The sequence below is a fragment of the Bidens hawaiensis genome, unplaced genomic scaffold (genome assembly GCF_021521415.1).
Source record: "Bidens hawaiensis isolate Kalapana, Puna unplaced genomic scaffold, B.hawaiensis_p1.1 tig00000697_1, whole genome shotgun sequence".
NCBI classification, from domain to species: Eukaryota; Viridiplantae; Streptophyta; class Magnoliopsida; order Asterales; family Asteraceae; genus Bidens; species Bidens hawaiensis.
In genome coordinates, this window is record NW_027491041.1 from 2,632,715 (window position 1) to 2,704,803 (window position 72,089).

Consider the following 72,089-nt stretch of genomic DNA (forward strand, 5'->3'; position numbering starts at 1 on the left):
AAAAAGGTACCTGGGTTAATATTACACTACTGCTTAGCTACACGATCATACATACAATTCCGAAAGAATAAGAAATTATAACGGTAGAAAATAAAGATAATTAAGGAAAAAGTACCTGAAACGACATCCATATCATCCTTCACCTCTCTCTTGGAGATGTTGAAGGCCCTTGCTCTGGCCTTCGGCTTCTCCTCCACCTTCCCCCTCGAGGAAGTCCCCTGACCGGACCCCCCCCCCCACCTTACTGGTAGGAAAGTTTGATGCCAAGTGACCGGCACCCTTACAGCGGAAACAAGTCAACGTCGGACACTCGAAATGGGGGTGTCCAACCTTATCACATTGAAAACAGGAGCCAGACCCAATCTTGCAATCCCCCTTGTGCAGTTTCCCCCATTTCTTGCAATTACCAAACGCCGCATCCCTCTTAAATTCAGAAGTCTCAGTCTTTACCCTCTTCTCGGACGAATTAAAATTGCTTCCCCCGGGTCGCTTACCGTACGAATTTGAGTTCCATGTCTTCCTAGTCTCGATCGGCGGTAACTTCTCCCTCAGATCATACAATGTACCTGCTAGGGTAACCATCGAAGGAAAAGAGTTCATGTCGGTGGTCACCACAGCCCTACGAATATCTGTCGGAAGCCCCTTCACATACCTTTTAATCCTCTTGGCTTCAGGAGTAACCAAATCGGGACATAAATGAGCCATCTTGTTAAACTTTGTGGTATACTCCCGATGCGTCATACTGCCCGCCTCCATGGTCAAGAAATCCTGTTCAATCTTATCCAATTTGTGTGGAGGACAAAACTGATCCAGAACCAATTTCTTCAACTCATCCCACGTCACCATCCTAATCGAACGATCACCCATAGCCAGCGCCAAGTTATCCCACCAACACAGTGCCTCAGAATGAAAAGAGGCAGTAGCATAAGTCACCATGTCATCCCCCTTACATTTACTAACTCTCAAAACGGCCTTCATCTCCCTCACCCACTGATGTGCTGCCAACAAATCTTTAGTACCATCGGAAGTAGGGGGTCACACTTCTTAAACTCACCATACAAGCAACCCCGGGTAGATACACTAACAGTCCGCACTTCATCTTCATCCCCACTCGGCACATACACCTCCTCTTCCTCTTCGACCTGCGTCGCCTTACCCTTCCTTCCCTTATCCGAACTCATACCATGGCCCTAACGGCCTCAGTAACAATCTCGGCAATGGCACTATGAAGCACCTGGTAAACCTCATCCGCGATTGCCGCGCGCATAGCAGGATCTAAGGTGAGGTAATCCCCCTCCTCATGAATCGGGGTTTCCTCCTGCTAGGAAGTAGGAATCTCGCTCTCAGCTTCGGCATGTGGCTTACGACCACGGCCATGAACACTAGGACCACCTCTCTTAGCTGCTTGAGTATTAACCATGACTTATCCCTACAAAGACAGAATTTTAACATAGTGAAGTACAAGTGGCATTTAGAACATGTAAGGTAAGGGTAAACTGCTAATGACGTTGATCAAGTGTAATTAGTCGTTTACTTTACCCGCCCGTCCTAATCACCCCCTGCCCCTAACCACATTAGCCTTCTATCTAACACTTAAACAATTAATCACATACTGGGAACTTTAAAATTCAAAGGAACAACTAACAATTAAAGTTACCTCTTGGCGTGCAGCTACTTGCGGTGGGCATACTAGTCTCTTCCCTTAAAGTTCGAGTCCAAGCATTCGGGGATGCTCAGATCCCTCGAACCATGGCTCTGATACCAACTTGTAAGACCCCAAATCCTGAGAATCCTACAGTTGGTATTCATCCAAAATACTTACAAAAATACTTAAACTTAAAATAGTCCACTCCATTAAAACAACCAATTCAGAGTATAATTCAGCGGAAAACCATAATTAATAAAATAAGTTCCCAAAACCCGAGAATTATGCCCGAAACCAAAATGTATTTGATAAAACTTTAAAAAGAAATGTTCAATATTTAAAACTTCCGTCTACGTATGCCCATCACCATCCAAGTAGCTTCGTGCACGTCCAAGCGGTAATGCATCCTCCTCCTAACCTGAAACTCACACTAACATGCACACAAAGTCAGCTTGAGCTGAGTGAGTTTGAGTTTTAATAAATAACATCAATAATAATAATCATAATAGTCATTCCAAGGGTTTTAAAATAAAACAGGATATAACAGTTAGGCTATCATCAACAACAAGTAATCATCATTATATATATATACCTATATATATTAACATCCTTATAATTACATCCCTATATATATATATATCATCCAAATAATAACATCAGGGTTGAGCAAACGTACAACCCAAACACGTAACATCACATCCAACGTATGCAAACACAAAGTAGGCATACGTAAACATCCTTAGTCAATAACGACTAATAAACATCGCCAATTATTGGCCATACAATAATACATACAAACATACCATAATATCATCCCAAAGCCTACCCTATACAAGTAAGCCTATACAAAATAGTTTAAACAGTTCATCAAGCAAAATCGCTTAGGTGTGCATGCCAGCCCAAAAACATAAAAAGAGCAAGGCACGATTTCACCACGAGCTAGAGAACTCCTAAGTATCCCCACAACTCAAACGCCTGTTGGTTTACACACAATCATTACTAATGACATCGAAAGGACTCGTTTATCCTACGAGACGTTTTAACATGGTTTGAGTTGCCTAAAGCCTCGACCTCATCAAACTCAATCATAACAGCCCCCCGGGGCCTTACATTCACCAACCAGACCCAAATATACTCCCGGAGAAAAAGAATTCCCAAATTTCCCCCAGAAGCACTAGGTGACACTAGCATGCGCGTTTAAGCTGTCTAGGGGATGATCATTTAACACAGCCCCGTGTGGACCCAATATGATAAATTCACAACCAATAAGTCCACACGACGCTACACGAGTCAAATGGGTAGGTAACTCGCAAATACAACGAACCAACTATTCAATAAACACAAACGCGCGTTGTACCGACCCCTTTGAGTAACCGACAACCAATTCATCCCCATAACTTATAAAAATGAATTTTCCACAGCCCGTACATCAAACCGAGTTCACTCGAGCTGAATTGGTCGTTAATCACTTCAACCCTCATGTTAAACGCAACAATCTACAATTCTAGTCAACCGAACACAAACATTCAAACTACAACTAGTTGACCAATCAAACAAACACCAATGAACATAATTTTAAAGTATGTTATACTAGACATACCTAGGAAGATTTTGTTGCAAAAACCTCAATCAAAACGGTCCCGAAAAGGTTAGAATTGACAGCCACCCGGTAAGCCTACAACACGAAATTTAACGAGCAAGACGCGTGATATAATGATCAATTAAGGTGTAAAAGACTTGTGGAAACATAGAACTAACCTTCAATTAAAGTTTTGGACCTGAACCTTGGCTGCACAAAAGAAAATCGCAGGGGGAGTTCTAGCTGCCGATCGGACTGCAATGGGGGCTAGGGTTTAGTTTTTTTTTTTTATATCATAAAACGTGTTACACTCTAGCCCTTCTAACTTGAGGGATATAGCAACTTGAAAGGAAAGTTTAAATGATTTAACGTACCGGGATGACGAGAAAGTTTCCGAGAAATGTCGGTTAAATCTTGAGAAGCATACATACTTTACAAGCTTTGAATCTTGACCCAAAAATTAACGGGCTTTACACTTTAATATTAGACTGAATCTTGATAAACAAAATTATGCTTTTGGATTAATTTGAGCATCTGCTCGAGCTACAGTGTTCACTTGGATTCTCATGCATTGCACATTATGATTACGTGTGCACCCATAATGATAATCTGCTTTGCATGGTCGGGCGAGTGTCTTCACATTCGAGCTTACAAGTAAGGGAACTAAAATGTCCATTTAGTTGCATTATCGCATGCTAACACTTTATTATGGGCAACAAAATTGTGACATTTGAGCTAAAACAGGGTACACCTCGGTACGTATTTACCGATTAAGCAAATAAACGCCTTTTGCTTAACAAACGAACGATTAACCGAACGGGTCGGGTTATAACCCAGAAATCCCGGGGGCATCTATAAGTGATATACGTTTAATAAAAGCTAAAATATTAGTAATATGGCCGTAGTTCGATAGTAAACAAGTTAAACAAAAACATGCTCATTTAACTACCCGCTATAGATTTAAACGCGAAAGATAGTTACAAACCAAGCATTGTATCATCCGTTAAGCCGAAAAAGACTTACCAAACACTTAATTGAAATGTTTTAAGTGATCCTGAAAATATTTTTGATTTTTACAAATGTATAGTATGTTTTTATAATTTTACACAAAACTAGCCGAAAAACACTCGTTTTCGCACTGTTTGACGCACCCGATAAGTTTTTAGCGCCAAAAACCGAACTCGAAATAAGTTTGGGGTCAGGATTTCACGTAAGGGCACGAAAAACTAGACAAATGATCAAGAAGGGGGGCCCATGGACACCCACCTTTGGGGAGGCCGCTATAGGGGAAACACCCCCCCCTAAGTTTCCTTTAATTATAAAATAAGTTCAAGACATTTTTAGAGTAATTTTCTTGTGGAAAAATATGGATATCAACCTGGTCCTCTCAAAAACCAGCAAAAAACTAGGTAAAAATGTCATAAATAATCGATTTTCGGCTCGTTTAAACTCGATTAATACCATATAAACATAGCTTGATTGCCAAAAATCATTCCTAACCATGTAAAAACCCTAAAAATGGTCCATAAACATTTTTTGATCATACACATGGTAAGGAACCTGGTTTGATAGTTTTTTTGGCCATAAACTCGGATTAAAGGGTTGAAACAGCGTTTTTACGGTTTAAAAGTTCGTTTTTGTGCACTAGCTGAAACCCTAAGTTAAGGGTTGTTATGTTGATGAAATGTAACATCCCGAAATTTAAAGATAATATTAATTATATTACTTAATAATAGAGGGAAAGTTTACTCGGGTTATCAGGAAATAAATAAAAGAATAGGAGTTGGTATGGGTCGGGCTAGTGTCGGGTAATGGACGTTGGTTATGGATTTGGATTAATTGAGATGGGTTAAATGAGAATGGGATTAATCCCAAAATATCTTCATTTTCACCAAACTCCCTAACACAAACACACCACACACATACCGCCGCCGGACCGAAGGCAGATCCGGGCAGATCCGGCAGACCCGAGTGAGAGAGAGAGCGATTAGTGGTGATAAGCAAGTAAACGAGATCCAAACAAGCCCAAAAAGGTATGATTCTTGACCTTTAAGGTTTAAAGATCCAAGCTTTTTAGTGTATAAGCGACCGAAGATGGTCGGGAAGCGTAGTGGGTGATATTGAACCATAGCAAGGGTGTTAAAATCGCTCAAAATGCTGGAAAGAAACCGAACAGCGGCTGTCTGGGTAACTTCGCCTGCATCTGGGCAACTTCGCCTTCAACGCGATGAACTTCGCCTGCAAGCTAAGTTCGCCTGATGAACTTCGCCTGAAGCTAAGTTCGCCTGATGATAACTTCGCCTGAGGCCAAGTTCGCCTGATGATAACTTCGCCTGAGGCCAAGTTCGCCTGATGACAACTTCGCCTGAAGCCAAGTTCGCCTGATGGCAACTTCGCTGTAAAGCTAAGTTCGCCTAGCTGGTAACTTCGCCTACAGCTAAGTTCGCCTAAGGTTAACTTCGCCTAGAGCTAAGTTTGATTAGAAAATAAATTAAAAAGCAATAGGTTAAGTAAGCCACTACTAGGCCACCAGATTAGATCAGGCGAGTATTGATACGTGTAACTTGTACAGTCAGCCGAGCTCAGATAGAGAAGGGATTTACAGCTATCAGAAAAAGAAGCAGAATTCAGGTGAGTTTCTAGCCCCATTTATGTGTTACGTTTTCGGGGCTGTGTGCATACTCAATATGTTTGTTAATACACTCATCCTAAGAGATAAGTGTATGCCTTATATGGATAATGTGAAATATATGAATGATTGCTTGATGGTACGTGAACGATCTTCAGATATTGCACGTACTGTCAGGTTGCAGCGCTAAGAATAAGGTAAGTATGTAATGTATGTTTATGTGTATGAACATGATAGAGATAATAGAAGAAAGAAATGATAACGTATGGTTGTATGGTTACGAAGAGGGTTCCGAGCCCTAGTAATACTCGAGGAATGTAGGGCGTAATGCTCTTTATAACGTAAGATATGAAAGTAAGATAATACAAAAGAAAGTAAGAACGTATGAACGAAAGGACATAATTTTATGTGTATGCCGTGTATGGTATATGTGATCGATACGATTGATTGCTTGACGGTACGTGAACGATCTTCGGATATTGCACGTATCGTCAAGGGAAGTGACTAGCTCCTTACATGGATATTAAATAATAAAGTATAGTGTTCCTTTTATGGAAGGTATAGTGTTCCTTTTATGGAAGGTATAGTGTTCCTTTTATGGAAGGTATAGTGTTCCTTTTATGGAAGGTATAGTGTTCCTTTTATGGAAGGTATAGTGTTCCTTTTATGGAAGGTATAGTGTTCCTTATATGGATAGTAAAGTGTTCCTTCTATGGATAGTATAGTGTTCCTCCTATGGAAATTATATATGGTAGGGTAATGGTAATGGTTCTTTTAATAAATATTACGTGACGATCCTCCTATGGATATTTATACAAGGTTAAGGTAGTAATATGTGTCTTCGGATACGGGAAGTAATATATGGGAATAAATTGTTTGATACCTGATTAACTAGAACTCACTCAGCGTAGCCGACTTTTAGTATGCACGCAGGTGAGCCGATTACAGAGCTAGCAAGAGGATGACGCATGGCATGGATTTAACGGTTGGCATCTGAAGAAAGAAGTAAAGATATTTTGAATATAAAGTTTTGTGTTATGGTATCAAAGAAAAGATTTAATGTTTTGTAACAAATGATTGATGTTTTATATTCCGCGAAAAGTTTTAATAAACTCTGATTTGAAGGACTGTGTTTATGAGTAAATCCGACGCTAAAGTAGGGCTACCGGGTTCGGGGCCTTACATGAAATATTGCTTGGTTTATGATATAAGACTTGTATCTAGCCTACATAGGAGCACAAGAGCTTGAAAAGTTGATTAGAAAGGCGGAAACGAACGAAAACCACTAAGGTAATGCCGAAACACTCGCTTACGGGTTGTTTAGGTTAAGGTTGTGATGTACATACTATTAGGACTTGAAATTTTTCAGGGACATCAGGGACCATGTCATTGAGTCCCTGTTTAAATTTGGTAATTTTTTGACCATCCGAAAATATTTGGCGAATTTATTACCGAATTGAGACGTTTAATGGGGAAAAATAGTTAAAATGCTTCAAAAATTATGAAATTTTTCTGGGAACTCATATTTAATGTATTTTGATCACATATAAATTTTGGGATCATTTGGAGAAGTCTAAAGGTGTTTTGTGCATATGCGTTCGTGTGAATTTTTAGAGCCGAAGTTGGGTGGAAAAGAATATCGCACGAGCTTTTTACATTTTGAAATTGATACAGGTTGTTTTGGGATATAATTTGAGTATTCAGGAATTTATGTGGAATTTTTGGAATTTGTTTGGGATAAACAGACGATTTTCAGGCGAAATATAGCTGATAAAATGAATTTTTATAAATTAATAAATTAGTAAATAATTCCAGAAATATTTTTATAAAAATCTACATATTTTAATTAATAGGTGGCTAAATTTTCATAATTTAATGATTAGCGGTTAATTAATTATACTAATTTGAAGATTAAACAAATTCAGTTTTTATAAAAACCGGCAAGTTCGCGACTAACGAACCTGCGGGAATATCAAAACACCAAGAGTGATCAAAAATCATATTTTAGGATTAATTAAGTAAAAACAAACTTTTCTATGAGAAACCTGAACAATCTGGATAGATTGTGCGCATTTCTTCTAAAATCAAACTGAATAAACGGAAAAAGGCCCCGTAGCTAATCCGGGACCCACCAATATGTGATCCTTCTTTATAACTTAATCATTTTATTAACCAATACACTTACCCAAGCTTATTTCCCAATAACTGTTTTCGGAACGTGTAAACGAACAACTTGGCCCAACTGGGAAAACGGGAATCTGAGCCAAGTTCGGTTTTAAGTATTAAACATTGAACAACATCACAACCTAAGCCTATTGCCACTTTCTGGGCGTTATAGCTATACCCAGACTAGTTATACAGCCCAGTTTAGTATTAAGATTATAATAATATTAAAATATTAGTATTATTATAATATTGATTATAGGAAACCGTGATTGCAAGTTAAACAAACCTCGAACCGACGTGCTACTGATTATCTACTAAACAGTGAGTTTCATGACCCCACTTCTAAACTGTTTTACGAACTTTTGGTGTGAAAAGCATGTTTGCTTATATCTATATACTTATCTGAAACATGTGATGAGATGAATTAACTAAGTGCTAACACATGAAAGCCCCCACTAACACAGTGATTAACTTCGATCCGGTGGCTTGTGAATAGTACTATTGGTTTGACAAACCCAGGCAGGGCTAGCACGGTTGCTGAGAAATTATCCCGTTTGCACATGTCCATATTTTTACGAACCAGCTATGTAGTGTTAGACATAGCTAGTTGGGGCATAATATGGGCAAAGGGGAGCCATAGTGGTTGATTGAGCGTGGGAAATGGAGGCACGCAGCACGAACAGTCCAGGCTTCACTGTAGCTTAGCAAAATTACATCACATATATCAATACATACACATATACTTACATGCGTATATACAAATTATGTCTTGTGATTACGCATATTTATTTTCTTGAAACTCGTGAAACTCACCAAATCTAGTATTTGACCCATTTTAAACGTGCTTTTCAGGTGTGATACCGAAGTTGGAAAATCCGTGAATTTGTGCCATCTGTTACCAAATGTGATCGATGCAGTGTAAATAGACGCAGACTTAATAGTACGAATAGAATAACTTACAAGTATATTTTGTTGTAACACCTAGTTTGTAATCAAAGATAGATCACTGTAATATAATGTAAATTAGTTGTAATGTTTCTTTATAAACAATGTTATTGATACCAGAGGTGTCTGTTATATTCCCGTTTTACGCTTCCGCATTGTGCTAGTCGGGGTGTGACAGAAGTTGGTATCAGAGCCATTGGTTATAAAGGATTAGGTTATCCCTTAGGGTACCTAAAATATAACCGTAGGCTCGTTTAACTCTGGGAAAGTAATTAAATAATAAATTAATATTATATACTGATGGATGCCGGGATGAACTTGTAGGGCAAGTGAGTTATTGTGGTCCGGAACACAATCACAGACTTGCTTGTACGAGGGAATTTGGGAAAAAGTCGCGGAACGTGTGGTTAGGTAAAAATGGCAACATATGTGTATAAAAGGTAATGTGTAAGTATATATATATATATATATATATATATATATATATATATATATGTAACACTCATACGTGCTTATTTGGAACAAAGTGTATGAATACGTGAATGTACGATACTGTTGATGACGGTAAATTTTATTATGAATATTATATTCATTTATATTCAGTATTGATTTTAATAATAATTAAAATTAAAATTTTAATAAAACTAATATTATAATTAATATTAAATTTGGTTTAATTAATTAATCGTCCCGACAATAGTTAGCGCTAGCAATAGATATTATTCTTATAACTAACCTTTGTGCAGAGTCATGTAAAGGAATAACGACTACGTACCGGAAGAAGAACCAGAGGAGGAGGACCCAGAGGAGGAACCGGAGGAGGATCCAGAGGAGGAATCAGAGGAGGATCCAGAAGAGGAGGACCCAGAAGAGGAACTGGAGGAGGATGAGGAAGAAGCTGGAGAAGAAGTTATTTGTAGAGAGCTACCCAAAAATGTGTCTGATCTGTCCGGCTACAGATGCGATAGTTATCCACCCCTCGCATTGTTCTCCCAAACATAGGAAACAACTCTTGGATGGCTGTCTTGACTGACCGTGTGATAGACCACTCGATAGCCATAGCTAACACTAACCAGGAAAGGAGGGACGTGCCCAGTGCTTATCGACGTTACAGCAGATAGTACTGAACTTGCGGCAGTCAGATGCCTACCACCGTTGGTGTTTGGATAAGGTGACAGTTCGACTGTGGAACTGTTACTGGATGATTATGGTGTTGTTGTTTTTATGTTTGTGGTTAGTCTATCGTTTGTACGAATAGATGCAGGATGTTACAGATATGTGTACGTGATCTTTTGATACTCCATGTATGTATATAGTAGTATGTTATGTTAACATGGTGCACAATTTTGTACATTATTACAAGCACTGACCCTTACAGGGTTAAGTCTAACAGTCTGTTAAGTCTTAAGAACCATTTGGAGTTGCTGAGGCAGGAAAGTTGTATGCCAAATTATCAAAGTGTGAATTTTGGCTACAAGAAGTACAATTTCTAGGGCACGTTGTTAACCGACACGGTATCCATGTAGACCCGACTAATATTGAAGCCATCAAAAATTGGCAAGCCCCAAAGTCACCAAAAGAAATCCGCCAATTTTTGGGTTTAGCTGGGTATTATCGGCGCTTTATTGCTAACTTTTCGAGCATAGCCCAACCTTTAACCCTTTTGACTCAAAAAGATCGCGCTTATGTGTGGGAAGAACATCAAGAAGCGGCTTTTCAATTGCTGAAACAGAAACTATGCCAAGCCCCAATACTGAGTCTTCCAGAGGGAACTGATGATCTGGTAGTCTATTGCGACACGTCCTGGAAAGGGTTGGGATGCGTACTAATGCAAAGAAATAAAGTCATAGCATATGCTTCCCGCTGTTAAAGGTGCACGAGAAGAATTATACTACCCATGATTTGGAACTGGGCGCGGTATTTTCACACTTAAGATCTGGAGGCACTATTTGTATGGCACCAAATGTACAGTATACACCGACCACAAGAGCCTACAGCATATTTTCGACCAGAAAGAGTTAAACATGAGGCAAAGGAGATGGGTAGAGCTGTTGAACGATTAAGACTGTGAGATTCGATACCATCCGGGCAAGGCTAATATAGTAGCAGATGCTTTGAGCAGAAAAGACATAATCAAACCACTACGGGTCCGAGCACTTGGAATGATTGTCCAAACTAGTCTCACCGAACAAATTCGTATTACTCAAAACGAAGCTCTGAAAGGAGATCACTTAGAAAACGAAAACTTACATGGAACCAAACAAAACTTTGAAGAAAGAACCGACGAAATTTTATATTACAAAAACCGAGTTTGGATTCACACTTTCAGCAATCTGCGTGACTTGATCATGGACGAAGCCCATAAGTCCAAATACTCCATTCACCCTGGAACAGATAAGATGTATAAGGACTTGAAGGAGTAATATTGGTGGCCCGGTATGAAAAAGGATATAGCCACGTATGTCGGTAAATGTTTAACTTGTGCGAGGGTTAAAGCCGAATATCAAAAGCCTTCGGGAATATTGCACCAACCGGAAATACCGCAATGGAAATGGGAACAAATTACCATAGATTTTGTAACACACCTCCCTAAAACTTCCCAAGGAAATGATGCAATATGGGTGATAGTTGACTGACTAACCAAATTCGCACACTTCCTTCCAATCCGAACCACTTACACAACCGAAAAATTTGCTCACATTTACATAAATGAAATCGTGTTCCGACACGGCGTACCCGTTTCAATTATTTCTGATCGTGATAGCCATTTCACCTCTCGGTTCTGGCAAGTCGTACAAGAAGCTTTGGGAACCCAAATTGACCTAAGTACCGCCTACCATCCCCAAACCGACGGTCAATCCGAGCAAACCATTCAAACCTTAGAAGATTTGCTTCGTGCTTGTGTACTAGACTTCGGTGGGAACTGGGATCAATATCTTCCACTGGTTGAATTTTCGTACAATAATAGCTATCATAGCAGCATTCAAGCGGCACCATATGAAGTGCTGTACAGGCGGAAATCTAGATCACCTTTGTGTTGGACTGAAGTCGAAGACACTCAAATTACTCGATCTGACTTGATTCAAGAAACCACCGATAAAATCCGTAAAATTTCTAATAAATTGAAAATCGCCCGAGATCGACAGAAAAGCTACGCCGATGTTCGCAGAAAGCCGTTATCCTTTGAAATAGGTGATAAAGTATTCCTCAAGGTATCCTCATGGAAAGGCGTTATTCGATTCGGAAAAACTGGTTAACTAGCTCCGCGATACATTGGACCGTATGAAGTAATTTCTAAGATAGGTCCTGTAGACTACCGACTGAAATTACCTTTGGAGTTGAGTTCTATTCACGATGTTTTTCATGTTTCAAACCTGAAAAAGTGCCTTACTGACGAAAACGAAATCGTGTCATTAAAAGACTTGAACATAAACGAAAAATTGAATTTCGTTGAAGAACCGGTGGAAATATTATAGAGAAAAATAAAACAATTAAGACACAACAAAATCTCTCTAGTCAAAGTTCGGTGGAATTCAGAACGGGGACCCGAATTCACCTGGGAGCGGAAATCCGAATTTAAAAAGAAATGCCCGCACCTATTTCCAAATAAAGACAAAGTTGAGTAATCAAATTTCGGGGATGAAATTTTCTAACGAGGGAGAATGTGACATTTGAGCCAAAACAAGGTACACCTCAGTACGTATTTACCGATTAAGCAAATAAACGCCTTTTGCGTAACAAACGAACGATTAACCGAACAGGTCAGGTTATGACCCAGAAATCCCGAGGGGCCATCTATAAGTGATATACGTTTAATACAAGCTAAAATATTAGTAATATAGCATTAGTTCGATAGCAAACAAGTTAAACGAAAACATGCTCGTTCAACTACCCGCTATAGATTTAAACGCGAAAGATAGTTACAAACCAAGCATTGTATCATCCGTTAAGCCGAAAAAGACTTACCAAACACTTAATTGAAATGTTTTAAGCTATCCATGAAAATATTTTTGATTTTTTCAAACGTATAGTATTTTTTTTTAATTTTACACAAAACTGGCCGAAAAACACTCGTTTTCGCACTGTTTGACGCACCCGATAAGTTTTTAGCGCCAAAAACCGAACCCGAAATAAATTTGGGGTCGGGATTTCACGTAATGGCACGAAAAACGAGACAAATGATCAAGAAGGGGGGCCCATGGACCCCACCTTTGGGGCGGGCGCAATAGGGGAAACCCCCCCCCCCCCCCCCTAAGTGTCCTTTAATTATAAAACAAATTCAAGATATTTTTAGAGTCATTTTCTTGTGGAAAAATCTGGATATCAACCTGGTCCTCTCAAAAACCAGCAAAAAACTAGGTAAAAATGTCATAAAGAATCGATTTTCGGCTCGTTTAAACTCGATTAATACCATATAAACATAGCTTGATTGCCAAAAATCATTCCTAACCATGTAAAAACCCTAAAAATGGTCCATAAACAAGTTTTAATCATACACATGGTAAGGAACCTGGTTTGATAGTTTTTTTGGCCATAAACACGGATTAAAGGGTTGAAATGGCGTTTTTACGGTTCAAAAGTTCGTTTTTGTGCACTAGCCGAAACCCTAAGTTAAGGGCTGTTATGTTGATGAAAAATTGCTTATTTTGTGATATAGGACTTGTATCTAGCCTACGTAGGAGCACAAGAGCTTTAAAAGTTGATTGGAAAGGCGGAAACGAGCAAAAACCGCTAAGGTAATGCCGAAACACTCGCTTACGTTCTGTTTAGGTTAAGTTTGTGATGTGCATATTATTAGGCCTTGAAATTTTTCAGAGACATCAGGGACCATGTCATTGAGTCCCTGTTCAAACTTGGTAATTTTTCAACTATCCGAGAATATTTGGCGAATTTATTTCCGAAATGGGACGTTTAATGGGGAAAAATAGTTAAAATGCTTCAAAAATTATGAAATTTTTATGGGAACTCATATTTAATGTATTATGATAACATATGAATTTTGGGATCATTTGGAGAAGTCTAAATGTGTTTTGTTCGTATGCGTTCGTGTGAATTTTTATAGCCGAATTTGGGTGGAAAAGAATATCGCACGAGCTTTTTATATTCTGAAATTGATACACGTTGTTTTGGGATATAATTTGAGTATTCGGGAATTTTTTTGGAATTTTTGGAAATTGTTTGGGATAAACAGACGATTTTCAGGCGAAATATAGCTGATAAAATGAATTTTTATAAATTAATAAATCAGTAAATAATTCCAGAAATAATTTTATAAAAATCTACATATTTTAATTGATAGGTGGCTATATTTTCATAATTTAATAATTAGCGGTTAATTAATTATGCTAATTTGAAGATTAAACAAATTCAGTTTTTATAAAAACCGGCAAGTTCGCGACTAACGAACCTGCGGGAATATCAAAACACCAAGAGTGATCTAAAATCGTATTTTTTGATTAATTAAGTAAAAAGGAAGAAACCTGGACAACCTGGATAGATTGTGTGCGTTTCTTCTCAAATCAAACTGAATAAATGGAAAAGGGCCCTGTAGCTAATCCGGGACCCCAATATGTGATCCTTTTTTATAACTTCATCATTTTATTAACCAATACACTTACCCAAGCTTATTTCCCCACAAATGTTTTCTGAACGTGTAAACGAACAACTTGGCCCAGCTGGGAAAACGGGAATCTAAGCCATGTTTGCTTATATCTATATACTTATCTGAAACATGTAATGATGTGAATTATCTAAGTGCTAACACATGAAAGTCCCCACTAACACAGTGATTAACTTCGAGCCGGTGGCTTGTGAATAGTACTATTGGTTTGACAAACCCAGGCAGGGCCAGCACGGTTGCTGAGAAATTATCCCGTTTGCATATGTCCATATTTTTACGAACCAGCTATGTAGTGTTAGACATAGCTACTTGGGGCATAATATGGGCGGAAGGGGAGCCATAGTGGTTGATTGAGCGTGGGAAATGGAGGCACGCAGCACGAACAGTCCAACCTTCACTGTAGCTTAGCATAATTACATCACATATACACATATACTTACATGCGTATATACAAATTATGTCTTGTGATTACGCATATTTATTTTCTTGAAACTCGTGAAACTCACCAACTCTAGTAGTTGACCCATTTTAAACGTGCTTTTCAGGTGTGATACCGAAGTTGGAAAATCCTTGAATTTGTGCCATCTGTTACCAAATGTGATCGATGCGGTGTGAATAGACGCAGACTTACTAGTACAAATAGAATAACTTACAAGTATATTTTGTTGTAACACCTAGTTTGTAATCAAAGATAGATCACTGTAATATAATGTAAATTAGTTGTAATGTTTCTTTATAAACAATGTTATTGATACCACAGGTGTCTGTTACATTCTCGTTTTACGCTTCCGCATTGTGCTAGTCGGGGTGTGATAAAAATATTTGTCAATAATCAAAGGTTGAAGTTGTATGAGATAGAATGATCAGGAGGCGTCCATTAAGGTGCATCCTTAAGATAGGATGTTACACGTTTGGTTCAATGTGAACGATAGGAGAATAGCCTTTTATTCATATGAGTATACTCCGCTTCACGAAGGTTAGCCTCTACGTCATCGTGTAAGATTTTAAATAGAATTTGACACGTAACTTCCTTGTGTGATATACGCCCACACGTATTCCAGGCGCACTATATGGTCGTGTACCCGATTTTTCCAGTTGAATCGCAGTCTCGTGAGACGTACTTTACAGTAGCAATATATCAATTTGGTACTCCCATTACTGAAGTTGCTGGTATTCGTTCCTTAGATGAACATTGAGGTTGTCGGGTCATTCCGACTTCTAGGCAGTTAGGAACACTATCTCAAGTTAACGCTCGGGTGCGAGTCCCACTACATGCCGGCTCGAAAGATTGGCGTGGTTTCCAAGACTAGTGTACCACAGTTCATGAAGTGGTAGCGATCAATAGATTGATGGTTATGGTATCAAGAATACACAATGTGAGTGGATGATAAGGACTAAATCCATGTGACAACAATATTCGTACAATATAATATAGATTGTGCAAATGTGTATGCATGCAATGAAAACAATTTTATGAGTCACCAGTTATAGACTAGACCCTCTAGTTCGCTATAACCAATGGCTCTGATACCAATCTGTCACACCCCGCTAAAACGAAAACGCGGGTGTGTGACGTCATGCATACCGTAAGCATATGATTATCGCCAACATAAATGTATTAGGATACCAATAGTTTAAAAAAAATGTTTACAAACCATAATTTGTTTTTAAGAAAAAGTAGTTAACATTAAAATGGTATCCTAATTATGCAATGAGCTCCCGTCTTCATGATTCCTTACGTGCGTTGTTAATTCCCTGAAAAACATACATTTTAAAATGTCAACACAATGGTTGGTGAGTTCACAGGTTTTGAGATTCGATATGAAATCACGTTATCCATAAATCGTTTAATCAGTTCGCAAACAAGTATATGATAATATATTGAAACAAATACGATGATCCTATGTAGACTAGCTAAATCTAAGAATTAATATGACGAACCCTGAGCCTATAACCAAACCACGACTTATATCCTTTTGCCCTGTTCAAATCTCACATATGGAATACACGCACCCTGTTTCGATGCAATATCGGAGGTTAGAGCTACTAACCTAAAATAGGGGGAAATGTCAACGTCAATAATACTATTCGTATATTCCTATGGCTAACTCAGTTAGCTAATGGTTATAGTATGTAAGCAAGGGTCGTATAGCACTACATAGTTCAACTCATGTTCGCATAAGGATTAGTGTTTTGTTTCTAATTATCGTATATAAAAGCAGTTTTATATGTTTTCCACCCCGGATTTATAAAATGATAAAACGGTAAAACATTAAAAGGGGTTAGTGAAACTCACCTCGTACGTTCAGTGTTCAATTCGTTAGCAATTTTAGTTTGGACCTGGCTCCGCTGCCTTCACACGTCCTAAACGCGTAAGGTCAGTTAGTTACCGTTATCGACTCGCAAGTCGGTTTATGCTAGTCGCTTTCACCCAACTAGCCGTTTTGTTTATTATATTTGTGTCAGTTGTTTTCAACAACCTGACATTTCGTTTATCACATTTGTGTCGGTTGCTTTCACCGACCAGGCGTTTCGTTTATTACATTTGTGTCGGTTGCTTTCACCAACCAGACGTTTCGTTTATTATATAGTGTCGGTTGATTTCACCAACCGAACGTTTCGTTAAACCTTTGGACGACCTGTTGGTGATAAATTCTTATATTCCTTTTGAAAATAAATAATTGCATACTTATATAAATATTAAGAATGAAATTTTTCTTAGCGCCGGTGTCATTTCGATATGACGGATTCACTAAGTCGAGTAATAACTATATATTAAAACTATATAGTTTTCTAAACAACGTTTCTTACGTCATGATTGTAAAACATAATACGTTTATACTTTCGTTCATAAATTCCGAACCGACATTATATAACGGTTTAGTTGTTTAATTTGTAAACTTGATTACTTTTACGTCTAACATTTATACATATTTCTTCCTAAATATATATACTTATGCAAAAAAATACCGTTTGACACAAAGTGTCGTTATTACAAATAATATTTATTATTTGTCGTTTAAAAACATAAAACTTATAGTTTTATATAAAGTCGTACTTAAGCTTTATGAAAAAAAAATATATATAAACGTACTTTTAATGTAATACTTTATAAAGTTTAGATTTTATTTATTTAAAGTGTTTCGACTTTAAAATATGTTTATTTATGTGATAAAACCCGAATGTATACTTTTAATTTAACGTTCCAAATTTCAATCTTTTAAAACTATATTTTTGTGACCCAATTTGTATACTTTCTCAACATATCTATTTCTCACCAAAACTAACCATAATAATATAGTCATGCTTTTATATATTTAAGAATATCCATCTTTTCCACCTTAACTGGTAGATAACTAGACTATGGTTTTTAGATACTAATCCACCACAATTTAATTCATGATCGAACACACAAAAATACGTACACTATGTCTTTAATCGCTTGTTTGGTCATAAAAATTATAATTTTGAAAATTCTTATGTCTAGGCATATTAGTGTTTTTTGATCAAAACTAACAATAAAACCCACTTTTAAACCATGTTTAGTAATCCTTTCATTTCTTTAACAGTTTTTGTGCATGAAAATTTTTGTGTATATTTAAAGGCTCTTTTTATTTTAACATGTTGATGTCTAGATTGTTAGGCGGATGAAAGCTTAGCATGGCCCGTTTATAAACTAGTTTAAGAAAGATGTTGCTCACATAGTTTTAGCATTAGGATTTAGAGAGACTAGAGGATCTTGAGCTTGTTCCTTCAAGTGAAGCTCGTTTAATACTTCAGAAAGAATCTCCTATACCATCTTATTCTTGAACACATACAATGAGAGAAAGATTAGTAGTATGTTTCTTACCCGAAGAGAGAGATTAGAGAGATGAAAGGTGGTGGTTTGCAGAGGTTAACGGAGAAAAAGCATGAGAGGTTTTTAGAGAGACAAAAGGGTGGCAGTTGATGATGGTGGTTAGCGGTGATTGCTGGAAGGTGGAGGTGATTGTCGGTTGTGATGGGGGTGGCTGTTGGTGGTTACAGGTTGGCGGTGGTGATGCAATACGATGGCGTTACAGTGATGTTACGGGGCTGGATCGAAAAGGATGAAAGTGGCGGTTGATCATGGTGTTACTCCACGGTACTAGTGATGGTGGCCAGATGGTGTTGTCGGCGTTGGAGTACAAACCGGGAAGAGAGGGAGGATGGTGGAGGTGGTTTGCTTGTGGTGTTGAAGCAAGTTGAAAGGTGGGTGGCGCCAGTTTGGTGTAGCAAAAGGATGAGTGCCTTAGTATTTGATTGTTTATTTTGTTATGTGGTTTGTGACCAGAGTGTTTGTTTGTTTATAAGAAACAAAAGAGCATGGCTTTTCCAAGTAAATAATTCAAGTGTGTTTGAAATTTTTGAGTGCAAATCAAGTAAGATGGAGTGTTGGTTGAGGTTTGTCCGTATAGTATGGAATATATCCAAAGATTGATTTTGTTAAATAGTAAACAACATGATGCAAAGATCTTTATTTGACTAGATGTAAGATCTTGTACAAGATATTTTAACACTTGGTTTTAAATAAAATTGGTTGGATAACGTAGGGAGATTTGAGACATGCTAGATGATTAGGAATAAGGCATGCTAAGTGCTAGATAAGATTTTAGGAAGATATTAATCATAACCTTAAACGCTTGTATATTCGTGTACCGATGGTATAATGCAACTTAGGATTTTTAAATAATAATAAGCGCTCATAATTTGTTCTATATTCATTGTTGACATATTATAAAAATATTTATAAAATATAATCGTAAAAGGTAGGATTCAAACATTGTGGTTCATTAAAATAAATATTCTTGTCTTACAAAAATATCACCAACGTTTTTTATCGTCGGACAACTTCGGATAGGTCGAGTAATCACATAAAATAATTTGATGCGATGTGGCCTGCATGTGAGGGATTATGCTAGACTCCATCTTATTAGACACAACAAAAATATTAAAAAGGAATTACGTATGGAATCATGTTAAATGTTTGAACGGAAATTACATAATTTGCGGAGTGTCACATGCTCTCAGCACAAACTCATCATCTTTTGGATACCAGAGACCAACCCCCGGACATCCCATGAGATAACGTAGAATTCTTTTGACGATCATGAGATGTGAGACCTTCGGATTCGATTGATATCGGGCGCACAAACATGTGGCATACATGATGTCTGGCCGAGATGCAGTGAGGTACATCAATAAGCCAATCATGGATCGGTATAGTGTTTGATCAACCTTCTCCCCGTTGGGATCAGGACCGATACCGTGATTCAATGGTAGAGGAATACTTATTTCCGATGCATCTTGTTGGGTTTTAACAAGATTATCAAAGCCATAAAATACCATTTTTATGAAAAACGCAGCGGAAAAAAGTTTTAAATCTTGTTAATTTGTTGTGTATAAAACCGATTTTATACATGCAAAACCCAAGCCCGGATCCAAATACGAAATACATACTTACCAACACATACAACCACAAGAAATACATGCATGTGTGCTACCTTTCAAGTGAACCAAGAATGGGTGAAATATGTGATGAATGAAAGGTAAGAACTTCAATGGAGAAGCTCCTCAAGCTTGTATACCCCAAGCTTCCAACAAACACCTCTTATAGCTAGGATTCTTACACGTGAAACTCCTCCTTCTTATTCCTTGTTCTTGGCCGAAATCAAGAGGGAAAAGAGAGAGGGAGAGAGTATTTATCTTGTTCTTGTGTATGTGAAAGAGAGTGTGTGGAGCTCTTTTAAGCACCACCCCTTATGGCCAATATAACTCCTTGCATGTCTTATAATATCAAGAAAGAAAGAGAAAAGGGAAAAGAGGGGGGGGGGGGGGGGAGCTCTCTCTCTTCCTTTTCAAATTTTATAAAAATGTTTATAACATAAAACCATATTATAAAACCTTATGTTATGTTTAATAATTATACAACATAATTATCATGCAAGTTTAATTAGTCTTATATATTGTTATTTAACCAACTTAAATAACACTATATAACGTCTTCCCTCAAAATATAAATCATCCATATGATTTATTTATTACACAAGTACAATGTATTTAGAAACCCTTTTTAAAATAACATAAGTGTTAATATTCATTTACTTATGATCATATTATATATAAACAAATATTATCGGTGTTTGTCTAGCTTGTTATTAGGTATGAACCGACTTGGATCATAACGTACTAGCCACATCAATTATAATGTGTGTCTTGGGCAGACCCAGTCCAACAATCTCCCATTTGCAAAAGATACATGGAAGATTTATGCAAGTAGCAAATACCGCCTAACTACGGTTTACTACCCCTAATACGCATGACGAAGTGCCATTCAATAACATCATCCCCTTCAAGTCCCTTACGTGAAATGATGTAGTTGAAACTATCATTTATCCTTTTGTCACAGATGTCATGTCAAATCCAGAGACATAGAGTGATCATTCTCTGTTGATTTAACTTTGCAGGCCTTAGACATCTTACTCTCAAAGAATAAGAGGGACAAATCCCCTTTTGACTACATATGTCTCTCAAATTTACTTATAATCAATCACAAAGATTCCATGTAGTAACATTTGAGAGCGGGTCAGTCCAATATTTAAATCCCATAAATATCTATGAACCTTGGCAGCAACCTTTTGCTATAAATTGATACTTTATGAATATCCACCAATCCAAGTTCATAATAGTCTTACCTTCATACTTGTCCCCACAAATATGAGCGACTACGGACATTTAGAATAAGTAACTTATTCATAGATTTAAACATGCTAAAATGGAACGTAACTCAAAATGTCATAATCATAAACCATAATCATATGAATGACTGAAAATTAACAATTGTTTCGATATCCAAATACAAAATAGATCATATCCAATCACTAGAATATCGAAGTCCTAAGGCACAAGTGTGACCTTCATGCGTTGGCCTCTCAAGGAGCTTCGTGAGTGGATCCGCAATGTTTTGATTGGTGTGAACTTTGCGAATACATATCTTTCCTTTCTCAACTTCATCCCTTATATAGTTGAATCTCCACTCAATGTGCCTCGTCTTTTGATGTGCACGAGATTCCTTGAATTAAGCAATCGCACCCTTGTTGTCACAAAAGATCTCTAGAGGGTCCTGAATGGTACGGACCACACCTAGATCAGCAATGAATTTTCTTATCCACACAGCTTTTTGAGCTGCCAATGAGGCGGCGATGTATTCCAATTCTGTGGTGGACAATGCTACCACATCTTGTTTTGAGCTCTTCCAAGAGACTACCCCACCATTCATAACGAAAACATATCCCAATTGTGATCGAGAATCATCTCGATCGGTTTGGAAACTCGCTTCTGTGTAACCCTTTACAACGAGTTCCTCCTCACTAGAACCGTATATTAGAAACATGTCCTTAGTCCTTCTAAGGTATTTCAATATACTCTTAACCACCATCCAGTGGCTACTTCCTGGATTTTGTTGGTATCTACTTGTCATGCTCAAAGCGCATGATATATCCTGTCTAGTACATGATGGATCCTATAGCCGATGCAAATGGGATTCCTTTCATTTTCTCTTGCTTGGACATTGAGATGCACTCAATATCGTTCCTCTTTGAATGGGTACCAAACCTCTCTTAGAGTTCTCCATCTTGAACCTTTTCAAGATTTTGTCAATGTATGTACTTTGGTTTAAACCTATCAACCACCTTTATCTATCCCTATAGATCTTTATTCCCAAGATATTGGTGGCTTCACCAAGATCTTTAATGGAAAAACAACTTCCAAGCCAGGTTTTTACACCTTCCATGGTTGGAATGTCATTCCCAAATAGTGGTATGTTATCAACATACAATACTAAGAAAGTGATGATGCTCCCACTAGCTTTCTTATACACACAAGCTTCATCAGCATTCTTGATGAATCCAAATTTCTTAACTTCATCAAAATGGTGATTCCAACTTCTAGATGCTTGTTTCAATCCATAGATTGATTTCTTTAACTTGCATACTTTGTTAGGATGTTGTGGATCAACAAAACTTTTGGGCTGAACCATATAGACATCTTCCTCAAGATATCCATTTAGAAAATCGGTTTTGACATCCATTTGCCAATTCTCATAGTCATAATACGCGGCTATGGCAAATAATATCCTAATCGACTTTAGCATTGCCACGGGAGAGAAGCTTTCATTATAATCAACCCCTTGAGTTTGAGTAAAACCTTTTGCTACAAGTCTTGCTTTATAAGTATCTAAGTTTCCATGAATATCGGTTTTCTTCTTGAAAACCCACTTACTTCCAACCGGTTTGGAATTAAGAGGTGGTACAACCAAATCACTTTGTTGTCATGCATGGATTGCATCTCAAAAATTCATGGCTTCAAGCCATTTATCACAATCGGATTGTGACATTGCATCACGGTATGTGGTTGGTTCATCCGAATCTACCACATAGCATCCATCCATGAAAAATCCATATCTTTCGGGTGGATGACTAATTCTACCCGATTTGCGAACGTTTTGTGTCTTAGCAACCTCTTGTTGATTGCTAGTATCAACCAAACGTGTATCGGCTTGTGGTTCTCGATCCTCGTCTAGTTCCACCATTCTACTAGTACCTTCCATAAGGAACTTAGTTTCCAAGAACTCGGCCTTTCGAGCAATGAACACCTTTTGCTCGGTTGGGTTGTAGAAATGATATCCCGTAGAGTCTTTTGGGATATGTAACATCCGTTAATTTCTGATAAAATGTTTAACCTTGTAGTGCTGTGTACACCTTTCGGGCTTGACCCGGCATTCTCCCGAGAGCTCCTTGCCACCCTCGTAAGCTTATCATACATAACTTTTCTTACAAGCTCAACCATTAGTAAAGTGGAGGGGCCAGAAGGTATATTGTTGATATATTATTTATAAAAAAATATATAACCTAAACCCTACACCCAAATCCCGATCGGCTCCCTAGACCCCCTCCCCCTCCTCTCTCGTTTTTCGTGCAATCAGCCACCGTCCAGCCATCCAACGTTCAATTCCAGGTCGGTATTAAATGTCTACAGCTATTTTTCACCTTAATTCATCCATATGGTGCGCTTATTCGTCGAAATTCGGTTGTTTTTAGGCTTGTCGGGTGACTGTCCAATTGAGTAGTTCCGGGGCTGTTTTGGCTAAGGTTTTTGCACCACAATCTTCCTAGGTAATCCCCATATAACATACTTAAAAATCATGTCCATTGGTATTAGTTTGATTGGTCAACTAGTTGTAGATTGAAAGTGGATATTCGGTTGTCTAGAATAGCGAATTGTTGCGTTTAACGCGAGTATTGGAGTAATTAACGACCAATTCAGTTCGGGTGACCTTGGTTCGGGTTACGGGCTGTTGAAAAATCATTTTTATAAGTATGGGGGCTGAATTGGTTGTCGGTAACTCAAACGGGTCGGTACAACGCGTATTTGCGTTTATTGAATAGTTAGTGCGTTGTACTTGCGAGTTACCGACCCATTAGACTCGTGTAGCGTCGTGTGGACTTGTTGGCTGTGAAATTTTAATATTGGATCCACATGGGTCTAAGTTGGATGTTAATTCCTTAAACAACTCTTAAACGCGCGTGTTAGTATCACCTAGTGCTTCCGGGGGTAATTTGGGAATTCTTTATTCCCGAGAGTATCTAAGGGTCATGTTGGTAAACATAAGGACCCGGGGGCTGTTATGAATGGGTTTGATGAGGTCAAGGATTTAGGTAACTCGAACCATGTTAGAACGTCTCGTAGGATAAACGAGTCCTTTTAATGTCGTTAGTGATGTTTGTATGTAAACCGACAGGCGTTTGAGTTTTGGGGGATACTTAGGGGTCCTCTAGCTCGTGGTGAATTCGTGCCTTGTGTCAAGTGAGTTCATGATGCCCCTTTTTAACTCTTTTTACGTTTTGAGCTGGCATACACACTCAATTACAGTTTTACCCGATTATACTCGTTAAAACAATTTGAAGATCATTGTATTGTTTTGATAATGTTTGTGCAATTAGGAAAATCTAGTGTGAGTTACATTCTATGCCTTAGGATATTTTAGACTCGTTTGGTCATAAATTTCTTAAGGTTATATACCTAGTTATGGACTAGACTCGAGGATGTTAATAGGCTTGGTAGTAATTGAATACGAGTAGACCTATTTACTTAGTTCATGTATTGGACTGATTATTATATATTACCTTATGGCCCATAGGCTTACATGTAACATGGTATATTCTGGGATGGTATATATATGTATGTATGTATGTGGATGTGTTACCCTATGGCCTATGATTAGTGATGTTAGTTAGCCATTCGTGACTAAGGATGGCTTACTTACGATATGGTATATTTTGGGATTATATGTATGTATGAGTATGTGTTACCTCATAGCCTACGGTTGTGTGATGACATTTAGTTCCTTGTGACTAAGAATGTTGTGACTAGGCTTATTGATATGTGTGTGCATGGTGATTACGGCCGGGTCAAATATATTACTCGGGTTTTCAAATCCCATGGTGGAGAGGCCCGTGTGGCGTGATCATCATTTTGGCTGGTCAAATATATTACTCGGGTTTTCAAATCCCGTGGTGAAGAGGCCCGTAGTATGTTAAACCGTGATCGGGTCAAATATATTACTCGGGTTGTACTCGTAGTGGAGAGACCCGTATCACATGTTTAGATGTGTAAGCTGTGACCGAGTCAAATATATTTTTCGGGTTTGACTCGTGGTGGAGAGGCTCGTGTCACGTGCTTAGGTCTTACCGCGTCTGGGTCAAATAAATTACTCGAGCCTTGACTCATGGTGGAGAGGCTCGTGTACGCGTGTTCGACGATGAATGTATTATTTGGTGAAATATATTTATTTATTTATTATTCTCTCTACTGTTTTAGAGCTATAACTTTGATATAAAGTATGAATATGGTTTATGAAAACTTGAACTCACTCAGCTCTAGCTGACTTTGTGTGTATGTTAGATTGACTTTCACGTTAACGAGTGGATGTTACCGCTTGGACTTGCTGGATACTACTCGGAGTTGAACGCATTTCTAGATGAGGACTTTAAAATAAAACAACCACTTCACTTTATACTCAGTTTTGGGATTTTAGATACTTAACTTTTTCCCACTGTTTATCATTTGGTATTTTTCCGGTTTTGGGAATTTTTGATGCTTATGAATTTCCGCTGTTAGATAACTCTGAACTGGTTTTAAATAAAATGAAACGTTTGGTTTTAAATTTTTGGGTGAAATTATGGATGTGATTACCAACTGTAGGATTCCCGGGATTCGGGGTCTTACAAGTTGGTATCAGAGCCATGGTTCGAGGGATCTGAGCATTCTCGAATGCTTGGACTCGAACTGTAAAAGAAGGAACTAGAAATGCCAACCGCGAGTAGCTACACGCCAAGAGGTAAATTTTAAATTATTTAGTCATTCTTACAAGTTTAAGATTTCATTTCGTGAATAACTGCTTAAGTGTTGGATGGAATACTAATATGGTTAGGGACAGGGAGTGCTTAGGATGGGCGGGTAAAGTAAACAATTAATAACACTTGATCAACGTTATTAGCAGTTTACCGTTACCTACCATGTTCTAAATACTACTTGTGTCTGACCGTGTCAGGGTTCTGTCCTTGTAGGAATAGGTTATGGCCAATACCCGTACGGCGAAGAGTGGTCGTCCTAGTGGTCGTGGTCGGAGGCCACGTGCCGAGACAGGGAGAGAGAGCCCGACTACGCAGCAACAAGGAACCCCGATTCAGGGAGAGGGGGGTAACCCCGCCTTAGGCCCCACTATACGCGCGGCCATCGCAGATGAGGTTTATCAGGTTCTTCAGAGCGTTATTCCCGAGATTGTTGCTAAAGCGATTAGGGTTGCAAAAGAGTCAATGGTTGGTAAGAGTGCGGATAAGCAGGGAAAGGGTCAAGATACTCAGGTTGAAGACGAGGTGGTGGTGTCAAGTAAGAAGGAGGAAGAAGTTCGTGCGTTTAGTGTATCTTCTAGAGTTTGTTCGTATGGGGATTTCAAGAAGTGCGACCCTTCCGCTTTCGATGGTACTGAAGATGCGTTGGCAGCTCATCAGTGGGTTAGAGAGATGGAAGCCGTATTGAGGGTTAGTAAGTGCAAAGAGGAGGACATGGTGACTTATGCTACTGCCTCGTTTCGTTCCGAGGCGTTGTGTTGGTGGGATAATCTAGCTTAGGCTATGCGTAATCGTTCTATTAGGAGGATGGCTTGGGAAGAGTTAAAGCAGTTGGTTATCGATCATTTTGGCCCTCCGCATGAATTAGATAAGATGGAGCAGGAGTTCTTAGTTTTAGAAGCGGGTGATATGTCACATCGAGAGTATACTACAAAATTCAACCAAATGGCTCGCTTATGTCCCGATCTAGTTACACCTGAAGATAAAAGAATCAAAAATTACGTGAAGGGTCTTCCGGTAAATGTTCGTAGGGGTGTGGTGACCACTGGCATGAGCTCTTTCCATTCGGTGGTTACCCTAGTAGGTACGTTATATGAATAGAGAGAGATGGTGAGCCCGACTGAATTTGGAAAGATTTGGAACCCGAGCTCTAACTCCAATGGCAAACATTATGGGGGAAATGATTCTATGTCGGCTGAGAAGAAAGCGAGGACGGAGACGTCAGATCGTAAGAGTAAGGGGTATAGCGATGGATGCAGGAAGTGCGGGAAGCCACATAGGGGGAATGCAGGCCTGGGGCTATGCCCTGTTTTCGTTGTAGGAAGACTGGACACGCTAGCTATGAGTGCCCAACTTTGATTTGTTTCTGATGTAGGGGGTCTGGACATTTAGCATCAAATTGCCATACCAATAAGGCGAGGGAATCCAAGCAGGGGACTTCCTCAAGGGGGAAATGGAAGAAAGACCGAAGGTTAAGGCGAGTGCCTTCAATATCACTGCGATGGAGGCAAAGAAGAATGCTGACACCATTTCAGGTAACCCCTTGTAATCATTTTATTTGTTAAAATTGCACTGTCTATTTATCTCCCTCTCGAAAGCTTTCGTGTGTAATTGCTTGGCTAGGAGGTAGTGCGTTATCATCTTTAGTGGTGCTATTTATACCCGTTCTGTGTATGATGTGATGTTTTGAATTGTCTCAACCCCCGCTTGTTCCTGTGAAGTGGGATTCGGGGACGAATCCCATTCTTAGGGGAGTAGACTTCCTACTATAAATGGGGGGCCGGCCACTTGGCATCAAATTATCCTACTATCAAGGCGGGGGGGTCCGATCAGGGGACTTCCTCGAGGGAAAAAGTGGAAGAGAAGCCCAAGGTCAGGGCGAGGGCCTTCAACATCTCCAAGAGAGAGGCAAAGGATGATGCGGACGTTGTTTCAGCTACTTTTTCCTTATTCATATTTATATTCTACCGTTATAATTTCTCTTCTTTCGGAATCGTATGTGTGATTGTGTAGCTAAGCAGTAGTGTAATATTATCCCAGGTACCTTTTTACTTGATGAATTACATGCATCAGTCTTATTTGATTCGGGTGCCAGTAGAAGTTTTGTGTCTACCGCTTTCTGTTCCTCGTTGAATAAATCACTCGAGCGCGTACTCGATGTGTTTGAGGTTGAGGTCGCCGTAGGAAAGTCCATTTCCATGTCTAGGGCTATTCAGGGTTGTTCCATCGAGTTTTCTAGGTATAGATTTCCGGTGCGGCTGTACTTGATGCCACTTGGCTGTTTCGATGTGGTGCTTGGGATGGACTGGCTCGCGAGTGTTCATTCTCAGATCATGTGTGGTCAAAAACTTGTACATCTAAGGGCCCCAGATGGGACCCAAATTACGGTCTTCGGTGATCAGAATGATGCGACGCCACATATCATATCCATGCTTAAGGCGGGAAAACTAATGCAACGGGGGTGCTGGGCGTATTTGGCGTATGCTATAAACGTTAAAACCAAGGTGGCTACCGTCGGTGGTGTTCCTATTGTGCGGGATTTCCCGGATGTGTTTCCAGATGATTAGTTAGATGTGCCGCCAGATTGCAAGGTCGAGTTCCAGATAGACCTTCAGCCGGGTGCAAAACCCGTTGCTCGAGCCGCTTACCGTCTAGCACCGAATGAAATGAAAGAACTTATGGCTCAATTGGAAGACTTGCTCGAAAAGGGCTTCATTCGACCGAGCATCTCACCTTGGGGTGCCCCGGTCCTGTTCGTCAAAAAGAAGAACGGTAGCATGCGGATATGCATCGACTACCGTGAATTGAACAAACTCACTATGTAGAATCGGTACCCTCTGCCAAGGATCGACGACTTATTTGATCAACTCCAAGGAGCTAGTTGGTTCTCAAAGATGGACCTTAGGTCCGGGTATCATCAGTTGAAAATTTGGGAGGAGGATATCCCTAAGACTGCCTTTCGCACTCGTCATAGACATTATGAATTCCTAGTGATGTCTTTCGGTTTGACCAACGCACCGGCTGCGTTCATGGATCTTGTGAACCGGGTGTGTAGGCCGATGCTCGATCGTTCGGTTATTGTGTTCATCGACGACATTCTTGTGTATTCCAAAAGTGAATCCGATCACACCGATCATCTCATGGAAGTTTTGGAAGCTCTGCGAAAGAACAAGTTGTACGCGAAATTTTCTAAGTGTTCTTTTTGGTTACGCGAGTTTCAGTTCTTGGGTCATGTTATTAACCCGAGGGGTATTTTGGTTGACCCTGCAAAGGTAGAAGCCGTAAATGAATGGGAATCTCCTAAGTCTCCGTCCAAAATCCGTAGCTTTCTGGGCTTGGCGGGGTATTACCGCCGCTTCATTCCCGACTTTTCGAAAAATGCATCATCATTGACCAAGTTGACCAAGAAGAGCATTAAGTTTGTTTGGGGTACCGAGCAGGAGGAGGCTTTTCTCGAATTAAAGAACAGGTTGACACATGCTCTGATTTTAGCGTTACCCGATGGCACTGACGATCTGGTTGTTTATTCTAATGCCTCTTACCAGGGGCTTGGGTGTATTCTGATGCAGCGGGGCCGAGTCATAGCTTATGCCTCACGGAAGTTAAAGCCTCATGAGGCGAATTATCCTACTCACAATTTGGAGCTGGCGGCAGTTGTGTTTGCGCTTAAGTTGTGGAGACATTATTTGTATGGTGTCCCTTGTGTTATCTATACCTATCATAAGAGCTTAAAGTGTTACTTCAAGCAAAAGGAACTGAATATGCGCCAGCGCCGGTGGCTGGAATAGATTAAGGATTATGATTTGGAGATTATGTACCACCCGGTAAGGCTAACGTGGTAGCCGACGTGTTGAGCCCGAAGGAGAGACCGAAACCTATTCGCGTGAAATCTTACCAGCTTATTCTCAAGCCTGATATTTTGAAAGAGATGGCCAATGTTCATAATGAAGCTTTGCAGGTAGAATGGATTATGTTAGAACGTATTTGGGGTCAGGAAAAATTTTTGGAAGATGTCAGTGACAGGGTGAAGCATAGGGACGGTTGTTTATGGGTACCCAGGTATGGGGGATTTAGGGGAAAGATATTGGATGAAGCACACAAGTCACGCGATTCCATTCATCCGGGCGCGACTAAGATGTACCAAGACCTGAAGAAGAATTATTGGTGGCCTGCGATGAAGTATGAGGTGGCTTAGTATGTGAGTAAGTGTTTGACGTGTCTGGAAGTTAATGCCGAGCACCAGAAGCCTTTCGGGAAACTTCAACCCCTGGAAATACCTGAGTGGAAGTGGGAGCATCTTACAATGGATTTTTTGACTAAACTGCCTCGTACTCCTAGGGGTAATTATGACACCATTTGGGTAATAGTTGATAGATTGACTAAGAGCGCTCATTTCTTGCCGATTCGAGAAACTTTTAATTCTGAGCAGCTGGCCGATGTGTTTATTCGTGAGATCGTTTCTAGGCACGAGGTGCCGGTATCTATTGTTTCGGATAGGGATACGCGTTTTACCTCCAGGTTTTGAAAGAAGTTTCATGAGGAGATGGGTACCAAACTCCTCATTAGTACCGCTTATCACCCGCAGACGGATGGTCAATCCGAGAGGACCATACAGACTCTTGAGGATATGTTGCGGGCTTGTGTTATCGATTTTGGTGGTAGTTGGGATCGTCATTTAGCGTTGGTCGAATTTTCTTATCATAACAGTTACCACGCCACTATTGGGATGCCGTCGTTTGAGATGTTGTATGGGCGTAGGTGTAGGACTCCGGTCTGTTGGGGCTCCATTGGTCAGAAACAGTTGGGTAGTTTGGAGGTGGTTAAGGCTACGACTGAGAAGCTCGATAAGATTAAGGATTTTATGAAGGCCGCTCAGGATCGTCAAAAGTCCTATGCGGACAAAAGACGGAGACCTATTTTGTTCGAGGCTGGTGATCGAGTTACACTAAAAGTTTCTCCGTATTTTCGTAAGAAGGGGAAGCTTAGTCTGATGTTCATTTGTCCATTCCGTATTTTGTCCCGTGTTGGTGAGGTAGCGTATAGACTGGAATTACCCGATGAGCTCGGGGGCATTCATCCTACTTTCCACGTGTCTCGTTTGAGGAAATGTTTAGCAGATGAGGAGGCCCATGTGCCTCTTGGTGATATTGAGCTTGATAGTAAGTTGAACTACATTGAAGAACCTATTGCTATACTTGACCGTCAGGAAAGGCGTTCGAAGAATAAGGTGGTTAGGCAGGTGAAGGTGCAGTGGAGGCACCTTAGGGGTTCTGAGGCTACTTGGGAGTCCGAAGACGAGATGATGAAACTCTACCCGCAGTTGTTCTTACCGCATCGGGATTTGGGGACGAATCCCATTGTAAGGGGGTGGACTTGTAACACCCGTTAATTTTCGGTTCCATGGTTTAAAGCTTGTAGAGTATGTACATCTCTCGAGATTTATCCGACATTCCTTGGAAACCTTCTCGTCATCCTTGTACGTTAAATCATTTAATTTTTCTTTCAAGTTGCCATATCCTTCAAATTGGAGGGGCTAGAGTGTAACATTTTATATTATAACATAAAACAAAAACCCTAGCCCCCCCCCCCCCCACTGCAGCGATCGGACCAGAGGCAGCCCCCAATCACCCCCGATTTTCTTTTTTTGCAGCCAAGTTTAGGGCGTAAAACTTCAATTGAAGGTTAGTCCCATGCTCCCATGTTCCCTCAAGTCTTTTACACCTTAATTGGTCATATTAACTCGCTTATTGATCGTTAAACCGCGTGTTGTAGGCTTACCGAGTGGCTATCCAATTTATCAATTCCGGGACTGTTTTGGCTAAGGTTCTTGCACCAAAATCTTCCTAGGTATGTCTAGTATAACATACTTCAAAATTATGCGCATTTGTGTTCGTTTGATTAGTCAACTAGTTGTAGTTTGAAAGTTAGTTTTCGGTTGGCTAGAATGGTAGTTTTGCGTTAACGCGAGGGTTGAAGTAATTAATGACCAATTCAGTTCGGGTGACCTCGGTTTGAGGTACGGGCTATTGGAAAGTAATTTTTATAAGTAATGGGGCTGAATTGGTTGTCGGTTACTCAAATGGGTCGGTACAACGCGCATTCGCGTTTATTGAATAGTTAATGCGTTGTGCTTGCGAGTTACCAACCCATTCAACTCGTGTAGCATCGTATGGACTTATTGGCTGTGAATTTATCTAATTGGGTCCACACGGGGCTGAGTTGGATGTTATGTGCCTAAAAAACTCTTAAACGCGTATATTGGTCTCACCTAGTGCTTCCGGGGGTAATTTGGGAATTCTTTATTCCCGGGAGTATCTATGGGTCGTGTCGGTAAATGTAAGGCCCCGGGGACTATTATGATTGATTTTTATGAGGTCGAGGCTTTAGGTAACTCGAACCATGTTAGAACATCTCGTAGGATAAACGAGTCCTTTCGGTGTTGTTAGTAATGATTGTATGTAAACCGACAGGCATTTGAGTTGTGGGGATACTTAGGGTTTCTCTAGCTCGTGGTGAATTCATGCCTTGTGTCAGGTGAGTTCATGATACCCCTTTTTACTCTTTTCAAGTTTTGGGCTAGCATACACACTTAAGCGATTTTGCTTGATGAACAGTTTAAATTATTTTACATGGGCTTACTTGTATAAAGTAGGCCTTGGGATGATATTATTGTATGTTTGGATGTATGTTATACATGTATTATTGTATGGCCAATAATTGGCGATGTTAATTAGTCGTTATCGACTAAGGATGTTTACGTATGCCTACATTGTGTTTGCATACGTTGGATGAGATGTTACGTGTTTGGGTTGTACGTGTGCTCGACCCTGATGTTATTACTTGGATGATATTTATAGGGATATAATTATATAGATGTACATATATATAAGTATGACTACTTATTGTTGATGATGGCCTAACTGTTCGTATCCCGTCTTATTTTAAAACTCTTGGAATGATTATTATAAATGTCAATTATTAAAACTTGAACTCACTCAGCTCAAGCTAACTTTTGTGTGTATGTTAGTGTGAGTTTCAGGTTAGGAGGAGGATGCTTACCGCTTGGACGTGCTCGAGGCTACTAGGACGGTTGAAGGCATATCTAGTCGGAAAGTTTTGTTAATGAACATTGTCCTTTTCAATTAATACTTAATACATTGAAATTTGGTTTTTAGGCATAATTGCCGGGTTTTGGGAACTTGTTTTAATAATTATGATATTTCCGCTGATTTATACTCTGAACTGGTTTTTGAAATGAAATGAATTGTTTTGAGTTTAAGAATTTTGTAAGTTTCGTGTATGATCACCAACTGTAGGATTCTCGGGATTCGGGGTCTTACACTTGCTTTGTTTCTAATTATAATCCCATTCTCATCACGTTTTCATTTAAACACCCATTTAGTGTTTATTTTCCTCTTGTTCTCAGGCAAGTCAACCATTTTCCAAACCCCGACCTTTTCAAATTGTAATAACTCCTCTTGCATAGCATTGACCCAGCTCTCCTCCGTAAGGGCTTCTTTGTATGTCTTTGGTTCAACCTACGAAATAAAACATTTGAATGAGAACTGATTCTGTAATGGAGATACACTTGAATAAAAACACTGAAGGGTTTGATCAATTTGACATCTCGTCTAAACCCCAACGTTTAAATCTCTAACGATGTTCTCTTCAGGATGATAAGATACAGCTCTTGGCACAATTTCAGTCAAAATTGTCACTTCATTTTGGAGATTGGTGACATTCTCTTCATCAGCAACAGTGGATGGAAAAATCGCCTCGATTATCTCCTCGTTTGATTCACTGTTGTCATCAAACACGGGTGTAGACTCTGGTACATCATCAGGTAGAATAGGATCTGGAACATCGTAACAGGGACTTCTGGTGTTGATACGAGATCTTCTGATAAATGTTGTTGGTATAACATTGTCACAGTCTCATCAGAAATCACTTCCTCAGGCGTCTTGAAACTTTCCCAAAGGCTCTCGTAATCAAACAACCGCGAATCTCTTGGTCTTTGAACAGTAGGAGTATAGCATTGGCAATCAACGTTCTGAACTTGAACAATCTTGTGGAGACTAGGAATGTATACACGTCGAAATGGACTAGCATACCCCACAAAGAAACCTTCAACTGATTTGGGACCAAACTTGCCCCACTCGGTTCAAGAATAGTACATGTTGATCCAAACGGTTCAAGCCACTTAAGGTTTGGTTTTCGTCGATTAAGTAACTCGAAACATGTTTTTCCGAACTTCTTCATAGTAAGTAGTCGGTTGAGAGTATAACAAGCTAACGCCACTGCTTCAGACCAAAAATTCACAAGTAACTTTGAGTCAGAAAGCATGGTACGACCTGTTTCTATCAATGTGCGATTCTTTCGTTCTGCGACCGTTCTGTTGTGGAGTATAAGGTGCGCTAAACTCATGAAGAATCCCCCGGTCGTTACAATACTCCAGCGTCTTGTTAATCTTGAACTCCGTCCCATTATCACTTCTTATTCTTCGAATAGGTAAGTTGTACAACGTTTCGAGTTTCTTGAATAAGATCATCAGGGAATCATAAGTTTCATCCTTGGATTTCAAAAACATAACCCATGAAAATCTGGAATAATCATCAGTAACCACAAGATAGTAGAATTCTCCCGTTATACTTCTGACATTCACCAGACCAAAGAGATCCATGTGTAGACATTTAAAGGGTAAGTTAATGGTTTCTTCGTTTGTTTTCCCTTCTTGCAACCCAAACATTCATCATTCAGTTGAAAACTTCTCAATTTCACTCCTTCAACTAAATTGTTATGAACCAGATGGTTCATCTTCCTCACACTAATGTGACCCATTCTATGATGCCATAACACAGACTCCCGTTCAGATGCTATTGATATGAAACATTGAGCAGACCCTGAAGACGTTGATGCTATACTCATATTTAGAACATAAAGATCATTCTCTCGAGGAGCACGCATTAACACAAAGTCATCAGGTATTTTGAAAACCGGTTTCAAAATAAGACATTCCCTGTTCGTGAAATGAGTAGAGAAACTTTTATCATATATTTGTGATATGCTGAGAAGATTATTCTCTAACTATAAAATGTAGTTGACATTGTCGAATATGACTTTTTCATTTGTTAACTTGCCTCTCCAACAATCTGACCACCTTGGTTTCCTTCAAATCCAACATACCCTCCGCGAATAGATTTGACATCTTTAAGCAAGTGACGAGTACCCGTCATGTGCCTTGAGGCTCCGGTATCCATAATCCAACGTGAATCGTGAGATCTTGGAAGCCCCTACACACACAGAAAACTGTTTTAATGAAACAAGGAAACCCAAGCCTTCTTGGTCTTGGGTTGTTTGAAATTTTTGTATAACAACCTAATATCTTCAAAATCCGATTCACATGATAATAGATCTTCACTTGTTATATGTGACTCAGATTCGACTTTCTTTTCTTCAACCATTATTGGAGGCTTTGACACAATTTTGACCTACAGCTTGTTTCTTACTGTAAAAATTGGTTTGTGAAGTCTTCGAAATCTCATTTTTAAACACTTCACATTTTACTGATTCACCCCGTTTTAAAATTTTCACAGGTTCGGGAATATTAACTGGTTTGTTCACAAATCCAAGACCTGGTTTCTTGCTAACAGTCTTTTGAGGCGGAATGTGATCATGTTTGAATCGATTGGGACAAGCGTAAAATACGTGCCTGACTTCATTACAATTAAAACAACGTCTCCAATCAATGAACTTATTGATTTGAGATGTCGATTCAACCTGATCACGTTCTGCCTTCAGACGATGAAACTCTTTATTCGATTGATTTCTAAAGACAGCCTCTTTTTCAGATTCAAATGTCTTACCTTGAACAAACACAATCTTTTTCATTTGTGTTCGATGATATTGCTTGTTATAAAAACTTGTTTTACCAAATCTTTTTGATTCATCACACTTTTCTTTTTCCATCCCATGATCCTTAAATTTTTCATCAGTTAAAACCAACTCTGCCATTTTAATTCTGGTTGTCATATCACAGCCAGAACTTTAATTTTCATTCTTTTCAAAGGCAACACAATAATCATCATCAGACTTTAAGGAATCATGAAGTGGAGAATTAATTTCCACATTTAATGCCTTTTTGAAACCTTTTGGTTTCATTGGAATATAAGCATTCCACATAGATGGAGGCATAGCATGATAATCCTCTTTAGATGTTATGTTCTCATTCACATCATCCTCAGATTTAGATGAAGCTTTAGGCATACTGTGATCAAGAACATAAGATGATGCACCATAACTCACTAATTTTAGATTGACTCTCTCAGTCTCAATCTTGAGTGTTTGTAACTCAAGTTTGAGTGCTGCATTCTCATCTATATGCCTGTTGATGGCAATTTGTTTGTCCTCAACCGTGTGTTTTAACATTGAAATGGTTTTTTGATCTTATAAAATCTTTTCCCATAAATTCTTTTCACACGTTTGAAGTTTCATATATGCCTCATTAACAATGTTAAGATCAAACAATGATTTTTCATAATGCCTCTTTAACTCTTTAATTTCAAGAGTTTTAAACTCACATTCATCGCAAGGCAATTCATATTTTTCACATATGTTTGAGTTTAGAATTATTTGATTTGCCATGAAAGCATGATCAGTTGGTGAGCACTCTTCATTGGAACTTTCCGACTCATCCTCAGTTGTGTCTTCAACGATTCCATCAACCAACTTCTCATTTGAATCTTAAGCCTTACTTGATTCCTTGACTTCTGATTCATCCGCATTATCTTCCTCTCCAAAATTAATCTTACCGTGTGGCACTTCCTCGCCATTAAACCAACCTGCAAAACTTTTAAATATATCAGGCGGAAATAAGGACGTAAGATAATCAGAAGGAACCGTGTGAATTTTGTCATATGTTCTTGGAAGATCAGAAGCATCTTGATCAACTTCTTGATCACCCTTGTCACTCTCTTTGTCATCAGCCTTCAACACTTTATCCAAACTTCCTTTTTCACCCACCTTCTCAACCAGCTTGACTTCTTCCCTTGTATCAATCATCTCAACCTTTTCACTATTCTCCACAACCTCTGCTACATTAGCCTAAAATACAGAATTCCAGTTGAACCCCTCGTCCACCTGTGCAGTAGCAGCTTTTTGCTGTGATGTTAAAGCTTCGGATGATTTCTTGCCCTTGGAAGATTCAGCCTCATTTTGAGAAGGACGGTAATATATTGCTTGTTTGTAATAATCCCTCCCAAATTGATTTGCAGCATTATCATCAACATTCTTGCTTGTACACTCCCGCTTGAAGTGTCCCTTTTCTTTGCATCGGAAATAACTGACCTTGGATTTATCAAAACCCAATTTTGAATTTGACCCGTCCAACACATTCCTTCCAGTTATTTCCTTAAACCATTGATCTCTCCTGATCACACTTGCCATACACCAACGAATATCAATCATTTTCATCTCTTCTGGGTCGATCTGATCATAATATTCTTTGATCATGTTGTAGTTACCTATTCGTCCAGCAACTAAACCTTCATAAGATTCTAGAACTGAGCCTAGAAATGCCATATGTTCCTTGACTGTTTCAGTGGTTAGGCACCGAGTTTTCTTCAAATTTACAGAAATGTTGCACTATAAAACATCAAGGTCTTGTGTGTGAGAGGATTGAGATACTAGAATAGTGCCCGAGTAACTACTACTATATTGTGGAGTAGCAGGAGCAGCAGGTACACTTGTTACAAAGGCTTGACCAGTTTGTTCAGCACAGAATGCTGTGGGAATCTTAGGATTTGAAGAAAGACTTGATTGTGAACCCTTGTAGTACAATCCCACATCTTGTGATACAGCCTGATTTCATCTTTTGCTTCTTCCTACGCTCCAGATCATGAGCTTCAAGTTACTCGATAAAACTTGCTAGATTAAGACGAGCATATGCAATGGGATTTGATTGCTGAATCATTATAAAAGTACCACACTCTTTAGGCAGTGCATCAGCAAGCTTATCAATGTACTCATAATCAGGCTTATCAATCTTCATCCTTTTCATTTCATTTACCAGATAGCAATATCTTTCAATCAGCTGTGTAAATGATTGACTTTAGTAAATATATCAAATTCTTTCTTAAGTAAGGATATTTTACTCTTTCTCATATCCTGGTTTCCACGATCTTTGTTCAATAAAGCATGCCAAATAGAATAGCATGAACCATTGTGCTGCAATAAATGAAAGATCTCGGCTTTGATGGCTTGTTGGAAGAGATTCAACATTTTCTTCTCTTTTAAGAACAAAGATTTGTCACCATCTGCAATCTGTGACAACTTATAATTTTCCCCATTCTCATTCTTATGGATGATATACTCTTCCTCAACCGCAGTGAACGTCTCATAGTTCAACGCCTGTGCATAGGTTTCAAATTTGTCAGCCTAAGATGGATTATCTTCCATACGAAGAAGCTTTGGGGGTTTGATTGACGTCCCCATTTCATTTTCAAGATTAATGTTTTGAAGTAGGACAGATGGTTGAGACACAAAAGCGTTAAGATTGTCCATGGTATGAATAACAACAAGTCAACGGATTTGTAAAAATGGTCAACGGATAAAATGATGGTCAACGCATAAGTAGTAAGGTCAAAGGATATGTATGAGTAGAAATATAGTCAACGGATATGTGTGAGGTCAACGTATATGAGGAACAACGTATATGTAATTTTCCAATATGTGTCAACTTATAACATATACGGCGTATATATTATGTGCCGTATATGTTATACGTGAGAGACTTATACGTGGAAATAACATATGCGCCAATGAGACTCATTTTTGTATTTTGACAATTTGAATGGCCAAAACTTGATGAAATTGAATGAAACTTAGTAGGGTTTGTCACGAAGGTATAAGGTAAGACTTGTGAAAGTTTGAAGGAATTGTGATTGTTGAATATGAAGATAGAGAGAAAACCTTGCAAAACTTGTGATATTCAAGCTAGTAACGAGCCAAATGCTCTGATACCACTTGAAGGAACTTGTTGTGAACAATGATTAGGATCTGATAGAGTTACAGCTTATGTCTCAAAGTGCGGAATCCAATGAGAATGAACATCGCAAGTAACATAAAGCACATACTTCTTTGATAATATCAAATGTTTACATGAATGACCAAAAGTCTACATATTCACGCATAAGTCCCCTATTTAATGGAAACACATGATAGGTCACAAGGGGCATATATCTTATAGGGTGCATATGTTATGCGCCGCATAACATATGCGGTCCCTTGGACTTATGCGCTACAACATATACCAAAAACATATACACATGACATTTAAAGCCCAATGCAATCAAACTAACACCCTAGCAATAGACATTATGCTCTATCATTAGGCATCAAAAATCGCTAGCACACGGCACTAATTATCAAACGGTCTCTGTCAGTGTGACTCAACTAAGGGCAATTGTATGCTTTGTCACATCAAAACTAACTAATATAACCCTATGAACACGTGTCACAGCAACTGGCAAACTAATCGTTCTGATCCAAATAAACCTAAACCGACTGAGTGCACAATAATACCAAACATCAATGTTCATAGATCGATAATCAATAATTACAAATATTTAGTTATTAAAACATGAGAAAAACTGAACAAGTAGAATACTCTACATCCCGGGTATGACTCGAGTAGACTAGCCGCTAATGTTGATGATTTGGTCTTCACTAGATATTTGGTATGCCATGATTCTTAAGATTGATTGGAAGATGAATGAGAAAAATGGCTCCTGTGTGTAACTTCCTTGTTTTCTTTTCTCCTTCCGTGCGTTTAACCCTCCAAAACTGTTGTCCTTTTCCCAAACCTTTATATCTCCACTTTCTCGTAACCCCGTGCCTTTTCCTTTTTTTCTTTTCTTATGTGGGCCGATGACCACATAATTATGCAACAAAACCCTTTGTTGTTGAAGCGCAACCAAGCACCATGTACTAGTATTTAGTTTTTCATTTGTTAGCCCACGAAAGTCAAATTCCACCAATCACTCGTGTTTAGTCTTGTATTCTATTTCATTAATGTGTGCCCAAGCTAATCTCATAGTTGCAAACTTTCAATGCAATTGTAAATGTTTATCTGTGCCTCACTTGGAAAATTGGGTAGCTTATAATTCCATTTTGTTTTGACTTAGCTCCTGCCACGCTTTCCATTACATAGAATTTCCTCGGTCATTAACCTCAAGGCAGATACAAAAACGCCCTTGTATGGTTAAATCAAATAATTGATCGTTTTAGCTCGAGTTCTCTTCAAACCTACAAAATATGAAAATAACTCAATGTAGTAGCATTCCAACAAATATTAAACTTAAAAGTCCAATACTGTTAACAATTAGTCATAGCCAAACACCCACTCATCAGTTCTTCACCCTTTTTCTTGAAACCTTACCGTTGAGACCGCTTCAAAAGAGTTTAGAATCTTTGTTTTACGCAGTTATACAAGAACAGCTTCAAAAGAAATGTTTAATGATGCGGTTTTTGAGATGTAGGTGGTTTTTTATGATTTTTGATTTGTATGCTTCATTTTTTAAATGGGGTTTTCATATTGACCGTTCAAAGATCAATCGTGTATCACTGTCTAAATCTTACTATACTAATAAAAGAAAATGTTGAAACTTTGGTATTAAGCCTATATTTTTTATAATTCCTAATCTCTCATTTTATTCATTCTAGCTATATATGGGTCATGGGTCAAAACTATTTTGTCAATTGGGTTATAACATAGTGTGAATTTTATTTATTATTGAGTTAAGTATCATTTTCATACCTGAGTTTTGACCAACTATACAATTTTAGTATTTTTTTTTTTATTTCTTGCAAATAAACATCTGATGTTTCCAAAAGCATGCTATTTTAGTACTTTTTGTTAACCCTTTTGTTCTTTCCATTAAGTCAGGTATAAAATAGTTTTTTTTTTTATTTATCATTTACTTAACCCTTTGGTCAAAATAAATGTGCCAAACTACTTAAAAAACAAACCGAACCACCTTTTTAGCAAAAAAAAAATAATAAATAAATAAATTTACCGAACTACTTTTTAAGAAAAATAAACAAACCGACCCACATTTTTAAACTACTTTAAAAAAAAAACAAACCGAATCACTTTTTTTATCATTAATAAACGAACCGAACCACTTTTTTTAACTAAAAAAAATGATAAACGAACAATGGCACTTAACTCTTCAGTATTTAAAGGTTTGTAAATGTCACATTTATAAACTACCTTTAAAAAAAGTTAATGCTAAATAAAATCAATTATTAGGTTGGTGGTTGTTTTTCAGTATTGTGTAAAATATATATTTAGACTTGCATTTATATTGTTTAATTACCTTATGCTTCAAATTATTTTCTATACACATTAATCATCATCTTTTAAATATTGTTACACAAGAAATTGCATTAAGTTCATATTTTTCATCACGTGTAGTACACAGATTTCATAAGTCGTGAACTGAAAAAGAAAATATAATTCATAAGTTTTACTTTGTATATTAAATTAATTCAGAAGTATTTTGAGAAATACAATTGAAATAGCGACCTTATTTATTTTTATCGTTTAACAAATGTCGTATAATACACGGGTCCAAGGGTAAAGTTAAAATACAAAGGACAACAAAAATGAGAAGGGTAAGAAGGAATCTAATCCATTGATCTTAGATTTGAATGGTGGAGATTAATTTAAGAAAATAAGTTGATGAAAAGATAACCCACTTTTATTAACTTTCTCTTTCTACATGCAAGGCACATGTCAATTCCCCCACTATTTTAAAATGTCCATAACTTTTTCATGCAACATTATTTTTTTTTTAAATTTCATCATAATAACAAGTATTTTTTTATCTTAATATAAGTACGATATTGTTATATAAAAAATATTAGTGGGTATTTTATATTGTGTTATTGGTTGTTCAATTATGATTTTTAATTCGGTTTTTCCATGCACGTGTTATAGATTTTGGTCATTGTGTTATCAATTGATAATCATATTAAAGATAGCAATTAAAACAAAGATTACGTCATTGTGTCTTTTTGTTGGTCATTGTGTCTTTGTGCTCATCGTTTGTCTTGCTACTTATCATTGTGTTTTAGTCATTGTGTATTACTTTCATGTCATTGTGTAATATGTAGTTTCCATTGTGTTTTACGTTTCAATTTATTGTGTTATATGTATTCACCATTGTGTTTTACGTTTCAGGTCATTGTGTTATATGTATTCATCATTGTGTATTATGTTTCATATAATTGTGTAATATGTATTCATCATTGTGTTTTATGTATTAGATAATTTGTTGTTATATTATCATTATATTTACGTATTATTATTACACAACCATATTATTAGTATTAAAAAAAACACAATGATTATTTGAAAGACACAATGACGAAAAAAACACAATAATAAACAGAAAGACACGACGACGAAAATACGCAATGACACAATGACGTAATTTTTTTTAAAATTTTTATATAACAAAGTCATACTCATATTAAAGATAAAAAAAACACTTGTTATTATGGTGAATTTTTTTTTTTAAAATAATGTTGCATGAAAAAGTTATGGACGTTTTAAATGATGGAGGAATTGACATGTGACTTGCATGTAAAGAGAGAAAATATGTAGTATTACTTTTATACCCTTTTACCTTTGATTCTCACTTGACACATGTCAATCAACTATAGTTTATCACATTTCTCATTTTTGTTGGCCTTTGTAGAATTACTCAACCCCGGGTCCAAAAGCTAGTATAAATATATCACTACACTAGTTTTAGAGCCCGTGCCACACACGGGATAATTCAAATTATAAAATTATAAGTAAAACAAATAATTACATAACGTATATGACAAAAAATGTATTACATCTATGCTTGTATATATACAATGTGTACATAAATTGATTTTATTTATATCACAAAATTATTTTTTTAAATGAACTTAATAAAAAAATGCTCATACAATAACGTACCCGAGAATATTTCTTTCTATTGAAAAATTCATTCTCGGTGCCATATATGTATAATTGAAAGACTTTTGGTTATGAACCAATTTCGGAAATAAAGCTTCTCATACAATAGTAGTTCTAACCACTCAGTCTAAATACAAAAGGAGCGTCACCTTTATTGATATATTTATCAATTTACCACTCATTAAAGGAAAATAGAACATTAAATTGTAACAATGGATGTTCTTCAAGAGCTATGTTTTTCTGAGCTATACCATGAAAAAGATTTTGATAAGTTTCAGAGGGCTTCTCGACTTTGTCATAATGACAACATAAAAAATAACATATTAACCCATCCAATTTTGTGAATATTTTGTTTCATTTGAGCATAGTTTTCCATGACATGCTTCCCATACAACGTTCCGATCACCATTGAAGGAAAAATTAATGTTAACATAAATATTTCAAAATTGATAAAAGTTAGAAGCATTAATAGGCATGGGGGTGGTATGTCGAAAGTGTTCACAGTCTTTTCTTACATTTTAATAGTTGAGGGGAAAATAGTCAGTTTGCCAAATCCTGAACCTTTTGATTATTTTAAAGAATGCCCTTAAAAATAAATTTTAAACCCGAATAATGTTTAAAATTCTAACTTTCACGCTTTTGACATTTCAAAGTCAACACTTTGAACTCATAACAAATTTGACGATAAATCTATTTTGAATTCTCAAACTTTTAAAAATACTCAAAATTTTCATTTTTAACCCATAACAAATTTTGACCTAAATATAGTCAATTTGTACCAAATAATCTATTTACTAACTTTTGACCCTATTTAAGTTCCATAAAAAACCCGAAACAATTTTCATTTGAGAAACATGATTTGTTATTGATTTTTGAAATTTACAAAATATTTTGAAATATGTAGTAAAATAATATGTTAATATTTATATTTAAAAATATATAGATATTATATAAATATAGTGTAAAAGAAAAGTAAATAATTATTGATTTATTATATATATGTTTTGGAGGGAAAAAATTATGAGAATTAACTAAAACATGATTAATGTTCACATTTATTTTACTGTATTAGAATAGGTAGATTCTAAGTATATATCATAATAGCAAACTTAAAATTATGTACTAATAATAGAATTGAATTTCAACCACTAAATAACTTATTATTACAACCGTGAGATTTCCAAATAAGTAGCAATGATTATACAAAGATTATGTTAATACAAATTGGATACCAATATTTTCGTGTAACCACCCATTGGGACACAAAAATGGCCTTTTTACCGAGTCAACCAACGCAACTCTAGATGTCTCGATGCCGCTCATGGTGTATTTATCCATCATTTTTTGTAAAACTTGATACGGTTCTACGAGCACTGGTCCAAACATTACGTTTTCCCGCTCACAATACATAAGAGAGATCGAGAGGCAGTAAATATAGATACATACATATAACATATTCATTTGAATTAAGTGTCTCTTTGAGATCATTCCAAGCGAGAGATATGACCACCGAAACTGCCATCGCTCCGGTTGTAACCATCCCCGAGCATCCCAAGAAGAACCGAATTCAAGTCTCTAACACCAAAAAGCCTCTTTTCTTCTATGTCAATCTTGCAAAGGTATATCATTTCGTTGCTACAACGAATCTGTTATGTCGTCACAAAGTTAGCAACAAATTTCGACCAAAAGAAAGACCTTTTTTAACAGCACAAAAGATAGAAATAGAAAACATGAAGAATATATAATGAATCATGTCTTTATCTCATTATCATCGGCGGGTTAACTTCAAGAAGAAAACCATATATACACCAAATAATATGTTAGGTTAAGTTGTACTTGTTTGAATTAATATTTTAATTTTCCTCTTTTTTCCAAATTTGAGTTGTAGAGGTACATTCAAGAACATGATGAAGTTGAGCTTTCTGCTTTGGGCATGGGTATGATCTAATTTTTATTATCTTAATTGCATTTGTATTTAATTTATATAAACATGTTACGTGGCATCTCCTTCCATTGATCTATATGCCTTATCCCATACACCACGGTTAGATGCACCTGTTCTACTTATGCATTTCCTTACCGTATTTCCTGTTTATTGATGATTAAAAAAATGTTGTTGGTCGTATAGTCAAATTAGTTTTCTTTCGGCGTTTCGTTTTAGAACTTTAAAAAAGTTAAGTTTTAGGAACTTAAAACAACAAATATTTTTTTGATTTTTTTTCATATATTACCATTGTTTAAAACTAGTTTTACTATAATTTATATATAAATATTTTATTACATATATAAATCGCAAATTTACACATATGTAAAATTTATGTAATAAAAAATTTATATATATGTAAAAACTAATTTTAATAATTGTAATCGTAAATATATATATATATATAAAAAGTAATAAAACTATAATAAAATAACATTAACATACAAATTTTTTTTATAAAAAAACGTTATTTATTAAAAGTTCCTTCAAATTTTAAATAATTTAAGAGTTCTATAATATATATATATATATATATATATATAGGAAGCGGATCAAGAGAGAACTATTTGTTAGAGAGAGAACTAGAGAATTAATAAAAAATATATTTTTAATTTAATTAAAAAATATTTTTATTTTTTTTTTCTTTCATCTTTCTTTTGTGTTGTTATTCTTCACCAAAAAAGATAAAAAAAACTCATTGTCATGCACATATGCAATACATTGACTTTTTTATTGCATACGTGTACTAGTGTGTGTTTTATTTATGCAATACTGTTGAATATCATATATTTAATTGTTTATATTGTATATATGTAATAGTGTTATATTATAGGCAAAAAAATAAAAACAAAAATTGATATAATGCATATGTGCATTAGTGTTGTACCACATACATGTAATAGTGTGTATTGCATACAAGCAATAGTGTCATATTTGCATATATTTTAATAGTGTGTATTGTATAATAAAATTGTGTTATATTATATACAATAAAAAACTGTTGTGTATATGCAATGCACATTACGGCACATATGCACTACACGCCATTTTTTATTATTATTATAGGAACAATATCAACTTATTAGAAAGATGAAAGAAAAAAATATAAAATATTTAAAAAAAATAATAATTTTTATTAGTTCTCTAGTTCTCTCTAGATTCCTCCGTATTATGGGGTTGTTTTACATTATTTGTTTATGATATTTATATATATTTTTTGGATTTTAGTTTTATTTATTAGGAAAATTGAAAATAAATAATCCCACCTTTTATGTATTGGCCGATAATAATCTCACCTTTAAAAATCACTAGCAATGGTCTCACCTTTTAACTATTTTTGTGTCACTGGTCCTTCGTTAAAAAATACTTAACTTCGTTATGTTTTTTCCCTAGTTTCAAACCGATGTTTTAGGGCTTTTGATCGAAAGAACGATATGAGTCGACTGATGTAAAACTTATTTCAAAATGGTGATTCAAATGGCTTGATTTTTGTTAATTGGAAATTCAAGCACCCGAATTGAAACATTGTTTCGTCGTTTAGATCACCATTTCGAGATAAGTTTTACATCGGTCGACTCGTATCATTCTTCCGATCAAAAGCCCTAAAACATTGGGAAACTAGGGAAAAAACATAACGACGTTAAGTATTTTTTAACGGAGGACCAGTGAGAAAAAAATAGTTAAAATGTGGGACCATTGCTAGTGATTTTTAAAGGTGGGGTTATTATCAGCTAACACACAAAAGGTGGGATTATTTATTTTCAATTTTCCTATTTATTATAAGAAATTTAATAATATATCTAGTTTTATTTATTATAACCCGGTTTAAAAGCTATTTGAATTTGGTGAGACCCATGACCCGCATTTTTTTTTGCCATAAATTTTTTTCTTAATTAAATTATATTAAAAAAAAGTTTATTAATTTTTAGTATATCCCTATTTTATAGGATTTTCATATCAAATATTTGTGATATTAGTTTTTAATATAATGAGATGTTATAACCCGTTTAAGGGCTACTGGGTTTGGTAAGAATTATACCCATAAATTCAGGTCAAATGTCTGAAAAGCCTCCATCTACAAATAAAACTATCTGGTGGATTTAGAAAATATAGGGAGGCTTCGTTTATATATATTTAATAACTAGCTTTTATCCTCGTATTACGTGGGTTGTTTTACGTTATTTGTTTATAATATTTATATATTTTTTTGTATTTTAATTTTATTTATTTTAAGGAAGTTAATAATATACTTGAGGTTTGATGATGAAATAGTTTCACAAATAAATGAGATGTTATAACCCGTTTTAAAAGCTATCTGGATTTGATGAGACCAATGACCCGCTTCTTTTTTTACTATAAAATTGTTTTCTTACTTATAAATAATATCATTTAAAAAAAATAGGTTATTAATTTTTAGTATATCCTTAATATAAAATATTTGGTGAGACTAATTTTTATTTAATGAGATGTTATAACCCGTTTAAGAGATATATGGGTTTGGTGACACCCATACCCGTGAATTCGGATCAAATGCATGAGAAGCCTCCATTTACAAATACAAAAATCTGATAGCTTGAGAGAAAATAGGAAGCAACCAGAGAGCTTTTAAATGTTTCGTTTATATATATTTAAGTTATTAAGATTAACACATATATATAACTAGATTTTATCCCCCGTTTTACGGGGTTGTTTTACATTATTCGTTTTATATTTATATATGTATATTTGGATTTTAATTTTATTTATTGTAAGAAAGTTAATAATTAATATACTTGAGGTTTGATGATTAAATGGTTTCACAAATAAATGATATGTTATAATCCGGTTTAAAAGCTATCTGGGTTTGGTGATACCCATTACCTGTTTATTTTCTTTATTATAAATATGTTGCTTAACTATAAATAATATCTTTTTTTAAAATAAAATAGGATATTAATTTTTAGTATAATCCTATTTTATAGGATTTTCATATCAAATATTTGATGAGATTATTTTTTAATATAATGATATTTTATAACTCGTTTAAGAGCTATCTGGGTTTGGTGAGACCTTTACCCGTGAATTCGGGTCAAATGCGTGAGAAACCTTTACTTACAAATAAAGTAATCTGATGGCTTGTGAGAATGGTTGTTTTACATTTTTCGTTTTTAATATTTATTTTTTGGATTTTAATTTTCTTTACTGTAAGAAAGTTAATAATATACTTAGGGTTTGATGAAGAAAGACTTTCATAAATAAATGATATGTTATAACCCGTTTAAAGGCTATCTAGATTTGGTTACCCATGACCGCTTTATGTTTTTTACTATAAAATTGTTTATTAATTATAAATAATATCTTTTTCTTTTTAAATTGGATATTAAATTTTAGTATATTCCTATTTTGTAGGATTTTCATATCAAATAATTGGTAAGATTAATTTTTAATTTAATGAGATATTATAACCTGTTTAAGAGCTATCTGGTTTTGGTAAGACCCATACCCATGAATTTGGGTTAAATCAATGAGAGGCCTCCATTTAAAAATCAAGAAATCTGATGGCTTCCATAAAATGGGGGAGAGACCACATCGCGACACATAGGATTTTTGGGTTTTCGTTTATATATGTTACTAGATTTTATCCCCCGTATTACGGGGATTGCTTTACATTTTTCGTTTCTAATATTTATATATGTATATTTGGATTTTAAATTTATTTATTGTAAGAAAGTTAATAATTAATACACTTGAGGTTTGATGATTAAAATGGTTTCACAAATAAATAATATGTTATAATCCGGTTTAAAAGCTATCTGGGTTTGATGATACACATTACCCGCTTAGTTTTTTTACTATAAAATTGTTTTTAATTATAAATAATATCCCTTTTTTAGAATTAAATCAGATACTAATTTTTAGTAAATCCCTATTTTATAGGATTTTCATATCAATTATTTGATAAGATTAATTTTTAATATAATGAGATGTTATAACATGTTTAAGAGCTATCTGAGTTTGGTGAGACCTTCACCCGTGAATTCGGGTTAAATGCGCGAGAAGCCTTTATTTACAAATAAAGCAATCTGATAGCTTGCGAGAATGATTGTTTTACATTTTTCGTCTTTTAATATTTATTTTTTGGATTTTAATTTTCTTTATTGTAAGAAAGTTAATAATATACTTAGGGTTTGATGATGAAAGGGTTTTATAAATAAATGATATATTATAACCTGTTTAAAATCTATATGGATTTGGTGACCCATGACCCGCTTATGTTTTTTACTATAAAATTGTTTATTAATTATAAATAATATAATTTAAAAAAAAAACATATATTAATTTTTGGCATATCCCTATTTTATAGGATTTTCAAATCAAATATTTGGTGAGATTAATTTTTAATTTAATGAGATGTTATAACCCGTTTAAGAGCTATCTGGTTTTGTAAGACCCATACCCATGAATTTGGGTTAAATCAATGAGAGGCCTTCATTTAAAAATCAAGCAATCTGGTGGTTTCCATAAAAAGAGGGAGCGACCATATCGTGACACATAGGATTTTAGGGGTTTCGTTTATATATATTATAGATTATTATAGATATAATATAGCTCTTAGCAATTGTGTTAATGCACACGTATTATAATTTCTAAAAAAAATTCTAAGTTCTCTTATATTCTTCCGGTTATTCTACTCACGCTCTCTCTAATACACATCAAAATAACAACCTATTAACTTTTAACTTTTAACTTTTCTTCTTTCACCTTGTTACAGCAATTACTACAGTTGTCACAGTATCTGAGATACTAAAAAACAATGGACTTGCTGTTGAGAAAAGTAAGTATCTTGTACACATGCATCTGTATTCACATATTGAATCATGAAACTTGACTAATACAAATACGTTTTCGAAAGAGGTTGTGACATCCACCATTGGCATGAAGGATGAAACGAGGGGCCGACTAATTCAAAAGGCTAGGGTCAGTTAATAACTCATTAACACTTACATTAAATGATCAAATTAATGCCACATGTTCAGCTAGAGATGTTGCATGCTTACAAGTTACAACTACCAGAATTTTAAATTATTTTAACTAATGTTTTATATTAAAGAAGAATGAATATGAAATTACAGTTTTTTTCTACCAACTAAAAACGTTACAAGACAATGCATACGTTTGCACACACATGTGTGTTGGTGGGTGGGTGAGTATAAAGTCATGAACGGTGATGGTTATAGGTATTCTCGGTACATAAATAAACCATCATGATTCATGAAAGCTATAATCACATAATACTAATAGTTTTCCTTCCAAATGTTGTTTCTCTTATGGAAAATGAGGTGTAGATCGAAATTGTGCTGGGGAAGACAGAGAAGTATGCGTCGATGGCAACCCCGCCCAGTGCTAGAGCACGTGAGAAGGAAGCACTCGCTAACAAGGAAGAAAAGAATCAGTAATACTTCTCTAATAGAGATGTGGTAACTATATATAGTCTACTTTCCAAAGATTCGAGGTTGCAATTTTCGAGTCAAAGCTTTATGTTAATATGTTTGTTTTTTAATCCACATCATGCCACTGGTCTTGCTCAAAATGAGCAATACAATAAGCGGTATATTTTACGTGTAAAAAACTAAGTGTATACTTGCAAGTTATCATTATTTCAATCATAATACTTGATGAAATTCAAAATTATCAAGTTTATGAAATATTATTTATTTACAGCTAGATGATCTTCAATTCTTCTTTTACATACTCTCATCAAAAGTTTGATGACCCTAGGTTTTATATTAAATACACATAACATTTTATTTTAAATTAAAGTAAAGAAAAGGTATTTTGTTGAGACGTGTTCACATATGAAGTAGCACCTGGTTCAACAACTAACACTCGTATAACATTTTGAAAAGGGATTTTTATATATTTTCTTTTATTTAACACCTTTAATTATATATTTCTTCATACCTAAACAAGTAATTACATATTTCTTCTTTTAATATTAAATTGCCAAGTTACTCATATCTCTTACCATTAATAAATTAATTAAAAAACAAAGTTATATTAGTAATTATAGAGTTAAACCCATACCATCAAAACATATTCTCCAACTTACTTTCGGTAAGCTCGATTTTTCCGGCAAGCTTCTGGCTATCTCATTACCACCATAAATGACTACCATCATTTTTTCTCTCTAAATCTCGCCGTCTCATGTACACTTTTTGATTATACTTGAGTTGTTTTTGTTGGAAAAAAAATTAAATCTAAAACTTTTTTATATTGACTATTGACTAAAAAGTTCGATGTCAATTGGTTTATTAGTGTTCGATATGTTCGTCTTTACATCGACTCGGTTTGGATTGAACTCAAGGAGATATGTAATTGATGTTTTAAGGAAGTGGATATATGTAAATACTTATTTAATTATATCATTAAAGGTTAAACAGTCATTTAATTAGTTAATTTTAATAAAATAAAAAAATATGTAATATGTGTTGTTTAGGAAGAGGAAATATGTAATTTGGCATGGTAACATTACATCAAAGATGTATCAGTAACAGATTTGGTGAAACACTGCTCTCATATGCATAAGTTTTCTTATTTCTATGCCTCATACGCATGGACACACCCATACGGATGGCTCATGCTCATCACATCCTATACGCATACAAATCATGCACAATGGGATAAAACATTAAATAATCAAAATAAACAACCATACGCATTGATTTGCCAGCTATAACAACCTATACAGGCAATTACAAACATAAATGTATCAACAAACTCCCCTTGTCGTTAGTTGTATGTTTTTCATCTTCATTCATTTCCAGATTGTTCTCCCATCAACCATAACAGACACTAACAACCATTTAAATTGTACAGCATATTCCTGTATTCATTATCTCCCACAAAATCTAATTGTAGTAGACAATCTTGATATCGTTCTTTGAAAAGTTGATCCTCCACATCGGATCACAGATGCTGCATGCTTAGTTACCAGCTTTCAATAAAATAAAAGCTTCACTGGTTCTTTCTGTCATACCACGACCAAAGGCGGAACATGCCGGGACGTAACGTATTGATTGGACAGTAGCTCAAAAGACACTAATTAAAGCGACAATAATTATTTAACTTCATTAATATTAAACAAGTACACAAATTCAATAAGTAAATACATCATAACTTGTAGTTTGAATAAATATCCTAAGGTCAACTAACTATCTTCGATCTTGAATATATCAAATACTTATACCTGTAACATGTATAAAAATAGAGTTTGTCAACACAAATATTGGTGAGAATACATAAGTTTAGTTGTATATATATATATATGTAAATCACAATTCATATGTAAATGGTGAGCATTACAACACTTATGAAAATGTAAACAACTAAATAGATGTGAACCCGTTCCTATTGATATAAAACCAATGTACTTGGGTAAGTATATGATCATACTAGATGAGAATAGATGAGGATGAGATACCAACCACCAAACATAAAATAAACAATTAAGCACATAGAACATAATCATAAAGCATGCAATAATCACACATAAACATAAGTTGAATTGTGTTTGAATAGATGAGAAAATAAAATATGAGAAAAGTTGATAAGGTATACATGCTACCCCTAAAATATAAAAGTTGGAAAAAGGGGGTATGTAAACTCATCTTGACGAGTGGATTAATGAAGATGAGATGACAATAAAATTAAAAAGCGGTTGAGATCTTCGGGATACGTCGACAAAAGTTTCTAATTGTTAAAGATAATATTCATTAATTATAAAAGAAATAGTTATAATAACAAGGCTATGACGGGTTTAAGATTTAATAGGGTTTAAGTAAAAGTTATAATATTACTATATTTGTATAAGAAAATTAGAGAGCAAAAATAAATTAAACAAGGTAAAGCTATATGCCGTAACGGTTATTAACGGGTTTAAAAGAATTTTGGAGATTTTATGGATTTAAAATTTATTATTATTAGTTGCATTTCGGTTTAACCTTTAAATAAATAAAATAATATTAATTATTGATAAAATGATAATATATAACTATATATATATATATAAAAATGGAAAAGTTGAACGGAATTTTATTTGACTAGCTAAAAGTTCGGTTAATTAAGCGATTAAAAATTATATTAAGTTTCTAAATTGAGGAAAAGTAAATTTATAAATATAAGATTATGCACTTATATATACGTGCAGGGAAAAGTTAAGCGACTATTTATTTTGGAAGTTTAGCGGGGTTGATTACGAGTTCACAAACTATTATTAATTAAAAAAACAAATTACTATTTAAAATTCTATAATGAAATAGATTAATAAAACCAAAATAAAAGGAAACAAAAACGGGTCAGGGGGGGATCGAACCCGCGCCCTGGCCGGTTTCCGTGTTCTAATGCACCACGCACCAGCCAACTGGGCTGGTGCTTCAATCTGTTCAAAGTATGAAACGAGCAGTATAAGTATAGATAATCAGTTAATCCCCAAACCTTTTAGAACCCTAAATCGAAAATTTCCAAATTGAGGGTCAATTGTCCTCTGTCAATTGAAATTGACAGAAGGCTTTGATTAAGCCTGCAAATTCGACCAAGAACCGCATTTCAATTCCTGATTTGATGATGAATTGACTGTGTTTGATGGATTACAGCGTCGGCTAGAACACGAACTGGGTATTAATCTTAAAGGCTCCTACACTGAAATTAACTTAGGGTTTAGGGTCGTGACGATGAAAGGATGGTGTGGTAGGGTTTAATTGCATTTTGGATGTGTATATATAGGGTTATGGTGAATAGTTAGGCCGCGGGTTTAGTTCTAGCGAATTGGCTGTCATTTTTTAATCGGTTTCTCAATTTAGTGTGTCGGTAGAAAACGTTAAGGATGTAGAATGATTTGGTATGATCAATTACCATGTTTAGTCCATGAATTGAGGAGCAAGAAAAAGGGGGGGGGGGGGGGGGTAAGGCCGTCGAGAAAGGAAGGAAAGAAGAAGGAGTTGATAGTTTAGATTTTGCAAAAAGGTCCTTGGCCTTTGAGGTGGGTACACAATGGGATACAAGTTTAGTTTAGGTTGTTTTTGGCATATCTTTGATAGTTAGATTATTTTATAAAAAAAATGTAACCGAAATTAATTCGAGCGTCATAAAATAAAATGAATGATCGAAAATAAATTTATTAATTTGAATTAATAAATGATTAACAATCAAACAAATAATAAAATTTTAAACGGGTCAGATTTTAAATAAAAACCGAAATGTTACAGCATTCATAACTTTTTAGAAATTTCGTCCCGAAATTAAAGAAAAGACCCGAACATAAAGGAGGAAAATAAGAGTCAAGAGAAAAATCATTTTTTTTTATTTAAAAAAAATAACACAGATTTTCAAGTGACTCGAATAATGCTACAAACGGAAAATATGATAAGGACACTTATATATAGGATGTACCAGCGACGTATCCACCATGACCTTATCTCATCAATATTTGTACCGTTACCCGAAATCACCCTAGGTTCTGGGTTATGACACACAACCGTATTCACTATGAGCTCCATGCGAGGATTTTGATAATTTTGCGTGCACTTACAATTATTTAGATCGTCGCATGATGCACATAGTTCGTCACGTTTTGTGGGTTCGAAAACAATGTAAAAGGAAACTTTTTAAATCAATATTTAAACAAAATTAATTAATCAAGAGAAATGAAACTAAATAAATGGGTGAAATTTGATGATCAAAATAACTAGTAAACAACTTGCAAACTATAACGAATGGTTGAAGTTAATCATCAAAAGTAATAACAACAAAATGAAATAAATAGGGCGAGAAAATTTTTGAAATTAAATAATTTACACATTCGATGTATAGGAATACTTGAGATGACAACAAAATTGAGGGATAACTATTCGTACAAATAGATTCTCAAACAAATCACATGATTAAAGAAATATAAATTGTAGATGAGGCTTGAAGTTAAGATTATAAAATCAGATGAGAAGGAAATACCATGAGAATGAGATGAGTTTTGGGGAATTTGGGTAGCCATGTATTAAAATATCGAAATAAAATATGTACATTTAACTCCTATTAGACAACTATGTACAACATATGTTCATAGTCTCAATTCCCAAATCAAAACGTTTGTAGGAAATCGGTCATAGGTAACCATGCACATAGTCCCGGTTAATAACCGGTCATAGACCACTTGAAATGCGATAATAAATTGCGTAACAATAAATAGTCAACTCAAGGACGTAATATAAATACATGAGAGATTGAATACAATTATAAATAACCAAGATTCTTGTTCATAACGAAACATGAAATTTAAATGAAGTCATTACATCAGGTTTAAAATAAGAAGAACTCGATAAAATAAACGTCTCTTGTGTAGCATGTATTCTTGAAGGGTGAGGTATAGACTTGGGAGCCGTTGATGTAACACACTTGTCCTCGAGTACCTTGAGCAACTTGGTGAACTTGAGGTTGGTTGGGTGGGTTTTGGTTGGCTTGGGTATTGGGAGTAGGTTGGGCTTGAATTGCTTGAATGGGTTGGGCTTGGATTGGTTGAGGTTGATTTACTTGGGCTTGGTTAAATTGGGCTTGGGTAGAATGGGTTGGATAAACTTGGGCTTGATATGCTTGATATTGAGTGGCTTGGGCTAGGTAGGATTGAATTTGGTTCATGTGTGCAAGTCTTGGGCATGCATTGCGATAATGGCTAGGATCTCCACAGTTGTAACAAGCTCTAATAGTTGAGGATGCTTGGGTATACGGTTGAGCATAAAGTAAAGCTTGGGGTTGGGTAAGAGGTGAGGTAAATGGTCGAATCATCATTAATTACTATTATTAATTAAAAAAACTAATTACTATTTAAAATTCTATAATGAAATAGATTAATAAAACCAAAATAAAAGGAAACAAAACCGGGTAAGGGGGGATCGAACCCGCGCCCTGGCCTGTTTACCTATTCTAATGCACCACGCACCAGCCAACTGGGCTGGTGCTTCAATTTGATCAAGGTATGAAACGAGCGTTATAAGTATAGATAATCAATCAATCCCCAAACCCTTTAGAACCCTAAATCAAAAATTTCCAAATTGAGGGTCGATTGTCCTCTGTCAATTGAAATTGACAGAGGGCTTTGATTAAGCCTGCAAATCCGACCAAGAACCACATTTCAATTACCTGATTTGATGATGATTTTACTGTGTTTGATGGATTACAGCGTCGGCCTAGAACACGAATCGGGTATTAATCTTAAAGGCTCCTACACTGAAATTAACTTAGGTTTTAGGGTCGTGACGAAGAGAGGATGGTGTGGTAGGGTTTAATTGCATTTTGGATGTGTATATATAGGGTTATGGTGAATAGTTAGGCCGCGGGTTAGTTCTAGCGAATTGGCTGTCATTTTTTAATCGGTTTCTCAATTTAGTGTGTCGGTAGAACGCGTTAAGGATGTAGAATGATTTGGTATGATCAATTACCATGTTTAGTTCGTGAATTGAGGAGCAAGATAAAGGGGGGGGGGGGGGGGTAAGGCCGGCGGGAAAGGAAGGAAAGAAGAAGGAGTTGATAGTTTAGATTTTGCAAAAAGGTCCTTGGCCTTTGAGGTGGGTACACAATGGGTTACAAGTTTAGTTTAGGTTGTTTTTGGCATATCTTTGATAGTTAGATTAATTATAAAAAAAATGTAAACGAAATTAATTCGAGCGTCATGAAATAAAATGAACGATCGATAATAAATTTATTAATTTGATTTAATAAATGATTAACAATCAAACGAATACTAAAATTTTAAACGGGTCAGCTTTTAGATAAAAATCCGTAATGTTACACTTTCATCATAGTACCACCACCCGTAAAGTATGACAAAAATCTAGTTCCATTTTCTTGTGTGATACTTTCTTAATTGTTTGCAGTGCCTTGTACTTGAAAATTACTAGTGATCAGTTTGACATAGGATCTGTCTTTGTGTTACTAAAATAACGAGTTGGCATTTGAGGTTTCATGTTTTTAAATGTAGTCCAACACTCATATTTTAGTTGTTTAACAAGCCGGTCAGCAATGTAGAATATGCCATCATTAATAAATGTTTTTCAACCGAGTTATTTGACATTCCGGTGTGGAAGTCTCAGGACGTAGTGTGGCAATTTAAAGTATTGAATCCCATGCTCCCTCTTTACCCCATAACACTCCAACTGATTATTTCCATTTTCTATCTTTTACATTGGTGTAAAAGGTTTTACTTATTTGGCTTGGTATATAACTTAGCATATGCAGCCCTTTAAGAACGAATCCAATCATTGAATAGATTTTGCTTGTGAACTTATTTTTCATAAAATTTTCACTTTCTTTTACATTCTTTTCCGTTCCCTTCAAATTCTCTTCAGCTTCAACAAAGTCTTTCTCAACAAATGTAGGAATCTCATCGTTGTTAGTGCTCACATATGTTTCTAGATATTCCTCTGCATTATTATCTTCAACTTTAACCTCATCAAAATGAAAACTTTTGTTACATTATCAGCCGATGCAGGTTGTGCAGTAGGAGTATCATCAATAACGACTGCATCTTCATTCAATCCAAATAGCATAGCAATCTGTTATATCATTAGTGAATGAACTATTTCCCCGTCTTCAATCTCATCCTCATATACAACATGTTATATAACCCCATTCCATCACAAAATAAAATTCTTGGAATGTTCATAACATTCACTGGAGTTGTATCTTCAACCCAAGACTATCGAACCAAGAATAATTCGGGTTGCTACGAGTGTGGTGCCATTGGTCATTTTAGGAGAAATTGCCTCAACATAAGGGATGAATGAGTGTATCCAATAAAAATGGTATGTACTCTACAAATAAGCGCGATACCCACTATTCTTTTGAAACGAATATCAATATACGCCACCTTCAAAAAAAAATTTGACCCTCACTTGATACAAAATATAATAAGTTAACCGATAAATCACGGTAATATTAGCTAAAGGAAAACGTTAATAGGAGCCAGTAAAGTTTTTAGGATTGTATTCTAGTCTTAGAGGATCAGTCCTACCCTATCGATCTATTTCTTCTAAAGCTCACGTGCATCGACACCGTGGTTGACATGAAATTTTTTTCTCAACGAGCCATATATCGCATGTGTATTTAGTAAATTGGTGCGTATACCACGCCATCCGAAGACCCTTTTAGGCTGAGAGATAGAAAGAAATGACGCGTTGAAGGTATTCTAAAAATGGGATATGCCTTTGAAATTCCGAGTTATCAAAAATGTTCTTCAAATAATAATAATTGTTATTATAGTTATAGTAATCCCTTTTTAAGGTGTCCTTATATTAGTAAAAAGTGATAAACCTAATCCTAGGTATACTAGAACATTCGAGATCCTAGTGAGGATTGGTCCAGCAAATTGAGGGATATTTTAGCCTACGAAAAACTGATTATTCATCTAAAGAAATTTCTAGTCGAAGACGTCAAACTTATCTCGTTAAAGAACTTGATGAGGTTGCTAATTAGAAAATCCCAAAAATCCAAAAGAGTTGTGTTAAACTTGTCGAAAACGCGCGGCACGGGGCTAAAAGGGAGCGCGAGAACAAAAATAGACGTAATTATTGCTCCCCATTTGAGATCCTACCAAGTTTTGAGTAGTACAACTTCAAATTTCGAGGACGGAATTCTTTTAACATGGGAAGATTGTGACACCCGTCAAACTTGATCAACGTCCGTACGACTTTAAATTTAGGTTAAGTATACTTGCGTTAAAATATTTACCATTAAAAAGAATTAATTAGCCGTTTAACCATATGAGTTACGTTTAACCATATGAGTTAAGCAAAGCCATACATGCATATTAATAGTAATAGAAATAGAAATTAATGAATCACACATTGGATAGCATGAATGACATGAACATTGGTAATAAAACAATTTAGACACTCGAATAAAAAATATTACGAATCTAACAAGTTTAGCATCTATGATTACGATCAAAATTTTATAAATATTGTAATAAAATACCCAACTGCATATGCAAGGTGAATTTTTCTTTCGAACGCTCACTATCTACTTTTGTAACCAACTTCACGACAAGAAATACATACACTTAATTTTATGTATCCGTGGGAATACATATAATTATATTCAATTTAGAGTACATCTCATAAATAATTAATTACACATATTACAAATAATTAATATGTGGTTGAGATTAAATTTGACCAAAAAGTCAAATTAGGAGAGAGAATAAATATGTAAATGATTACACAAACTTTTACGTCCGTTACACATGTGTAAAAAGTCGACTCGGTGCGTAAAAAATTATGTAATTTTTTTACGTATATGTAACCTACATATATTACGCATGTGTAAAAAAAATTTCGAAAAAAAAAATCGTTACGTTGAATTCTTTCGAGTTCTTAAAACTCAAAAGGGTTCTCATTTGAAATCTCCCATATATATATATATATATATAGGTGATGGTTCATGAGAGAAATGAAATTAGAGTCAGAAATGTGAGAAATCAATCTGAATCATTGAGCATTTGTAATCAATGATAGAAATCAAGAATGTCAATTTTGTAATTAGCATGACACTAAAATAATGCCTTTTTAAGTAAAAGGGCAAGAACGTCATCTCCATATGGGCACAATTAAATTAAAGTTAATGCTTATTATCAAGTTTCCTGAATTAGTGTTCATTATCCGGTTTCCCTTAATTAATGATCATCTTATATATTTGTTTTTTCAATGATTATCACATTAAATAGTGTCTGGCGTGTAGATTATTATATATTAACAGTCAACATGCAGTATATTATGTATTTGTGTTGCTGACATGCAAGTGTAGGTTTGGTGTAGTCACGTGTGGGTTTTAAGAATATGTTTTGTTATAGTATATCTCTTATGTAGGATATATTAAAATACCGTATAGGATAAAAAAAATACAACTTGTTTATGTAGTATTGTGAAGGGCATGTGTAAGTGAAAGTTATGTATTAACAGTTACATGATGAATGATTTAAAAAGTACATGTGATGGTTACTAAGCGAGTGTATTGGGGAGCGTGGGGGGGGGGGTGGCGTGTCGTTACAAAAAGTCTAATGTCGTGTTATTGTATGTATACAATATGATATTTTAAGTTTATGTGTTATTTTGTTAAGTCTATGTAGGTTTGTGTATGTGAAAGTGCGGCAGGAATTTGAAAATGTTGTATAGTTGTTGTAGATCCGTGTATGGTTGTGTAGGCACTTGTGTGTGAACGTGTGCCTGGATTAACATTTTATGTAGGTTGGTGTAGGGAGTATAATAAAGTTAAGGGGCACATATCTGACGGTTGAATAACTTACACTTAACTTTGTAGAGGTTGGTGTTGGTTGTTATAATGACGCGTGATTGAGGAGTTTGTTAATCAAGGAACTTGCTAAAACTACAATTTTTGTTACATTCGTAAAATCGAATAATGCCAATGTCAAAAGAATAGAATAACAGTGATAAGGGGCTGTATCAATTTTTACCAAACATATTTATTATAATTTTACTATAATACAATATTATTATAATTAGCATATGATTTAATCATCTTTGAATCAATAACGTTCCATCCTCCAACGTTTATATACATAACAATTAAAAAACCCGAATAATTTTAAATGTAATTAAAAGACAAATAAGTTTAAATAAAAAAAAGAATATTAGTATTTCAAACTTCCAAACTTAAATACTTATCAAATAAAACAATTTGCAGCTTTACCATTATACCCTTGTAATTAACTAAAAGAAAAAATAAAAAGAAAAAATCTGATTGTTTCAAAAGATTTCTCACACTTCTTACACTAATATGATTTCTCCATTGAACTTAACCACACACACACAAACATATATATATATATATATATATATATATATATAAAAGGGTTCCAATAAGAATAAGTAGTTTCGTAGAAATAGTAAGAACCAATAGATTTTTGACATGTGTCATTATAACCTATGGTGAAAGAATAATTCTAGGAAACTATGTTAGTTATAATAGTGAAAGAGTAATTCTAGGAAACTATGTCGGTTTTTGGTAATTTTAAATCTCAACCATTAATTAACATGATCCAATGGCTATGATTTATTCCTAAATTTCCTAAAAACTTCTTTTTAATATAACTTTTCCATATATATATATATATATATATATATATATATATAAATGGGTACGTGATGCTATACACGCGTGTTTGTTTTCCTACATCATGATAAATAAACATCTAAATACACGAAATTAAATCCTATAAAATATAACAGAATCTCATACTAGACAAATAAATCTTCCAACACATCATATCCAATCAAAAGAAAAGAAATAAATAAACCTATAAATTTGCGACCAAATAAACAGGAGTATATCTTTCCTATTTTCTAACGTACGTCCACACACAAATTTCATTTTTGAAAGGGATATGTTATTTATACACCCTTTGGTTATTCACACACCTTACATACGATCGTATAGGGGTTATACTATCGTATGAAACACACTTGAAAGTGGGTGTGTATAAATCAAATGATGTGTGAATAACCAGAGCCTTTTGAAATGGTATACAATCAAACTCATCCCAAAGTCAAAGGTGTGGGACATCATCATTAGTGCCAAAGATGCAACAATCAGTAGATCTTTCTATATAATCATCATCCATCACTATTCCACCATGCATCTCTTGTCGTTGCACTCCTATTGGCTAAGCTACTGTAACATCCCCAAAATTTCATCCAAATTTAACAAGTTAATAAAGATGAAAGACCAAATATAATTTCAAGACGAGTAATGGGAAAAATAAAAACAAAGTAAAAGAGCATCTTATGTTAAGAAAATAAGGAAGGAAGTTCATCGCACATGTAAAGAAGAAAGAAAATGGAAGCTCTTTATAAGGAATAAAATTTCCATAGTAATATTCTTGTGTGGCTAACCATTTTCAGTGGTCCTAGCGGAGTGTGTGAAGCACCCGATGCTCACGATCAAGGGCTTGGGCGATTGGTGCAATGTGACGCTTTGATGGCGCACTTCGCACTTCGCACGCTTGAGAGCCGCATTAGTATTTTTGAACAATGGAAGATAGATAAAGACGTGACGAGCTAGTAAAGTCCAAGGACTAAAAATGAAAAATCTGAATTTTTATTCCTTCACGCAACACAAAGGAATTGGATAGAACTACTTCGCGCTACGCGAAGTAGTGATGAAGTTATCGTGCCAGGTGCTGAAACCTGTCACCACGTGGTGACACATGACAAGCCTATTTGTCAACTCACCAGACCTATGGGTCTACTTCACGCGACGCGAAGGGATGCTTCGCGCTACGTGAAAGACAAAAGAAACCTCTGACTGTTTATTATCCATTCGAGCTACGCGAACGAACATGATGCTGGTCCTTCGCGCTACGCGAAAGAACACTTTTTCTGCCTATAAATAGGTGGCCATGGGATGAATCCTCATTCGTCCAACTCATACCCGATCACACATATTACCTCGAAGTTCGTGCCACAACCCCGACGTTTCGACATTCGTTTCTCAAAGTACGTGCAAAGAAAGGAAGTGTTGTTCGTTTATTCCCTTGATTATCTGACGACAAGTAGAAGTGCTGCCCACGTCAAGCTTAGGCATTTCTTATAAACAAGCCATACAAGGTAGGGGTTTTGCCTGATTATTTTATTAGAAATGGCTTAGACCCTAGTCGGGGATATAGCTCATACCTTAATCATATAATAAGTGAAATATAGATTTCATAAGACGAGGTTATAGATAAAATATCATTCTTAATTTTATATAAATATTTTATAAACGTTCTTATGAAAGAAGAAACTCGATATATACGTTTCTTCATGAAGAAGAAACGTAGTGTATAAATGATGATTAAAGAAGGGACTAGAGGTCTTTATGTTTTATAAAGAAATTAATATCAAGGTAAAGGTTATGCAAACAGACTAAAGGCCTGAAGTTAGATCGTTGGACTAGTATTAACGTTATTCTCATACTATAGGTCTGAGGTAACAAGAAAGCATAAATCAGTGAGACACACTGATCAAGAACAAAGTTGAATATGCCCAAACTCTTTACAAGCAAACGCTATAAATTGAGTCTTAGAAATGTTTAAATGGGATTATGTATCCCTAAAACTTTATAAACAAAGGTTATCGCTGGCCCTCAGGCTATCATATACGTTTGTCTGGATCCTTACATATGTGGGTAGACGGTTGGCACACCACACCACACTTGCTAATACCTCTGCCACGTTGGGCCGGACCTAAGTAATGTCCGAGAGGGGATTATCTTGTGTATATTGGTAGTTGCTAAGTCCTCGATGTTGCGGTGTTCGTTGAGTGGTTTCGAGTTGAGCTGGATGTTTATAATAGTAATTCAGACTTTCAGAACTTGGTTATTTCCTAAGCCACGTTGGGCCGAGGCCTACGATGTCTCGAGGGGATAATTAAGTATCAAAATTATTTTGTGTCAACGTGTTCACCAACATGTGTTGTTGACGTTTTTTATAAACTGTTTTACAGGTATTCAAGAGTAGGTGTTTGGAGACAATAGATAGCCATTAGATGATTTGATGGCTCAGATGAAGTTTTTGATATTAAAATAATGTAAATTATGGTTTTTATAATTTCCAACTCTTTTATACCAACCATCGGGTGTTTAATCCTCGCCTTTTTTAATATAATAACTTTTAATCAAGTCTTCTGCTTTACAAACTTAAACTCTGATATATTTACAAAGCATGTACCAACTTATGGTCACACGCCTAGGCCCTAGATTGGGGTGTGACATATTTGTATCAGAGCCATCGATCTTAGAGAATTAGGTATATGATCATACCTAAACTTTGATCAAGGATAAGTTTCAATTAGGGATAAGATAGTTTGGTATTCTTTCCTATCCTTCATTATTCTAATCCTAATAGATTTCATTCAAGTAGTACACGGAAATTTTTTGTCAAGAACGTTGAATGGCAAATTGTCCAGAACCTGCTATTCCCGATCATACCGGAGATTGAAGTGACAGCTACTATACTGATTTCTTCAGTCAGGACCGGCCAATTATACCTATAGTACCTTATGGAAGTTATCAAGCGTATTTTCCCTGCACGGAGCAAATGCTAAACTTTATACCAAGTGAGCCACCGACTCCGGGAAATCATCTTTTTAACAAGATGGAAGTTGATGAACCAATCAAATCAAAACCCGAGCAAGACACATCTAGTTGGATGAAATGTCACTTGGACCAAAGTAGATGGCGTTTTGGAACTCCAACCTATAACCCAACATATTCCAACACTAATTCCATTGCAGGTCCATCCAGGAGACCCAAGATGAGGGTAATGCAACCTCTAGAGAAGGTGACCATACAAGTAGATCTAAACAGGAGGATGTGGAAACTGATTCTGAGGAGGAATTAGAAAAAGATCCGAAAGAGGATAAGAAAGATAATACAATGAATGACAAGAAAGGGAGAGGAAATACCCGTTTCAAGGGTAAGGAAGTTGATAGAAGGAGGGGAGGTTTTGCCTCTAACTATCCATTGTGCAAGATCTGTAAGAGGCATCATCTGGGTTGATGCCGATTTGCAGCTACTACATCTGTAGTTTGTAATTCATGCAACAAGCCAGGGCATGTTGTAGCTGATTGCTGGAAGAAAAGAATGACTTGCTTTAACTGCAAGCAAATGGGATATCTCAGCTTTGAATGCCAAAAGAGAAATGTTGCTGGTGGAGGTGTTGGAGGAAGCACCACCAAGAGTAATAGGAAGAAAGGAAATGCTTGAGTCTTCGTACTCGACACCAAAAAGGTTGCGGGCATACCAGACACCATCACCGATACGTTCTTAGTTAATAACGTTTATGCAAGAGTTTTATTTTATTCTGGTGCAAATCAAAGCTTTAGATTATAAATTTTGTAGTCTATTAAACGAACCTTTGAAGAAATTAAATAAAACTATAAACGTCGAGACGGCCAGTGGTGAGGTTGTCAAAATTTCTGAAACCCTAGAAAATGGAAAGATATTGTTATCAGGCTATGTCATACCTGTACAATTATTACCTATGACATTAGCTGGCAGTGAAATAGTTCTAGGTATGGACTGGTTATCCGATAACCATGCCCATATCATTTGCAATAAGAAAACTATAGAACTTCAAGCTCCTGACAATCGAACAATTCAAATTGATGGTGACAAAGATGCTGGTCAAATTAGTATAATTTTCATGATTAAAGCTAACAAATACTTAGACCAAGGATGGCTTATGTGACAGAAGAATCAAAACCAAAGGAAATCAAAGACGTACCTATAGTATCCGATTTTTTCGACGTTTTTCCAAATGAACTTCCAAGTATACCATCCAATTGAGAAGTCGAATTTAGAATACACTTGATGCCTGGGATTGCTCCAATAGCCAAATCCCCATATCGATTAGCTCCAACGGAGATGAAGGAATGGAAAAAACAATTGGATGAGTTACTCGAAAAGGGATTTATTGGTCCAAGTTCATCACCTTAGGGAGCCCCGATACTATTCGTCAAAAATAAAGATGGCTCCCTGAGGACGTGTATCGACTATAGAGCTTTGAATAAAGTAACCATTAAGAATTGATATCTGCTACCTAGAATTAATGACCTATTCAATTAATTTCAAAGAGCGGGTTTCTTTTCGAAAATAGATTTACGCTTGGATACCATCAGCTAAAAGTTCAAGAAGAAGATATTCCGAAGACGGCTTTCGAACAAGGTATGGGCATTATGAATTCACCGTAATGCCATTCGGACTACTAATGCCCCAGCCGCGTTAATGGATATGATGAACAGAATTTGTAAGCCTTATTTAGATAAATTTGTAATCGTATTCATCGACGATATACTCATTTATTCTAAATCAGAAGAAGATCATAAAGTTCATCTTAGAATCTTGCTTAAATTACTTCGAAACGAGAAGTTGTATGCTAAGTTTTCCAAGTGTGAATTATGGCTCCACGAAGTACAATTTCTTGGTCACATTGTCAACGCAAATGTAATTCAAGTACAATTTTTTGGTCACATTGGCTAGATATTATAAAAGATTTGTAACATCTCAGATTTTTCGTATTTGTATTCGTTTATGTTTAAACCTATTAGGGAATGTAATTCGGATCTTTCGAACTATTTAAAACTTGTATTTACTAGAATTTAACTTGGTTTAACTTATTTTATAATTTCATAACTTTCAATCATGCCAAATAGTCTATGGAAACCCCTTAAAATCGCTAAAATGGATAAAAATCGCATTTATAGAAGTACATGGACTATTTTTTACCCAAATCCCGAAACTTTTACCCCAAGATAAGTTATATAATATTATAACATGTTCATTTTCTTACATTAAATATTAAAAATGAATTTTATTGTTAATTGGTTTGATTTTGTCATTAATTGATTATTCGGTTTCCTAAACAAGCTATCTCCTAATAAACAAGCCTCAACCCTTAATATTTAAACAAGGCATATCATAAAACTCAAAATTATTACCTAAATACCAGCCACCATCTCTTTAATCTTGAAATTCCCTTCCCCAATTGTCGGGTTCTTAAATTTCTTCAAGTACTTCAAGCCTTCGTTGACTTTCATGCTTCAAAACCCTTTGACTTCGATTATCTTTTGTTCCATTCATCTTTTGGGTAAGTTGTCTTCGGTGTATTTTCATCCACTTAAAAAAATCCCTCAATCAATTTCAGGGATTGTGGGAGTTTTGGTGGTCAATTGCTTTCCGACGCTGAAGGGCATATTGGTCAACAACTTTGACCAATCGATTTCTAACACTTCTTATCATAATCGATTTTCGGTCTAGAAGAATTTTTTTTTTCTAGATTTTAAGGCTACTAACCAAAATCTGACTTCTGACTCGCTGTTCGGATTCTGGTCAACACCTGCTCGCTTAAACGTTAAATATCTCATAACCGGAGGTTTAGACATCCGTTTGGATCGATTCCAACAGATATATTCTCGGTTTTAATCGTATTTTTTTTATCTCTAGGTTTCAAGTTTGCTCGGTTTATCAAATCAGCACGTTAAAGGATGGTTCATTCGTTTAATTATGTTCTTAGTTTATTTCTCGCACACTCGCCTACGCAATAAGGTGGGATATCATTTGTCACACCCTCAAAATCCACTAACGGAGTTTTACCGTCAGAGGGTGTGAACTAACAGGATCGGAATCATTAGTTATAATCAAACCATAAAACAAAGTTTCAAAACCTTGAAAACGTTTACGAGTAATTGAATGCGGAAGCGTAAAACCATAGAAACCAATGTTACGTCACGCAGGACGACTTAAAACCCAATGATCACAGTTTAAAATAAGTTTGCACAATTAAAATGTTTCAATCAATGCATGTTCCTAAACCGCGTGCCCGCCTCGGCTACCTGAGAATAACATACTAAAAGTGTCAACACAAGGTTGGCGAGTTCACAAGTTTAAATAAAAATAAAGCGTTTAGCGTTTGCGTTCAGCGTTTTGCGTTAAGCGTTTTGCGTTACAGCTTTACAGCGTTACAGCGTTTTGCGTTACCAGATAGTGTTATGTCAATTATATATCTATAGGTAGCTAGCCTATAAAACAAGTATCACTAAGTGTTCGACACCGAAGCTGACTGTTTATCATTTGCCTTGCCACCAGGTCATCCAGACCATGGTATGTGTTTAGCCAAGATTACACCCACTCGACCTCCAGTCGAGTTTAGCGTTGGGTGGGGTTTGTCAAACCCAGTAGTACTACTCAACAGTGACTATAACAACTATATAGCAAGTATCATGTTTCATGCATTTTCACAAAACTCAGCAGCTAGTTTCACCGAGACAGAAATTCTACTTGAAAGATTGTACTATCTCACCGATCACAGCATCACAATTAATTTACCAAAAATCATCTCAAAAGCATATATGTCTTAGGTTTCCAGAACATATTTTATTATATTTTTATTCCACATAGGTTTCTCACAGTCATCAAATCATTACAGCAAACTCATAACAGTCAAATTCATGCGCCACAGAATGTTATTTGAAATTCCCGTTAAACGAAAAATCCAATAAATGCAAGACCACTTGGTTTAGGTTCCTAAGTCAATGAGTCAACCTCCAGAAGTGGAACCAGCTCAATTGGTCCCGTATTTCATGAGATATAACATTTACAAAACAACTTAACAGCAGGTCTAACAGCTCAGCTTTGCACAACGTTTTTGTAAAATCATAAAAGTTAACCTTTACTTGTCCAAAAATTACAAATTTATATTCTTTAGAAACTAGACTCAACCTAGTTTACTGCAGTATCAATAATTTCAACCAATTTTCACATTTACACTTCGTTACAGTCACTTAAACATCAATAACACAATCTGTCCAGAAACTGTTTGCATCCAAACTCAACATATTAACTATCTATGGACCATCATGCATTCATATAACACTCTAGACTCCATAAACACTATCCATGCACATCAATTACACATTACATACATGATTAGGGTTTTTGTTTGAACTCAAATCAAAGACACAAGCAATTAACATGTAACAATATCCAATCTAGTTATCAAATCATCATCCAATCAACAACAATCATATTAACTACATATACACACAAAATCGGCTCTTAGGGTTTTCAATTAACCCATTAAACATCAAAATTAAGTATAAAGGATGCATAGGATAGTTGATTATACCTTCCTAGCACCTTAATCTTGAATCAAAAGCTTGAATTCTTGATTGTATGTGTGTGTATAGGTGACGGCAGCCAAGGGAGCCTAGGGAGAGAGTTCCGATCGGGATTTTGGAAGAGAAGGAAATAATGAGTTAGGGTTTTAGGTTTAGTATTATTTATAATAATATATGTTACACTCAAGTCCCTCAACTTTCAATTGTTGTTTTTCTAGCTTAATTAACTAGTTCTAGTACATTGAGTTAACGTTTATAACAACGTTATCACATAACACATAAGTCTAACACATAATTATCACATAATTACTGTTTTGACGTTTTTCGTTTATTCACCAATCGTTTGCGTCAACTCGTTTGCGTTTCGGTGCAATTCCTGAAAGACTAAACATGTAGTAAGTGTTAAGCGTCATTTAAACCCTGGTTTAAATGTAATCAGGTGTGCGTTATAGATTCAGTGATCTTAAGTTTGAATTGACGGAGTTGAGTTAACGGAGTTAACCTGAAATTGACGATTGTCACATCATTCCCATGTTAAAGAATTTTCGTCCCGAAAATCTGAGTCAAGTCGTGATGAGTGTCTGAAAAAGTAAGAAAAATTTTCAGTTTGTCATATATTCTCCTAGTAGAAAGAAATTTCGTCCCGAAATTTAATTCATACCTCCGGTCATTTCTGACGGTTTGCCGGGTTTCGCGGTTTTCTGTGTTTGGTTAGCCCTTCAAAAAGGTGAGGATACTTTTTCATCATTTGATCCTCGCGTTCCCACGTGAACTCTGGTCCACGTCTCGAGTTCCAACGAACCTTAACGATTGGAATTTTGCTGTGCTTAGGGTTTTGGTTTCCCAATCCAAAACCGCGACTGGTTCTTCAATGAAGCGTAACTGTTCATCAACTTGCAGTTCATCCAAAGGGACTACTTGGGTTTCATCAGATAGGCATTTCTTCAAATTGGACACGTGGAATACATTGTGTACGCCACTGAGTTCCGTTGGTAGGTCCAGTCGGTACGCCAACGGACCAATGCGCTCAGTTATCCAGTAAGGACCAACATATCGTGTGTTGAGTTTGTTTCGCTTACCAAAGCGAACCACACCTTTCCAAGGTGAGACTTTGAGTAACACTCGATCGTTCACTTGAAATTCGAGAGGTTTTCGGCGCTTGTCGGCGTAACTCTTTTGGCGATATCGTGCTGCTGCCATGCGATTTCGGATTTGAACAATCTTTTCCGAAGTTTCGAGTACCAGTTCTGGACCAGTGATTTGGCTGTCACCCACCTCTGCCCAGCAGAGTGGTGACCGACACTTCCGTCCGTACAGCGCTTCAAACGGCGCTGCTTTAATACTTGCGTGGTAGCTGTTATTATACAAAAACTCTACCAAAGGTAAGTGAGGTTCCCAACTTTTTCCGAAATCCAAAACGCATGCACGCAACATATCCTCCAGGGTCTGAATAGTTCGTTCACTTTGCCCATCCGTCTGAGGATGGTATGCTGTGCTCATATCAAGACGGGTGCCTAGTGCGTTTTGCAGCGACTTCCAAAAGTGCGAAGTGAAACGAGAATCTCGATCAGAAATGATTGAGACAGGCACTCCGTGTCTAGACACTACTTCCTTCATGTAAACACGAGTCAGTCTTTCCATTTTGTCCGATTCCTTAATTGCTAAGAAGTGTGCAGACTTAGTCAACCAGTCAACGATCACCCAGATGGTATCGCATCCCGTCGGTGTCTTAGGTAAACCCGTAATAAAATCCATTGAGATGTGTTCCCATTTCCACATTGGGAGTTCCGGTTGTTGTAGTAGACCAAATGGTTTCTGGTATTCTATCTTGACTCTGGCACAAGTCAAGCATTTGCTCACGTAGGTGGCAATGTCGGCTTTCATGTTCGGCCACCAGTAAAGTGCCTTTAAATCATGATACATTTTATCTGAGCCAGGGTGGATAGAATATCGGGACTTGTGAGCTTCGTCCATTACTAGGGTTCTCAACTCTCCGTATCGTGGAACCCAAATCCGGTTCTCAAAATATCGGACCCCGTCTGATCTGGTTTCAAGTTGCTTGTTCATGCCCCGCATGAGTTCCGATGGAAAATTATCATCTTTCAAAGCTTCGTGTTGCGCCTCGCGAATCTGGTCAGGTAAGTTTGCATGAATCGTGAGTTGCAATGCTCGCACTCATCTGGGTTTATCTGTTTCTTTTCTGCTGAGAGCGTCGGCCACTACATTGGCCTTGCCAGGGTGGTACTTGATGGCACAATCGTAATCTTTAAGCAGCTCGACCTAACGACGTTGTCGCATGTTCAGCTCCTTCTGATCGTAGATATGTTGGAGACTCTTGTGGTCAGTGTAAATGGTAAACTTGGTACCGTACAAGTAATGCCTCCATATCTTAAGGGCAAACACCACAGCTCCGAGTTCCAAATCATGGGTCGTGTAGTTCTTCTAGTGAACCCGTAGTTGTCGAGAGGCATAAGCTATAACCTTCTCGAGTTGCATCAGCACACAACCGAGACCTTGTATTGATGCGTCACAGTATACCTCGAAATTTTCCGTTCCCTCGGGGAGGGCTAGGATAGGGGCGCTACAGAGTTTGGTTTTCAACAGTTGAAAAGCGGATTCTTGCGCGTCACCCCAATTGTACTTAGTGCCTTTGTGAGTCAAAGCGGTGAGGGGTTGAGCAATCTTTGAATATCCCACGATGAAACGTCGGTAGTAGCCGGCCAGTCCTAGGAATTGCCGCACCTCAGTCGGAGTCTTTGGTGTTTCCCAGTTTTTGATGGCCTCTACCTTACCAGGATCGACATGGATACCATTCTCGTTGATCACATGTCCTAAAAAGTGAACTTCGCGAAGCCAAAACTCACATTTCGAGAGTTTAGCATACAGTTGTTCCTTCTTCAATAATTCCAGAACTACCCTTAAGTGTTCTTCATGGTCAGCTTCGTTCTTAAAGTAGACGAGAATATCATCAATGAAAACAATCACAAACATGTCGAGGTACGCCTTGCATACTCGATTCATGAGATCCATAAATACGGCTGGTGCGTTGGTTAGGCCAAAAGGCATAACTGAAAACTCGTAGTGACCATACCGTGTTTTGAAAGCCGTCTTAGAGATATCTTCTTCGCGCACTCTTAGTTGGTGATAACCAGATCGCAGATCGATCTTTGAGTAGTAACTCGATCCTTGAAGCTGGTCAAACGAATCATCAATTCGGGGTAGAGGATAACGGTTCTTGACCGTCACCTTGTTCAACTCCCGGTAGTCGATACACATGCGGAAAGTCCCGTCCTTCTTTCTGACAAATAAGACAGGGGCTCCCCATGGCGATGAGCTAGGTCGGATAAAACCCTTATCCAACAAATCTTGCAACTGAGTGGACAGTTCC

General features: G+C 36.3%; 1 protein-coding gene across 1 annotated transcript; it reads left to right on the forward strand.

Moving 5' to 3' along the window:
* The first annotated feature begins 44,257 nt into the window (after positions 1 to 44,257).
* On the forward strand, positions 44,258 to 50,705 carry LOC143531389 (uncharacterized protein At2g34160-like). The gene is made up of 5 exons (XM_077026701.1): positions 44,258 to 44,643; positions 44,913 to 44,961; positions 49,759 to 49,821; positions 49,900 to 49,964; positions 50,333 to 50,705. Exons 1-5 carry the CDS (start codon positions 44,527 to 44,529, stop codon positions 50,441 to 50,443), a joined length of 405 nt encoding a protein of 134 aa, XP_076882816.1. The 5' UTR covers positions 44,258 to 44,526; the 3' UTR covers positions 50,444 to 50,705.
* The last annotated feature ends 21,384 nt before the right edge of the window (positions 50,706 to 72,089 follow it).

Coding starts and splice junctions, on each gene's coding strand:
- LOC143531389 (XM_077026701.1), top strand. CDS start 44,527: ATGACCACCGAAACTGCCATCGCTCCGGTTGTAACCATCCCCGAGCAT. Junction 44,644..44,912: donor TCTATGTCAATCTTGCAAAG/GTATATCATTTC, acceptor TTTGAGTTGTAG/AGGTACATTCAAGAACATGA. Junction 44,962..49,758: donor GCTTTCTGCTTTGGGCATGG/GTATGATCTAAT, acceptor ACCTTGTTACAG/CAATTACTACAGTTGTCACA.